Source organism: Copadichromis virginalis, linkage group LG4 (genome assembly GCF_057382275.1).
Source record: "Copadichromis virginalis isolate Kocher_CV1m ecotype Utaka linkage group LG4, C_Virginalis_male_GT1.1, whole genome shotgun sequence".
Classification (NCBI taxonomy): Eukaryota; Metazoa; Chordata; class Actinopteri; order Cichliformes; family Cichlidae; genus Copadichromis; species Copadichromis virginalis.
Genome location: NC_140621.1, coordinates 7618799 through 7690887, shown reverse-complemented (window position 1 = coordinate 7690887; position 72089 = coordinate 7618799). Strand labels below are relative to the sequence as shown.

The following is a 72089-nucleotide window of genomic DNA, read 5'->3' as shown; positions in this document are numbered from 1 at the left end:
TTCCACACGCTTCTTGCGACCCTGTTGACTATTTTGAACGAAACGCTTGATTGTTCGATGATCACGCTTCAGAAGCTTTGCAATTTTGAGACTGCTGCATCCCTCTGCAAGATATCTCACTATTTTTGACTTTTCTGAGCCTGTCAAGTCCTTCTTTTGACCCATTTTGCCAAAGGAAAGGACGTTGCCTAATAATTATGCACACATATGCACATCACCTAATATGCTTAATTGGTAGTAGGCTTTCGAGCCTATACAGCTTGGAGTAAGACAACATGCATGAAGAGGATGATGTGGACAAAATACTCATTTGCCTAATAATTCTGCACTCCCTGTAATGATTAAATGTATAGGGGGGTATAAACACATACTGAGCGAAAAAGCGTGAGTGAGGAAGAAATAATCAGTGTATGTTGGGAATCCCCCCTGCAGCCTAGGCCTACTGCAGCATAATTATGGGAGGATTCAGGGTTACCTGATCCAGCCCAACTCCAATGTAAAGTAAGATGGGCTGAAAATAGAGTGATAGCATTAGTGCCATACACATTATTATATCATCAAATATAATTTAAAGGTCTTTATAAGCTTAATTTCCCTGTTTGAAAAACAGTTAATACAAAAATAAATTTAGGTTACCATTCAGTAATTAGTCACATAATACAATCTGTTTGAAGGCTGTACATTAAGTTAACATTTTGCCAATTTGCTCACTGTATTCCAGGGTAAATTAATTTGATCCAATTGACATTGTTTGGGATAACATATTTCAGAACCAACTGCATTAACTGTCATTTTCGCTCAGCTTCCTTGTGACACAAAACAGCAAAGGAAGGGAGCTGCACTTTTGCAAGATTTCAAGGTCAAATCGACCCCGGCTGAGGTGGGGCATTGTGGGTTTCCCAAGTTTATAGGGCCCAGCTTAACCCTGATTGGTAAGGCTTTTTCTGACTGCTTCTGCTCTTCTTTTCTTTGATTGGACAGCCACTTGTTTTTCACAGAAAGACGCTTTTATGGAGCCACAGCCTGCTGACGGGCAGCAAGCGTGTGTTCAGCAGACTTTAATTGTCTGTCAGTGGCAATAAAAAAGCCCGGGAAATATAGAACCATAAAAAGAGCTGCCGGCTGGAGCCCAACGTGTCCTAGGAGACTGAAATGAAGAAAAAACAGGCTGAAGGTTTAAGGCGAATAACTGGATGCATTTTAGCTTGAAAATGACTAAGATAAGATAAGATAAGATAGAACTTTATTAATCCCTCGGGTGGGTTCCTCTGGGAAATTCGACTTCCAAAAAAAGCACAGCAACGACCGAAGTTACAGTTACAGAATTGTTATATATATATATATATACACACACACACACACACACACACACACACACACACACACACACACACATATAAATACAGAGACAAATATAAATAAAATATACAAAGGGGATAAATAGAATAAATAGGAATAAAAAATAAAAATAAAAATACTAGGTGTAAGCATTCAGCATTTTCATAAAAGATGGCTTCACATACAGATAACAGTCACAACATGAAATGTAATTAAAAAAAATATTGTCCCTTCATAAGTAATACATTTTATATCAACTAACTAAAGACTGCAACTTTAATACTTGTGTAACAAGCTTGTCAACTGGGATACAAGACAGTGAATTATTCTGATCTGACTCTCTTTTTTGTATCGGTATTTACATTTGTTTTCAAAGTTTCTTTCTTTGTACCACAGTGCCATCTGCTGGTTGTCTGTCCATAATACAGGAGTAATTTGTTTTAGTATTTAGTCTGAGTTTATAATTGATGTGTCTATAGTAATCCTTTTTTCAGATGGATTAACGATACACTGATAAAAACAAAACCTGCTGTATTAGCTTTTTTTTTTAAAGCTAATATTTACTTTCAGAGTAGGTGATATAGGATTACACAGAAACATTGTAAGGATAATAATGTATTGTGTTTTAACAAATAAAAATAATTTTTGAATAAGGTATTCTAATGCCAATATATAAATTACATTTTGTACTAATATCAGTTAATTGTGTTAAATTTATATCAGCTCAGCTCTTTAGCAGTGTGTACTCTTAAAGCTTAAGTTTCAGATCACTTTGGTGCACAGAATAGCAAAAATCAGAACATCATGCAGTTCTGACTATATCTTAAAGTAACCTACTCTGCATAGAATGCCTCTTTAGATTGTATCCTGTTAAAATGCTTCAGTAACGTAAGCTCTGCTATTGTGATCTGCTAAAAGCCACATGTCCAGACTCAGTCTGGATACATCTGGTCCTCGTGGAAATACAATTCAAACATAACAGCATGCAGTGTAAGAAGAAACAGCAAAATATATTTTCCCTTGGTGAGAAGTCTTGGACAGCATCATTCCTGATGTTTTTCACAATATCAAATACTGCAAACCTCTCCATATATAGGGAGAACATTATTAGCAGTTTTGAAAGAATTTTGTGGAGATATAAATGACATGTGTGATTTGTACATTTTACCAAGATAAAAAGCAATTAGAGCCTTCACTGGGATGAAGTGTACCAGAGCAGATCAAAGTGCTGATCTCTGAAGAGTGCATTTAATACAGCACATTGGATTCAAACCGATTGACCTTCAGACACACAATGACACCATGGGCCGTGTGTATCTTGCCTGTAAGAAATGCAAATCCAGCTCCATAAATATGTTTTAATTCCCCTAATGTGCCCACAGCCTGTTTAAAAAATGGGGGGGGGGGGGGGGGGGGGGGGGGCTCAATCCCCTCACGAATCCTTTTAGAGAAAGCATGTAATGAAGGCGTGAGAGGGAGAAAAGGATTATAGTGTGTTTTGACATAGATTCTTTTTTTTTTACAATTCCTCTCAGTGACACACAAACACACAGAAAGGGGGCAGAGTGGGAGTTTGGGGCCTCTTTCTGTGTTGTAAAACTTTATTGCGATCTGGGGCCTGGCTGTCATGGTAACTGGTTATATGAGCTTGCCTGGGGGGTGGATTGCAGGGTGGGGTGGGGGTGGGGGGCACCATTTTCAAAAAAGTGTGTGTGTCTGCAAATCTTCCTCTGTTTATAATTATGGGGAGAGAGAGAGAGTGTATATATCCATTAAGAAATTACAAAAGAAAGAAAGGGAGGGAGAGAGAAAAAAAATGAACTGTCGTTTTTGAAAACAGAAGGCCAATCTCCAAAGCCTGTTACTTATTTACATACACACAGATTGAAGCACACACTGTCAACTACCGTCAACCTTCTGTAACTTAAACTAGGATCTTCTGGGGAACAGGACACTGAAAAGGGGATGGCTACTGTGGAGCAGGGAAATTATTTTACTGTTATTGTTAAATAATTATTATCAGTACCATTGCATTGATAATATAATCTGCAGTATGATCATTGCTTTAACAATGTAACAGATAGCTTTAAGATGGCCTTAAGATGTTTATGATGATGTTAACTTTGTATTCCAGGTGCAGTTATAACTATTTTATACATAATGCATATCTGTGCTTATTTGAGTTGATGTTCAGGTTCATTAATGGTCTAAAGCTTCACCTAGTGAGAGTGTCTAGATGATCCATGCTGAGGGAAAACTAGAACATAGAAGGAATTGCAATACATGCTTACAAAACACTTATATCAGTTTATTTTAATATCTTTTATATGTTCATATTCTTGTATTAAGCTTTTAGTAGGGGTTCTTGATTAAAACATTTATTTAGTAGATGACATATCCATAGTTTTAGTTCAGTTATTACATATCTGAGAGTGGCTTCTGTCTCTCTGTCTAGAGGTCAGGAGCTAGTCGCGAGGTGAAATAGGGTGCAATTGTGGTTAGCACACACACACACACACACACTCAGTTAGAGAATCATTTATAGGTGAAAGTTTAATCATGTTTTGCTTGGGGTTGCAAAAAGAGCAGTTTGTCGCAGAACTGCTGCTGAGGTGTCAGGATGACAAGCGAGCATCCGGCAGTGACAGGAAGCACCTGTTATGAAGATAGAAGACAATTGTTCTTTTAAACGGTGTCAAAAGTCGTTGTGGTTTTGATATTGACGTATGTGTATATATCCTGTCTGTGACGCATGAAGGGGCGTCAGTAAATCAAGCCCTGACGGTATAAAATCTGTGTATGCTTTGAGGAAGTCGAAGACTACTTGCTGTCTGCGTACAGAGTGTCTTCCCACATGTGTGTATTCATTAAAAATCATTGTTTGACCAAGAGCTTCTGGACCAAGGGTGGTTTGTACTCTCCTTCCTCAATTTTGAACCTTAACACTACTTTACTGGTATTTATTGTCATTGTAGGTCACTGGCACAAGGTGGGCTACTGAAACATACCCAGTGAGGCACATAATTAATGTAGAAAGAAGAATAATCCAGGTCATGACCATCTCTTTGTGTCCTAAAAAAATACTTCAGTACTCGTCTTATTTCAAGACTGTGTCTGACTATAGATTAAAGGGATATATAGACTTTAGGGATTGTGGATAAATCTAAGGGTGCGTTATCCACAGCAAACCCCTGCCCACATCACTTGTAAATTCAGCCTTTGATGATTTAAAATTTCAGCAAGCTAGAGAACAGAGCATGTTTACAGACAAGATTGTACTCATTATAAGAAAGCTGAGGAGGGCATGAGATTATTAATAAAAGTGTATCTGGACACCACATGTGTTCTCATCTGCAGAATTTGAGAGACTATTTTTTACAAAGCATCCATTTGGACTTCAGATGCAACCCAGATCCATGTGTTTTATGTTTCAAATGTGTGATAGTGGCCATATTCCATATTGATCATGTAATAATTAGACAGTTTAAGATGTCTTCAACACTAAACTTTTATTATTTATACTGGGTTTACATTCTGGAGGCCAATGAGACCTCTGTTTTGGATTAGAAAGAGTCCATTTCTAAAATAAGTTGATTTTTAAAATAAGTTGATGGTTGGTATGGACAGATGTTTATCTTGGAGCTTCTCCCATACATCGGTCAATATTTCTGTTACATCTTCTTCATAAGTGCCCCATCTAAGAACCAGTGCTCCTTTATAACAATTTAACATTACTGGAAAAAGACTCCTCCTTGAATCGCTACCTTATCGTGGTGGAGGGGTTTGTGTGTCCCAGGGATCCCAGGGGCTATGTTGTCTGGGGGCTTTTGCCCCCTGGTAGGGTCTCCCATGGCAAATTGGTCCTGGGTGAGGGACCAGACAAAGAGCGATTCAGAAGACCCTTATGAAAAGAACATCGAGGGAACAGTTTACCCTGCCTGGGATAGGGTTACCGGGGCCCCGCCCTGGAGCCAGGCCCGGGGAGGGTGCCCAAGGGCGAGTGTCTGGTGGCCGGGCCTTAGTCCATGGGGCCCGGCCGGGCACAGCCCGAAGAGGAGACATGGGCCCATCCTCCCGCAGGCCCACCACCCGCAGGAGGCGCCATAGGGGTCGGTTGCATTGTGTGCCGGGTGGCAGCCAGGAGCGGAGGCCCTGGCGGACTGACCCCCGGCTGCCAAGACTGGCAATAGGGACGAGCCGGAGATCGACAGACGGATTGGGGCTGCAGCCTTTGCTTAGGCTGCTGCCCATGCGACCCGGCCTCGGATAAAGCGGATGAAGATGGAGATGGATGGAAAAAGATGTACTTGTTTTCATGTTCTTTTTCCAGTGTTCACAAAACCAAGTGTACACGAATCTCCAATTATTCTTTTACAAATGCATAGTTGTAGTCAGTAGTGTACACTGAAGAAAAAATGAGCAATTTCACAGATTCTTTGCTATACATTGCACAAAATGTGTAAAACATGCTATGAATAACATAATGAGTTAACTTGTGGTGCCTCCAGATGATTTTAAATCTAAAAACTATAAATCTAAAAAGACAAATATAAAAACTGTCATGGACTTCACCGCGTTTAGCTCCTGTTGGTCTCTCATGCCAAGATTCTCTCCTCTTCTCTGTGTGCTGTTATTGTCTTTGCCCATGGTTGAGACTCATTCTGGGTTCCCCTGTAATCACCCACCTATCTCCAATGAGCTTATCAAGGCCATTACTTACAGTTTTTTCTGATTGCTTAAGCACATTTTTTGTAACTATTGGCTATTTTTGCAAAACTCTACACACAAATAAGAAAACCTGTCACCCAATTATCAAAACATTTTAGTTCTCTTGCAAAAGTGAACATAGCTAGATTACAGTTTTTTACAGACGCTAGGACACATTTCTCAATACTTAGGTCACTTTTGCAAAACTCCTCACACAGTGAGCACAACAGAAGTCTATGTGGGCTAAACTGAGGATCAGTCATCATTGTTTTGGCACAAAATGCATTCAATGACTACATCTCTCAAATTTCATGAATTATTTTCTCACTCAGACACAACAACTGCCAAAAATCTTTGTACGTACAGGACATTTTGCATGTACTTACATACTGTTTTCAAAACTGTTAAACTTATGGCCAAAACAATAACACAATGCAAAACTTAAAAAGACAGAAAAATTCAACAGCAATATTTTATTGGAACAAATTTTAAATCTAAAAACGCAGTTTAACCAGCCACAGCTTATTCTCATTGTAGATGAACATCTACACAGGTGTTACTCCTTCAATTTTTCAACTCCTTCAATTCTGGCATGCCAGAAGATTCTTTCCTAGGTGTATTGCCCTAGATGACATAAGATGTGATGTGGATTAGAACCTGTGGCCAAATGGAGAAGACCGAGTAGATTAGCATTACTATTGTATGAGTATCAGTGGGTGGTGTGTATACAAATTCTTGTATTTTGGGATTGCTTAGTGCAAAAAAATTAAAATACATGAACAAATATTACAGTTTTTTACAGACGCTAGGACACATTTCTCAATACTTAGGTCACGTTTGCAAAACTCCTCACACAGTGAGCACAACAGAAGTCTATGTGGGCTAAACTGAGGACCAGTTATCATTGTTTTGGCACAAAATGCATTCAATGACTACATCTCTCAAATTTCATGAATTATCTTCTCACTCAGACACAACAACTGCCAAAAATCTTTGTACGGACAGGACATTTTGCATGTACTTACATACTGTTTTCAAAACTGTTAAACTTATGGCCAAAACAATAACACAATGCAAAACTTAAAAAGACAGCAAAATCCAACAGCAATATTTTATTGAAACATATTTTAAATCTAAAAATGCAGTTTAACCAGCCACAGCTTATTCTCATTGTAGATGAACATCTACACAGGTGTTACTCCTTCAATTTTTCAACTCCTTCAATTCTGGCATGCCAGAAGATTCTTTCCTAGGTGTATTGCCCTAGATGACATAAGATGTGATGTGGCCAAATGGAGAAGACCGAGTAGATTAGCATTACTATTGTATGTGTATCAGTGGATGGTGTGTATACAAATTCTTGTATTTTGGGATTACTTAGTGCAAAAAAAAAAAAAATACATAAACAAATATTAACGAATTCTGCATGATGTCTGATTCATTCCAGTAACATATATTGAAATTATAAACAGAGATGTGTCCTTGTTTTACACAAGAAAACACTGTGTAATGCTACATGTTGTTAATGTTTTTTAGGTCATTGTTTTGTGGGTGACAAAGTGTGTTTGTCAGCTGTCAACCTTTGCTAGTGTTCTGGAAGAATGAGTTTATTTGAGACCTGAATAAAGTGTTTTGGTAGTTGTAGTGCATTTTGAATGTGAAATGAACTGCTTTGCCAAGCTGAAGGTCAGTTAGGAGAATTGTGTGAAGAGTTTTGCAAAAGTGACCTAAGTATTGTGAAATGTGTCCTAGCGGCTGTAAAAAACGAATTTCCCAGAGGAACCCACCCGAGGGATTAATAAAGTTCTATCTTATCTTAAAACTGTAACTCTTCATACCTTCGTAAAAATGGTGTTTTCGTATCAAACAGTACACACAAGCTATCATTTACTAAGCACACAATGCGCCAACTGCAAACTGATGGTATGAATACAAAACACATCTGGCTTTTGCTTTCTCTGTGTACAGATGTCAATTTGAGGTCACACTTTTGTCATATTGTCATGTAAACATCCAAACTTCAAGTATTGGTGTTTATTCACACTCATCAAAACCAAGACAAAGTCAGAACACAAAATAGGAATTTCACAAAAAAAAAAGAAAAAAAAAAGACAATCAGCCTACATCATGTCGTCTTTCTGGGTCCGGCCACAAAATTTTGTCCACATCGCAGTCCAAGGCACCGGGGAAAATATCTCCTTGAATGCCATATCCAGGCCTGACATGATGCCTGGTCAATATCTCCACATGCCTCCTCCATTGCCTGTAAAAGGGCTACCTGTTGATGAGGATGACGGTCGTACACTTTCCAGCGCCAGGCAGAGAAGAACTCCTCGATGGGATTTAAGAATGGAGAGTATGGAGGGAGGTTGAGTGCCATGAAGGATGGGTGGTCTGTAAACCAGTTGCGGACCAAAGCAGCCCTATGGAAACTAACATTGTCCCATATGATGATATATTGGGTCTGCTCTGGTCTCTGAACAGTGAGCATGTCATGCAAGGTGTCCAGGAATGCAATAATGTGTGCAGTGTTGTATGGGCCTATGGTTGCATGATGATGAACAACACCATTTTGGCTTATATAACACATGGTTATGTTACCACCACGTTGTCCTGGGACATTGATGATGGCACGGTGTCCAATAATGTTCCTGCCACGTCTCCTGGTTTTACTGAGGTTAAAACCGGCCTCATCTACAAAAAGTAGCTCATGTCCCATTGCATCTGCTTCTAGTTCCATCACTCTCTGGACAAGACAAAACAAATGCAACACATCAGGCCCATGCACAGCACTACAGTATGCACTTCCAAATTCAGAACCAATGACACTAGCTTACCTGCACATAGTCATATCGCAGTTGCTTTACACGTTCTGTGTTTCTCTCGAAGGGAACTCTGTAAATTTGCTTCATTCTTATTCTGTGGCGCGCAAGTACACGACTTAGTGCAGAAATGCTTGCACTGTGTATATTTTTAAAGATGGTGTCATTATCAATTATGCGCTGCTGTATTTCGCGCATTCTTATTGCATTATTGGCAATCACCATGTTCATTATATGGGTCTCTTGCTCTGGAGTGAACATTCTGCCTCTGCCCCCAACATCTGGATGTCTAGCAATTCTGTAAAGTAACAATTTCAGTATTTTTGCATGTATGGTACTGTTGTGTTTCTCTGGCAGTGCTACAAAGTACTTACCGATTCTCATTTCGAAATGTCCTAATGATGCTTGCCACAGTGTAGTGGCTCAGTTTAGGCTGAACCCGTTGGCCAGCTTCCCTCAGGGTCATCCGATGGTTGATGACATGGTCTACTATTGTAGCTCTGATGTCATCAGTTATTCTGTTTCTTACTCTTCTTACCCTTCCTCTTTCCCCTCCTCGTCCTCTTCTTGCTCCTCCTTGTCCTCTTCCTCTAACTTCCTCTTGCTTCTTCACCTCCACGTCCTCTCCCTCGGCCTCCTCTGATTCTCACTCTTCTCACTCTTCCTGCTCCTTCCATTGTACTCCACATAGACAGCTTACCTGTGGCCTGTTTATAGTGCTTAGGCTGATTGCAAAGTGGACTAATTATCTAAAACAGTTTTCACATGTGAAAGTGTGCCAAACAGTTGGCAAAATAGTGTTAATGATAGCCATACATGTGTATAATTTTGCTAGGAGTGTGTTGGAAATTTGGTAATTGAGTGTAGGCAGTGAGTTGTGTTTAAAGTTCTGCAAAAAGAGTGTTGAACAGTGAATTGTGCCTACAGTTTTGCAAAGTGTGTTACAAAATGGCAAACTGAGTGCAAAGCAGTGTTTGTGCTTTTAGTTTTGCAAACTCAGTGAGTGGTTTTGCTATAAGTATTAATAGTTTTAGGAATTGTGCTATAAGAATCACAGTTAGGGTTAAAGCCATCAGAAAAAACTGTAATATAATGGCTGGCAGTCAGTCTTTGGTGCACTGGTAAGCTATACAGTTAGTGAAACTGGTTCACTGTGTTGTTATCTTGCTCCTGTCTGTGAAGGTTCTCAGTCATCCAGGTCATCGTAGTCAAAGGAGCTTGCAAAGAAAAGCATCTGGACTTCTTTAAGTTGCTTGAAGACGTTTCACCTCTCATCCGAGAAGCTTCTTCAGTTCTAAGGTCAAATGGTGGAGAGTCCCAGATATCAGGACCCCCTGATGATCCTCTAATCGCCTGAGCCAAGGTGTGAAACTGGGTGTCAGGAGATTAGAGGATCATCAGGGGGTCCTTTTGTCCCTCTGTGGGGGGTTACTCCCACCAGGTTTATATCTGGGACTCTCCACCATTTGACTTTAGAACTGAAGAAGCTTCTCGGATGAGAGGTGAAACATCTTCAAGCAACTTAAAGAAGTCCAGACGCTTTTCTTTGCAAGCTCCTTTGACTTATCTTGCTCCTGTTTTTTTTCTGGATACTGACCATTTGTCTCTTCTACACAGATTCCTGGATTCTTTTCTCTGGTGTTGGGTGAGCCTAACCCGAGTTGAGAGGAGTTTCTTGTGTATAACTGGATGTTTAGACTCTTTTTCTCCATGGACCCTTTGATCACTGCTTCCCTCATTTTGCAGTGTGTTGTTGCTGACTTCACTGGAAATAAAACTGAACTTTGAGATTCCAAGTCCAGCATTTGAGTCCAGCTGGCCTATATTGGCTATGATAAAAACACAATTATAGGCTTAGCTTAGTACAAAGTTAATATGAAGCACAGTCTGGGTGTCCTTTTTTAGGATCATATATGTCAACATTTATAGAACAACTGTTGTTAAGTCATTTGCTGTAGACAGAAAAAAATCAAGCAACAAAATGTCTGAGAATCTATATTTATTACCGATGCTCATCATGGAAATAGAAATACAGAAATCAAAGAGATTCTTCAGGAATGGTGATGCTATTTTTCAAACGTGTACACCCACTTCTTGTTTTTAAAGTCATTAAGATATATGCTGTATAATCATTGAAGTTTGGAGCCATATCTCATTTCTGTATATTTAGTAGAATAATGAGAACTAGTTGGGGTGAGAGATGCAAATATAAATGAAAGTAGAACATATACAATTTGAACTAGATTTAAGGTTAATATTTGGTATGACCATGTGTATTTATTGATCTAGAGCCTGAACTTTTTTAGGCAAGCTTTATTGTAATTTTTTTAAGTTGCTTCTCCAGAACTATTGGATTTCTTCTTTGTACGTTGGCTACCTTTTGTGCTGTTCTCTGTCAAGCATGATCCTACACTGCTTCATTAATGATGAGAATGATAGTGTTCCATTGTTTGGTTTTCTATTCAGCTACAACTTTACTGCAATAATTATATAATTGTACTGCACTGGCAGTATGTTTGGGATGATTATCATGCTAAGAAATTAACCTGTGCCAACCAGCCATTCCCTAGATGGCATTGCATGGTGTATCAAAATCTGATGGCACTTTTCGACATTCATAATATGATTACACTTTACAAGATTCCCAACACTACTATTTAAATGCAGCCTCAAACCAGCTTTATCTGTTTATCTGCCTTAAGAATGGCTTCTTGACATCATCCCTTCCAGGTCCTGGTTCATTCTTTGCTGGATTGTTTTCCCTGTTTCTTAAGGACATGACATGCACATACTTGTCATTTGCTGTAAATAGCAGATGTAGCACATAATGCTGTAGATGTGCCAGCACAGTTTGACAGCAACAGAGCTGTGAGGTAGATGGATATATATAGAAAGAAAATGTTTATATTAGGAGAAAAACAATACTTTTGCCTTAGCAAGACTTGCTTCAAGTAACCACTGCATGTCTGTGTTTGCAGTAGCAAAATGTATATTTTAAGCTGATGGAATGATTGATATCAATGAATTCTGAATGTTGTATATTATTGTTTTTATGAATTATTGGCAATTCTGTAAGTTTTGATAAATTTTTCTACATCACACTGCATTTAATCATTAGTTATTATTAATCTCTGGCTTTCTTACACAGTGTGGTTTTGTTCTGTCTTCTTCCCCTCACCCCCAACTGTTGTGGCAGATGGCTGCACCTCCCTGAGCCTTGTTCTGCCAGAGGTTTCTTCCTGTTAAAATAGAGTTTTCCCTTCCCATTCTCGTCAAGTACTTGCTCTTAATGTTTTGTTTGATTAGTGGAGTCTTTTTGTAGGGTTCTAAAAACACCATCTACAAAATCTGTGGACAATAAATGCTGACATTTCTTTTTGGTAAAAAAGAAATGTCAGCATTTACTGAAATGTGTGTGTGGGTGTTTGTGTGTGCCATGTTTCCAGCTTAAAAGAAGACCCATGCTGCTACACAAGCTTAGACACTTGTATTCGGTGGGGAAATTCCACTACGGGCTGCAACAGTAATTGGATGCAGCTTGACAGTCAGGGCGACTTCGCCTCAGTCTCCTGCCCGCTTATAAGCGGTGAAACACGATTCTTGTTTGAAGCGACGGTGAAATATGAAAATATGGCAAAAACATTTAATGAAGCCTGCAGATTATTTAATAATATATAAGAAAATTACGTCAGAACTTCCGAGCGCTTTGGGCGTGGCATGCCCGAAACTGTCATTGGCTGCCCTTTGCATGCCTCTCCCTCTAAAACCCTTCGCTATAGAGCACACTGAAGGTTTGTGTACAGTTAACAATATGTATCAACTGTGTAATGGACCGTCCTCGGCCCTCATCGTAGCCACCTCGGAAATCAAATCACCGGTGTTCTCTAGCAATCCATCTTCAATATCCGTTACGATAACGTCTCTAGATTGTGCATAAAGATGACGAGCCGGTATCAATGGCAGGAGAGAGCTACAGCGTCCCGTGCCGTCAGGTGAGATCATGGCAGGATTAACAAGTTAAAGATCCCTGGAGAAAAATGTTTGGTGGACCCTAGGCAATTTGTTTAGACTACCAATCTCTTTCTCTTTCTGATTACAGCAACCTGGCGTTTTCATTCAGATCCATCGAAAGTTTCAGGTCACATATCTCTGCGACTGTGAAGTGATGAAGGCAACCTCCGGAGCAGCTTGCAGTCAATTTCACAAAAATTTTAAAGTTAACTACAATGTTTTCATACTGAACTGGTTGATCAGAAATGTCAGTTTTCATAAAAGTTGGACATTCCTTTTTTGTTTTGTCCCCTTTTTAAGCTATTCTCTGTCATGCCTGTTTCATCCATCTTGGAGGTTTTGTGTGTGTGTTTCTAAATTTACATATATGTATACATAGGCCTATAGATACACACACACACACACACACACACACACACACACACGCACACACACACACACACACACACACACACGCACACACACACACGCACACACGCACACACACACACACACCAACAGTTTTTTTTTTGGATGAGCTATTGCCGGATGAGCTATGGGATATTTACCTTTTTATTATATTTTTATTTTATTTTTTGCAGTATACCATCAAAAGCGATCTCATGGCGCCCTCATCTGCACACATCACTCGCGAGGCAAACCGGCAGCGCAGGTAGTCGCACAACACATTCCTCGTCATGCATTGTTCTCACGTTTGCCGCGGGTCCGCTTCTGGACTTTAGTCTGGACTGTAGTCGGCTCCAGGAGTGTGACTTGGGCATCTAAAACTACAACCAGAGAGGTCCTCCTTCACTACAAACGCAGACCTTGACTTCCAGTGAGAATGAATGACTGCTACATACGACGGCTGCTTAATTACATAAGAGAAGAGGAAGAGGGACGAGGAGTGGAGAACGGATATAACATAAAGAAATAACATGTCATTCTGTTCTGGTCGAATTTAGCCGTAGAAAAAGCAGTATCACTGGATGGGACAGCCTGGTGGAGGGACAGCGGCCCACAAGAACACGGTATGGAAGAGTGAACCTGTAGGATCGAGAGAAATTAGAAAATGAGAAAAGTGGGGGAAAAAGGAAAGAAAAGATTTAGATAATGAATAGACGTAGCAGAAGAAGGGCTGGGATAAATTAATTCAGAGAGAGGAGGGCACTCGGGAAGGTGTGCTAAATAGAAACAAACACGGTGTAGCTAAGGGATCTCTGGCGCGTAAAATGTGCTTAATCAGAAAAAACTGTAATGTATAACTGGAGTAAACATTCATTTTTGTTTTCCATATCATATTTTTTTCTGATGAATTTGAATAAATATAAACAGACAAGAAATTAAGATAAAAATGGGCAACTGTGTATCCTTGTATCACTGTATTTATTATCGGACCAAACCCTTTATAGGCATAGTCGAAACAAGGTAAGAAACTAAATAATACATTATTATCATTATTCATACTACTTTAGTTTTAGAAACAGTAGTACTAGTAGCGGTTGTAATACAGTACATGGGGAAAACAAAATCAAAAAGTTAAAATCTAATATATTTACTTTGTATGACATTTGACGACAATAATTAAAGTCTTCTGTAATAGAGTACAGTGTTATTTTAACAAACAGGGAGAATAAACTCTGGGAAGAACTTTGAGTTAATACTACTACTAACTCAGCACATTATTCAGTGTTCTTATTATGCTTATGCCAAACGCATCAGCCTAAGATACCATCACAATTTAACCGGAATAACAGGATATCATTTTATAGTAACATCAGTTTATCTAATGTTACAGATGTTATTTGGATCGACAGTCGTACTTACCAAAACAACGCTTATCGCAGCATAAGAACTAAATAAAAACTTAAATACAAAATATATGATTGTGTTATTATGGCTGTTAGGATCAGACTTAAGCGAGTTGAGGAAAATTAACGAATATGTGTAGACGGATTCCAAAACGGTTCTCATGTTTCCTCATTTTTCTGATCTCGTCATTTAGGAACGTGTTGGATGCCCGGAAGCGTAACATGTTGACGATTTCACCTAGCGTAAAATATTACGCCTCGGGAGTGAGAACGTGTTGATTATTATTAGGCTACAGGATATCTAAACTGTTTTACAGTCACTGATCGATATCCAGTCAGAGGTATCAGTATAGATCATAAGTATAAATGGCAGAAAACACTTTAGCATTCGCTTTCTGTGGTACCGGCCACCTGGATGCACACTTGTCACAGTGTGTGAAACCTCTGGTTTGAACAGTGATAATTCACAATAATGTCCCCTCCATTCCGCGATTTCTGCAAGACATCTCTTGCTCTTGCTCTCCTGCACCCTCCAAGAAGTACAGTAGATGTGTTAGAAGCTAGAAATGATAATTAATAAATAAATAAAAAAGAATAATTTATTGGTTCCTTGAAAAAGAAGAATATACTTCCTGAATTAGTAAAATTTAAAAACAGTTAACAAGAGACAACAAGAGAGTGCGTTTTGGTTCACAGAGGACTTTTATATTATTATATTATACTTTTTTCCCTTCATTTTACTTGTTATGGACTGGGTCTTACATGGTTATTACTACTCTACCTGCACTCAAAGTGCTATATAAAACATGCCACATTCACCCTTACAAACACTTTTTTTCTATTCATAAGTGCTTCTCTATTTAACATTCAGACACGTGGCATCCAGACTGGAGCAGGCAGAGATCAAATCACCAACCTCGCGAGCTACAATCAGCCGCTCGTTAGATCTGTCGGCATTGCATTGTTGCCTTCCTGGTGGCCAGCTGTATGCGGGAAGTGGGTAATTAAATTATAAAGAAGCAATACATCCATTTCAGGGAGAAAAGTAGTGGGGGAAATAAGTTATAATATGCGTATATTATATAAGTTATTGTATTTTTAAGTTATTCTCTCATAACAACCAGCCAGCCAAGCGACACGGAAGTTAGAGTGTCACCTTTGGCTATTTTTGCAAAACTCTACACACAAATAAGAAAACTTTTCACCCAATCAGCAAAACATTGTAGTTTTCTTGTAAAAGCGAATAACCCTTGCTTAACTCTCCACACCTTTGTAAAAATGGTATTTTCGTATCCAACAGTTAACACAAGCCATCACATTACAGTTTTTTCTGATTGCTTAAGCACATTTTTTGTAACTATTGGCTAATTTTGCAAAACTCTTCACACAAATAAGAAAACCTGTCACCCAATAATCAAAACATTGTAGTTCTCTTGCAAAAGCAAACACAGCTAGATTAACTCTTCACACCTTCGTAAAAATGGTGTTTCCGTATCAAACAGTACACACAAGCCATGCATCATTTACTAAGCACACAATGCGCCAACTGCACACTGATGGTATGAATACAAAACACATCTGGCTTTTGCTTTCTCTGTGCACAAGGTAGGCTATGTCAGTTTGAGCTCATACTTCTGTCATAAATCCATAAGCATAGAGGGATCCAAACTTCAAGTACTGGTGTTTATTCAAACACATAAAAACAAACACAAGTGTTTATTTCCAAGTATAGGATTATTTGCAATCGCCATAATGACTATATGGGTTACTTGGTCTGCAGTGAACATGCTTCCTCTGCCCCCAGCATCTGGTCATCTAGCAATTCTGTAAAGTAACAATTTCAGTATTTTTACATCAATGGTATTGGTGTGTTTCTCATTGGCATATGGCAGTGCTACAAATCTTTGTGCGAAGTGACGGTACTAACCGATTCTCATTTCAAGATGTCCTTATGGTACTTGCTACAGTGTAGCGGCTCGAGTTAGGCTGGACCCGTTGGCCAGCTACCCTCAGTGTCATTCCACGGTTGATTACATGGTCCACTATTGTAGCTCTGATGTCATCAGCAATTCTATTTCTTACTCTTCCTACCCTTCCTCTCCCCCCTCCTCATCTTCCTCCCCCCCCTCCTCGTCTTCCTCTTGCTCCTCCTTGTCCTTGTCGTCCTCTTCATCCTATACTTCTTCACCTCCACGTCCTCTTCCTCGGCCTCCTCTACTTCTCACTCTTTCTGCTCCCTCCATTGCACTCCGCACACACAGCTTACCTGTATTATAGTGCTTAGGCTGATTGCAAAGTGAACTAATTATCTAAAAAAGTTTTCACATGTGAAAGTGTGCCAGACAGTTGGCAAATTAGTGTTAATGATAGCCATACATGTGTATACTTTTGCTAGGAGTGTGTTGGAAATTTGGTAATTGAGTGTTGTGCAGTGAATTGTGCCTACAGTTTTGCAAAGTGTGTGTTACAAAATTGCAAACTGAGTGCAAAGCAGTTTTTGTGCTTTTCGTTTTGCAAACTCAGTGAGTGGTTTTGCTATAAGTCTGAATAGTTTTAGAGATTGTGCTACAGGAATCACAGTTAGGGTTTAAGCATTCAGAAAAAACTGTAATAAGCACACAATGCACTAGCTTGCTACAGTGTAGCGGCTCGAGTTAGGCTGAACCTGTTGGCCAGCTTCCCTCAGGGTCATTCCATGGTTGATTACATGGTCCACTATTGTAGCTGTGATGTCATCAGTAATTATATTTCTTACTCTTCTTACCCTTCCTCCTCCCCCTCCTCGTCCTCCTCTTGCTTCTCCTTGTCCTCTTCCTCTAACTTCACCTCCTTGTCCTTGTCGTCCTCTTCGTCCTACTTCTTCACCTCCACGCCCTCTTCCTCAGCCTCCTCTAATTCTCACTCTTCTTGCTCCCTCTATTGTACTCCACATGGACAGCTTACCTGTAGCTCAGCGGTCCCCAACCTTTTTTGCGCCACGGACCGGTTTATGCCCGACAATATTTTCACAGACCGGCCTTTAAGGTGTCGCGGAAAAATACAACAAAATAAAACTAGTACCGGTACCGAAAAAAAGAAGATTTATTGATAACACACATGAAAAGACCCAGGAAGACCGAGTTAAAGATAAAAACGATAACAAAATAACGCTTAAAACCGATAAAAACCCTGAAAACCATACATTTCACACCTGAGCCTCAACTCTCGCGGCCCGGTACCAAACGACTCACGGACCGGTACCGGTCCGAGGCCCGGGGTTGGGGACCGCTGCTGTAGCTTATTTATAGTGCTTAGGCTGATTGCAAAGTGAACTACTTATCTAACACAGTTTTCACATGTGACAGTGTGCCAGACAGTTGGCAAAATAGTGTACATACAGTGGGGCAAAAAAGTATTTAGTCAGCCACCGATTGTGCAAGTTCCCCCACCTAAAATGATGACAGAGGTCAGTAATTTGCACCAGAGGTACACTTCAACTGTGAGAGACAGAATGTGAAAAAAAATCCATGAATCCACATGGTAGGATTTGTAAAGAATTTATTCGTAAATCAGGGTGGAAAAGTATTTGGTCAATAACAAAAATACAACTCAATACTTTGTAACATAACCTTTGTTGGCAATAACAGAGGTCAAACGTTTACTATAGGTCTTTACCAGGTTTGCACACACACAGTAGCTGGTATTTTGGCCCATTCCTCCATGCAGATCTTCTCGAGAGCAGTGATGTTTTGGGGCTGTCGCCGAGCAACACAGACTTTCAACTCCCGCCACAGATTTTCTATGGGGTTGAGGTCTGGAGACTGGCTAGGCCACTCCAGGACTTTCAAATGCTTCTTACGGAGCCACTCCTTTGCTGCCCGGGCGGTGTGTTTTGGATCATTGTCATGTTGGAAGACCCAGCCTCGTTTCATCTTCAAAGTTCTCACTGATGGAAGGAGGTTTTGGCTCAAAATCTCACGATACATGGCCCCATTCATTCTGTCCTTAACACGGATCAGTCGTCCTGTCCCCTTGGCAGAAAAACAGCCCCATAGCATGATGTTTCCACCCCCATGCTTCACAGTAGGTATGGTGTTCTTGGGATGCAACTCAGTATTCTTCGTCCTCCAAACACGACGAGTTGAGTTTATACCAAAAAGTTCTACTTTGGTTTCATCTGACCACATGACATTCTCCCAATCCTCTGCTGTATCATCCATGTGCTCTCTGGCAAACTTCAGACGGGCCTGGACATGCACTGGCTTCAGCAGCGGAACACGTCTGGCACTGCGGGATTTGATTCCCTGCCGTTGTAGTGTGTTACTGATGGTGACCTTTGTTACTTTGGTCCCAGCTCTCTGCAGGTCATTCACCAGGTCCCCCCGTGTGGTTCTGGGATCTTTGCTCACCGTTCTCATGATCATTTTGACCCCACGGGATGAGATCTTGCGTGGAGCCCCAGATCGTGGGAGATTATCAGTGGTCTTGTATGTCTTCCATTTTCTGATGATTGCTCCCACAGTTGATTTTTTCACACCAAGCTGCTTGCCTATTGTAGATTCACTCTTCCCAGTCTGGTGCAGGTCTACAATACTTTTCCTGGTGTCCTTCGAAAGCTCTTTGGTCTTGGCCATGGCGGAGTTTGGAGTCTGACTGTTTGAGGCTGTGGACAGGTGTCTTTTATACAGATGATGAGTTCAAACAGGTGCCATTCATACAGGTAACGAGTGGGGGACAGAAAAGCGTCTTACAGAAGACGTTACAGGTCTGTGAGAGCCAGAGATTTTCCATGTTTGAGGTGACCAAATACTTATTTTCCACCCTAATTTACGAATAAATTCTTTACAAATCCTACCATGTGAATTCATGGATTTTTTTTTTCACATTCTGTCTCTCACAGTTGAAGTGTACCTCTGGTGCAAATTACTGACCTCTGTCATCATTTTAAGTGGGGGAACTTGCACAATCGGTGGCTGACTAAATACTTTTTTGCCCCACTGTAATAGCCATAAATGTGTATAGTTTTGCTAGGAGCGTGTTGATCATTTGGAAATTGAGTGTAAAGCAGTGAGTTGTGTTTACAGTTCTGCAAAAAGAGTGCTGTGCAGTGGATTGTGGATAGCCACAATTTTGCAAGGTGTGTGTTACAAAATGGCAAACTGAGTGCAAAGCAGTGTTTGTGCTTTTAGTTTTGCAAACTCAGTGAGTGGTTTTGCTATAAGTATTAATAGTTTTAGAAATTGTGCTATAAGAATCACAGTTAGGGTTTAAGCATTCAGAAAAAACTGTAAACGATGAATGGTATTTCTTTTAAAGTCACTACATGATATTTCCTGCTTTTGAAAGCTGTATTGTAGTAGTATTAATTAAAAAGATTAATGCAACTGACACGTGTCCGATGTGTGTTGCCTTAAAGTCTTCTCCAGATGAGCCCCGATCAAGTCCTGACACCGATCAAGTGGAGCTGGATAACTTGTTTTACCAGTGCTTGACTCAACAGCGTCGCCTAATGGAAATTGACATAAACACCGACCTACCAGCCAGGCGACGATGAAGTTTCAGAACCTGCGAATTCAGGTAGCAGAGCATACCTGGAGCTGCAGTTTTGTTTCAGGTCCAATGGACTGTCGGAGAAGAGGAGCTTGCAAATCTCGGAGCTGAAAAAATAATGAATACAGGGAACATGTGAAGTGTCTTGTTTGTATACATATGTGCACATACATTACACTGACTGATTTTTACCCAAAAGATTTTATTTCCTAATTATATATAATTAGGAAATGAAATCACATCATGCATCACACACACACACACACACTGTAACAGTTGCTATTGTAATGCAGTGTATCACCACATGGCGGCGCCTCCTGTCTCACGACTGGTGTCACCCCCTTTTTGTTCTTCTTCGCACTCCTCCGGTAATGGATGCTCCCGTGTGTACGCGGACTAGTGTGCTCTTTAGTAATGTGTGGTAGAGGTAGCACTTTTATTTTGATATTGTAAATAAATGAGTACTTTTTGGAAAGTCAGAAGCTGTTGCTCATTCGCTATCCACCTGCACACCTCCGCGGCTGGCTTCACCTCCACTGCACGTTACAACACACACACACACACACACACACACACACACACACACACACACACACACACACACACACACACACACACACAACACACACACACACACACAGTACTTATTTGGACTCGTATGTGTATTCTGCTGTGTTTGCCTGCATTCAAGGGACATGAATCGCATTGTGTCCCAGCATGCATGCAACCACTCCCCAGTGTAGTGTAGAACTAAAATGCTCTATTGATTTTTTTTTCACAAACTACAGGTAAGTGTGCCTAACTGAACCTGAGGGCTTCTTTTCTTTAGATTTTAGATTGTATTAGTTTTTTTTTTCTCTCTCTCTCTTTTTTTTGTCTAGTTTACCGTTTTGTTACCTAACACTTAATAGAAAACTCATGGCTCACATGTAAGGTCCTTAAGTTATATATTTAATTTAGATTAGATGAATATATGAAAAATATACTATAATCAGTTATGAAGAACATAAATCCTATATTTAGATACATACAGATTTCTGATCATTGTTTTATTCCTTTGCATTAGCATGGTTTTTTAAGAACAGTTTCTCTAAATCTGTTCTGTTGGTTCCATGGCTGAAGCTTGTACCTTTTCTTTTTTTAAAAAACATGGGACAGTTTTCCAGATATAGTGTGTTATTTTAGAGTGGAAAGTTTAAAGAACGTACACTATTTTTAGATTTTTAATTTTCCAACTAAAGCCCTTTATATGGGAAGTACTATTTTTAACATGCATCATGCATCAGTCTAGTTTGGCTTTATAGTTAAAAAAAAAAAAGTAATTTTAGCCTGTCCTTCTAAAGAATTGCGTTAAAGTCACAATTGACTATGTTAAATATAAACACTGTCACATGTTTTACCTGGTTATTGTTCTCATTAGAAACTTTATATATTCGAAGTTAGCTTTTAACAAGCATGTAATGAATCCATTTTATTTAGCTGTTTAAAAAAAAAACAACAACACATATCTCTTTAGGCCTAAACTGACGGTGGTAATACCACACATTAAGACACTTAGTAGATGGTGTTTTTAGTATTATTAAGTCTAATTTGGTTGTATGTCGGTGCGTTGGTGGTTCTTTGTGTCTGGGGGTGGGCGTCCGGGTACACACCGGCTCACTCCTTGGCGGCCGCTTATCGGGGCCTGGAGCCTGGGGCTCGCTCGGGCCACTTCGGAGATGGGGTGCCCCCGGCCTCTCGGCCTGGGGCTCGGTCACTCAGGCACAGCTGGCTGCCGGCGGAGCTCACGGGCGCGTCACTGCAACTCCCCCTGGCTTCTGCTCCGCGGCTGCTGAGTGAGCCCTCATCTGGGACTCTCCTCAGCTCTTACTGGGACAGTGGCGCGGCTGCCCCTCTGTTGGTCTTCCTTGGTCTCTTGTGTTCTGGGGGCCTCTGGATGTCTGGAGTTTTGATCTCCTCCATACCTGCTTCATACCCTGGAGGACGGGGCTGTGGCTCCCCACACTCCCTAGCAGATCGTTACATGGAGAAACCTTTGGAATGCAAGCATGCTGGTCCACACAGGTATGCACACAGGTGTACACACGGGTATTCACAGACGCGGACTACAGCATTCTTGGCTGCTGCCTCAAAGCACATTGTGCGCTGTCTATCTTGCGTGCTGCACAATATCGTTTATTATTTAGTATCTACTGATATCTACTGCTAGCTAGTTTATTGTGATGGTGCCGTTTTTTTTTATTATGTTGCTCTTTGTTGTCTGCTTTCTCTTCTGTTTTTTTTCTCCATACAGGTGACCCAGGTGTTTTTTTTTCTTTCTTCCCCCCCTTCTCACTGTCTCTTCTCCCCTTTGGTTTTCTTTCTCTCCCTCTCTTTCTTTCATTCTTTCTCCCTGTCCTATCCCCCAGTCATGTCTGTCCCGTTTGTAGCAACAGAAAATAAATTCATAATTATAATAAAGGTAAATCAAATGGACCAATATGGCAAGGCCATGATGATCCACTTGGTAAAATAAATCCGCTTGGCATCTTACTTGGCCTTAAGACAACAATTCTGATGGCTAAAGATCCAAACGGGACACACAAAAAAATAAATAAATAAATAAATAAATAAATAAAAAAATAATAATTTGGTTGTATGAGGTCTACATTGACCTTCTGTGTTGTAAGTTTATAACAGTCACACAGCCATTAAGTATTAAATCAGCTTATAAATAATTTATGTTTTTTCTCCCTCTGCTTTGTGTCTTTGAGGCTTGGACCAACACTCATTACATGAGTGGTAAGTATTTTGGTTTTACAATACATTAGTAATTTTCAGTGACATTTATATTAATCAGGCTAAACTTTAATCATACCAGATCAACCTGTTTTACTTATTGTTTCATTTGTGCTTTAGTTTGGGGAAATTGTTTCTTGGTCTTTTCCTGTCTTCTCTTATTAGACTTGAGATATGACTGCACTATGCTGTTACTGTTGACTTAAATAAATTCTACAAGACAAGCTGAATAAGTAAATGCAAACAAGGACAGTTTGATCTGCATTTTTTGAAAGATCATATCCCACAAACTTAGTTTAGAGGGTCTACACTGTATAGTTAAGTCTGCAAGTTTTTGAACAGTGAAATTTGTTTTGTGCCTGATTTATTCTGCAGATCACCAGGATGAAAAGTTATTGGCCGTGTTTCCATGGCCTTTTTTAAAAATATGATTTCATGACATTATTGTGTGTCAGGTGGTGGTCAGGGGTATCCAGACTGACAAGCGGGACATTAAATGTCACCTCTCCGGTGGGGACAGAACCTGAGATTGTCTAAATCGGGTTCTGTTCTATAGCAAATGCAAAAAAATAAATAAAAATAAAAGATGTTTTAAGAAAGCAAATAAGTTGGTGTTCTAAAGAATATGATTGTTTGCTTGTCTTATTTGACACCAGGGAAGATGAGTCCTCCATCACAAATGGTGTGGTCAGTAAGGATGGTCACCTGCAGGGAAATTGGGACAATGTTAAAGACTTTCTTCTGCACTTACATTAGGATCACCTAAATCCATGACGGTCATTCAGGCAGTAATACCAGGACTGCAAACAAGCCATCCTTAAAATATTACAACATACAAGCTTCTGTGTTTGAATGCAAAACAAATATGTTGTTTGATCTAGAGATTGCACTTGTGGCTGAACAATAAATACATTTAACTTTGATTATATAAGTAATGTAACTTGCAATACAAAGTAATGGGGAGTATAAACATAGTTTCACAATAATTAAATCTGATACTTTGTTATCGTTGTTTCACTGTAAGGTTATTACCTTACAGTGAAACAACGATGGCAATGTAATTGTTTGTTGTTCAGTAGAACAGTGTCCAGTATGTTGGCTGATATGCGTTTTTGCATTTGAAAATAAAAGTTGGGCTGATTTTAAAAACCCAATTAGTCTTTTTGAATCATACTTACGTACATTCAGTGTTATATTAATATAAGTGTTGTACTAGAAATTTCAAGAATGATAAAACATAATGTGATTTTTTTTTAAGTTACTACAATCTGTTTTTAATTTAGTAGAACTTGAAATGTTTGTCAGTGGGTAAACAATTAGTATTGCGCAGCCAGAAACAACAAGTTGTTCTTAGTACTTGAAATGGATAAGTGTCCTAATGTAGCTATCTTAAGTAGGCTTTACTTAGTTTTTTTGAGGCAATGAGTTTGCATAGTTTTTTAAAGTTCTGGGAACTAATGAGATTGTACAGTGTACACACATATATACATCCATACAGAAAAGTGGGGCTTGAATCTGTTTCAGCATATTGTGAAAGTGTTTCGAAACTATTTGTAGACAGATGGCTGCCGTTTGTTTGTTGGGGTTTTCTCTGTATTGTAGATGAATTGAACTGAATTAATTAATTATTATGATCTCTGTTGGGAGCTGTATTGAAATGTAATTTTAAAATGCATTTTAACAAAATGCAATTAAATAGAGACTTGGGCAGGTTATTCACTAAGCATCTTAAAACACTGTTTGACATCATAACTTCAAATTTTGTTGAAGAAGAAAGAATGTGTTTTAAGAAAAAAAGACTTTTAAGTAATTTTGGTAAATATTATTGAGCACCCAAGTAGCTGAGCATGAGTGGTGATCACAGTGTTTACATATGACACACATCATCTACAATAAGAGCACAGCTTGGCAGTAATTGTACAAGTTTTTGTGTTAACTGCTCTGAGTACATATGTAATGTCTATAAAATAACAAAATAAGATATTGCAGTTTACAAATGTAACAAATATTTAACATCAATTGTAGTTTTAGTTTTGTTGTTTTTTGAAATTTTGTTTTTTTGTATTCATTTATTTGTTTTTTATTATTACATTAAATTATTACAATCAAAGTAGAGATTAACATAGCATCAGACTAGTGATATCATCACCAGTATTACTGTTAATGGTAAAGAAAATGTATTCTTAGCAACATGGTTTGTTCCACAAGGACTGTATTTAAGTCTTTCATAAGACAACTTCAGGATGACATCATGCTCAAGGAGCATTTTCACTATAACTGGCAAGCTCCAGTAATGTAGTGGTCTCTTCATAGATACTAAAAAAGTATTTCCTGACTTATCTGGGTTAAGGGTTTAAGATGGTAGAAAGTAAGGTCAAGTATAAAATATTACCTTACAGTAAATATCCAATCTGGTTAGCCAGTTGGGATTCTTATTATTTTATTATTATTATAAATTTTGTTTATTATTATAATAAAAAAATGATGGAGATTGGAACATGTGAAAACATAATAGAATAGTGCCAGTCAAAAGTGGATGTGCTTTCCTCAACATAAAGATTACTCTGTTTCATTACAGGCTAAATCTGACACTCTGGGTCACATTATTTTGCATGAGAAGCAATCCACAAGACTCCAGTGTGGAGCTTTAATCAGAAACACATGCTGTTGCAACAACCAGCGCCCATCCATTTTTTAGGAGATTAGAGGAGAGGAGAGGAGAGGAGAGGAGAGGAGGAAAAGAAAAGACACTGAGGAAAGGAAAATACTCACTGGGAAAATATGGCAAACATGGAGTGCAGGGTAAGAAGGGTGGAGAAACAGAAGGAAATAAACAAGTGCTTACTAAAGGAGGCAGTAAGGACAGTTCCCCAGCTGCAGGACTGCAGGCGCCATGTTGAGACAGCAACATTTCTGTCCCACCACATTGTCTCAAGCTTCATATCTGCTCTTACTCCCTCCCTGCTCATCTATGTGTCTCTTTCCTTTTCCTCTCTCTCTTTGCCACTTTTGATGTTTTACCAAGGGGTAATTATCCATCTTGTGTATTTGTGGCTAGAGAAAGTACAGGCGGCAGCTGTACACGTTGTGTATATTATGGTAGAGTATTGCCTTATGGTGGCCGAATTGCCTTTTATTGTTTATTGGTGGTCAATAAAATACACTCAAAAGGAAGGTTTCTACCTTATGGAATGTCTGCTTTGTTATTCTTCCTGTCTGTTGCATTCTCTTTTAATACCCTCATGTCAGATTTTCTGAGACTGAACTGAAACTTTTTGTCTGTGTATGTTTTTTTTTTACATGCATTTTAGTCTACAAAATCAACCCTAGACATGATTTCAATTTCTTTTCATATCAGAGTCACACCTGGATATTCATTAAGCCAAGCAGCAACCTGGTGCTGAATGGATTTTACTTGTTAGACATGATTTATGGCAGCAGCCTGACCTCCTACTGCTGGATTTAACCACACACAATCCAAAAAATTTGATCAAAACCAGAAAAAGGCAATACTCTAAGGCTTGAACCCATCACAAAAAACCCCTAAGGGAGTTATTATACTTGCGTGACAGCTAAAATACTGTCAATTAACATGGATTTACATTCTGAACACAGTCACACAAAAGCATGCTGTCGCATGTTGCATGCTTGCCCAGAACAGATGTGTGTAAAGTTGACACAGTGGATATTGCAAGTAAACATAGCGAGATATTAAAGAACATTTTTTTCTTGCATTTTTATTTATTGTTACATGTGTGACCATCAGTTCTTCTAGTATTATAATATTGTAATATGAAATTTGTTTGAGTGGAGTCAGTGTCAGATTCAAGAAGGACTCAGACTCAAGTGAGTTGACAGTTTAGGCTGATATGAAGCACAAAAGTAAAACTAATTTATAATTTTGGCACATTTCAATCCAGGGAAAAGCAGAATGTCTTGCACAAGATAGTGTGTAGGCCAAGCTGTAAAACTAAAAAAAAAAGGCACGAGTAAGTGGCTCTATAGTGTAGTTTAAAAAAAAAAACATTTTTATGTTTTATATTTTTTTGAAATAAAAAATCCTCTAGTTTGATCCGAGGAAGAAATACTTTCCCCTCTGCCGTTGCATTCATACAAATATGTCTGAAGAGCTTACCTTGTTCACTAGTTTTTACAGTCCAAGGTTTTCGATCTTAGATTGCAAGCCCCATCTCCAAGTGGCCCTAAAATGTTCCCCTATGCCAAAGCTTCAGAGAAGTTTTTATTGCATTTAAAAATTAGGCATTGGCTTCACTGAGTTTTATTCAGTTTTTGTGTTGAGATTCCAGAATAAATTGGAGTTATTTTATTTTCAATGTTGGTGGCCACTGCTGCTGTCATTCACAAAGCTTCTGGATTCAAACAGGAGCTGTGAGATGTAGTTGTTTCAAGTTGTTGGTCTGTATGCTTAAGATCACAGGAACCTGAAACTGCCTGAGTCACACCAGCTGCATGCCACCAACCTGAAAAGAGGCGTAAATCAAGCACATCCTAGCACTAGTTGTAGCTGCTGTTTATTGTGTGCTGGTAACAAAAAACAAACAGAAAAAGGTACTTTGTCCTGTCCCACTAAATAAACAGTCTATTCGATAAAATGATTGTAAATACGAGCCTTCTTCATGTGGTATTGCTGTGGTGTAACCCATCATCCCATTTGGTGATTATGTTCTACAACAAAAAAGTACAAATAAATAAATAAATAAATAAATAAATGGAAAAGTGGATTTTGTGAAAATGATGGAAATAGCTGTCAATACATACTTCAAGGAGAGACAGAAACACTGCATGTTGCATGAGAGTGGACCACATTTTATGCAGAAAGTACAATCTGAAAAAGATATGAAACCGTAGTTGCAGGGGCAAATGTAGCTTTAAGGAATTAAGGAGAATGTGGATCCATGTGCAGAACTGCAGATATATTTAACAAACAAAAATATCATCTCAACTGAGGCTGAGACTTCTGGAAAAAAAACAGAGCCCAATAAGCAAAGTACTAACATGGAGAAAACCAACAGGGAAAACATGCAGAAACAGATCAGCAGGCAATCAGAATAACAGAACAAGAACAGACTAACAAAGGATTCAGATAGATCAGAGGCTAATCAGGCAAAAGCAACATGGGTGGGGCAAAATAGTGAAAAAGCTGAAACTAATCACATTAACAAAATAGGGGAAGCAAAATGAAACACAACAGAAATGAGTCAAGAGGTTAACAAAATAAAACAGGATGTAACTAAACACAGAGACATTGACAGACAAGTTGAGACAAGGAGGGAAAGACTAAGAAAAAATAGGAACAGACTAAACCAAATATTTTGAAGCAGAATATTAAGTGAGCCAAAGAACTTAAGACTCAAGATGCCTAGGCAAGTGTCAACCAATAATAAGCAAACTAAGAACCAAATGGAGAATAAAATGATAAAGAAGAATTCAAAAGTCCACAAACTGAGTCGAAAACCCAAAACCATGAGAGCAGCTAGACAGCATTGCATAGTGATCTGTAGGATGACTTTGGAAATGAAGCAACGGAAGTGTGTGAAGGCCCAGGCAAGCATTAAGTGGTGGAAGCAGAAGAAAGAAAATGTTACACAGAGTTCAGACAGGAGTTGAAACAGGCTCTCGGTGGTGGGGAAGACTTACTACGTGACGGGGAAACTGGCAAGAAGGTATTTGGTGTGCCCTCTGGATACAGGAAAGAGAACAAGGAGACTTGGTGAAATAAGAAAGAACAGGAAAATACTTAAAGGAAGAACAAAGAAAAAATGGGACAGTCAAGGAGATAAAGAAAGTAGACAAGAGTACTCTGAGGCAAGGCATACAGCAAAGCGATGGGTGGCAAAGGAAAGCGATTATAGTGATTTGCATATGCGGCTGGATACTAAAGAAGGAGAAGAGGACTTCCATAGAGTCAGACAGAGAGAGGGCTGGAAAGGATGTGCAGCATAAGACATCTCCAGGGCAATGTGCATGCCTTCAGTCTTGAAAAATAAAAAAATATGTTTATATTAAAATAATCAGTTATAAATAAAGTGCCATTTGAAAACTCTTTTTAGAAGAAATTCATGGTAAAAAGTATTTTACATTTTTGTCTTTGCGTTATTATGTAATACAACTATATGCTATTCAAAAATTGTCACTAGCTGTCTTCTGCAATGTGATTTCGTTTAATTTTATTAGTGTGTGCTAAAATATGCGACTTTACAGGGCGGTTTTATTTAGTCGTTTATTTCCACATTTTAACTAGCCAATACTCACAAATTACAGATCCTGATTTAATTTTGTGGTGAGAGAAGCCATTGAAAGATTGATGCTTTAATAGTTTTTTTTTTGAGATATTCATATTCAAACATTGTCTAGGATTTCAATACTGCTGGCAAAAATGTCCTCTGAGGCTATGTATTGTAGAACAAATGTTAGCAAAAGCATGCATTTAACTAAGATTTATAAATCTCTATTCTCAATAAAAGAATGATTGTAGTGATGATACCAAATCATGAATTACTAAGCCAGGCAAAAAATAAAATAAATCCTTTTAATGTGTTTAATAAATGCTTTGTTTTTTATAATCTGCACCCACCTTAACAGACCCATAATTTTGGTCTCCTGTAGATTTTTAAGATACTGTAATTACATCAGCAGCACGACTATCATCCCTAGAGCAACGAAGTGCCTAAACTAAAAGATATCGTGGACTTATTAACAATATCCCTATTTGAGTCAAATGATACAAGATGAATTATCAGCAGCTGTACTATAGTTAAGATGTTTCCAGACATTACTTGTCGCCCGTCCAGCATAACGATATGTTTCTACTTTTTTCCTGCTGCTTAACTAATGATTAATACTGACTTCACTGTGGCTGTAGATTAGGAGGGAGAGCGGTCATCTAGTCATCCTAACGTTGCTGGTTTGTTTGCCAAACATGGGCACGATGCTAACTCCAAGTTGGTCCGATGCATCTATCAGTGTTAGATAGAAAGATTTAAGCATAAAAAACCGCTTGTGTGAATAGGTGAATGTATAGGACGTATTGAATCCTTTGAAAGCCTCCTTAAGCTTTTCAGCTGAGAAATATGATGATCTACGACGTTCAGCCACGTGGTCGTTATTAAAATATATAGATCACATCAATCACACAGGTTATCATACTCAGCAGGTTTTATTGTAAGGTAACAACCGTTACCTTTAATAAGAATATAAAGCCTAAATGAGTCATTGTAAATCACATGAGTAAGTGTTAATGATTTCTTTTAATTATTTATTATTATCTTATTTAATTTTTTAGACTTATTATTACACCGCCATTACTGGAGTGGTAAACGCTGACCTCCACCAGAAGCATGCATCAGTGTTAATCTGATAGTTTAATTTTTGCAGTATCTGTTATCACATTTGGGAATTTTTTTCTTGTAGAATTAACACTGAAACAGTCTGTTCCTCTGGTTTTGTACTCAATGTTCATAATATTTGAGATTTTTTTGATTTTTAGAAATTCAATTTAAAAACATATTAATTACATTACACTAAAAATATTAATGTGACCACGTGATGCATGCCTATTTAAACAGACTACTTCTACAAACAAAATAGAAAATGCAGTTTAATATCAGAAAGAACTGAACAGAAGAGGAAACGATGTCTGTATGTGTGTTAACTCATTATGCATAAACACGGTTATTGTGTTTCTTTTAATGCAACGGAGAATACTTGAGACCCTCACTCTATTTCAGAAGATAATGAAATGTATGTTATTGCCTATTTTGCGCTCCTTTCAAAACGTTTCCGCCGTTTAGGAAAAAAAGGAACAGCGGATGAAGAAAAAAATGCCAGTATGAGGGGAAATTAAATATTTAAATATCAAAAGTTCCTGAGACAGAATGTTGAGACCTCTTTCACCCAGGGAAACTAACCGACTGAACAATTAACCGACCGATTCTGTATTAAATTAAATACAAATACCACAGGGACTAGTTGATTTAAAAAAAAAAATCAGATCAAAGGGCTAATGAATATATTTTATCTAAGTAAAACTAAAAACAAATTAAAAGTAATTTAAAAATAATATTTACCCTTAAAAAAGAAAAGAAAAAAATGTATGCAAGTCGATGATTTGAGCTGCTTTTCTGAAATATTAAATATCTGCATAATGACATTTTAGCTGTGTCAATACTACATTTATATATTATTATTATTTTGTTTTTGTTTTGTTTTGCGACAAAATAATTTAGAAAATTGTTAAGTTCACGTTATTTTTCTTACCCCACCGACTACATTTATTTAATTTTAACTTTATTGTGATTAACAGCCAAAATACCTTTAACTTTAGATCTAATTTGTAATTGGTTACAATGTGATTGTGGAGCTTTCACTGTGGGAAAAACAAACTAGGTTTACTTAAAAATATTCACTTTAGTATATCCGGCACACTGCGATCATTTTCTTTTCAATTTCAATATCTGAAAATAGAGAAATGCATGAAGTAAAGTCATCTTCATCATGCATGTGAATTGCTTTCTTACACTTTATTTTTTAATTGACTCAGCTGGCTTCATTCTCACTAAATGACTCCTGCGATCGATATTAAGATAATATTAAACAGAAAAAAACAAACACACAAAACAGAAAATTTGAGATATTGGAAATGGATAAAAAACATAACAGTTGAACAGACGAGGCTGAATTTGCACATGTACTTCATTATGCTCAGTTTTCGCAGTGAAATTGTGTTTTTTGGTTACCGACGTCTTTCCAGTTGTTTCATGCTTTTGTGCCAATCTGTGCCATGTCAGATGGGAAATATTTTCTCTACAGGAAATTTGAAGAGAACATCTAATTGGGTATGGGCAATGTTAACAAACCGAGCATGACGGTATTGGATTTTGTTTGTGTGTCTATGAAGGTTATTTTCCAAAACTCTCTTTAGTCATAACACTGAAGATGTTGAAATTTAAGGTGGTTTGCAGAAAAATTATTTTAGCTTTTTCAGCACCACTGTCTCCAATTAACTCCTCGAGTTGGCAGAACGCCCTGCAGGGCGGAGGCCCACCGACAATTAAAATTCCCACAGCCTGTGGTCTGAAAAAGAAAAATATCCCTAGCATTTATGCCTGCAAAACAGTATGTATTTTTCTACTCTAAACATATCGAAAATAATGCTAATTAATGCTTAACAATTTGAACTGTCCGGTTAATTGGCACGTATGTGGCAATGTGCTACACTGCTTCACAACGCACCTCATTACTTGTTCTTGTGGATAAAAGCGATCTGGGTCACAGTAACTTTATCTAGAACATATTTGATTGAGCATGAACAGCTAGATTTTTTTAATACAGTTTATATTTTTATTTCTTTTTCTTTTTGATTTTCAAACGAAGTTGTAAATGAGTGCTTTAATACAAAAGCTCAGAGGAATGTGGTGAATTCAAGCTCAAATACCAAACTGTGCGCCAGAGTCAGTCATGTTTGAAGGACTCTAGGTTTGTTGGGTTTGTATTTGCATTTCTTCTCCTGAAATGAACATTCACCAGCCGTTGCTCAGAATCGTCTCCTCAGCATATATGAAAGCTGCGCTATAGTCCATCTTTCACCTGGTAAATAACAGCTTTAATAACAAGCAACCTGTATTTCATATTCAATTGTCGTAAATAACTGTTAGCTCCATACACGATGCACAGACCGGATTTATACCCTTGAGTACTAGAATGACTTCCTGAACGAGTCAAAGACTCCAAGTCTGTAATTATAAATAAATGCAAAGACTTACAAGCCCGGTGACTTTGCAGGTCAGCTGCAAGTCAAATGTTAGGACTTCCGATCAGCACAGACTGCAGCTGCTCTTCAGCTTCTTGGTTTCGAGCACACCGGCGGATTTCATCCCAACTAATTCAGCCAAAGAAGTCACCACCGGTTCCATGAAACAAAAGTCCGTTCCAGCTTCTCTTCCCGGTGCCCTCATTGCGCTCCGGACCGAGTTATGTTTATCCATAGCAGGCTGACCGCTGAGTGTAAAGTACCCTGTACCGGAGTAGCAGGAAAGATTCAACAGCCCCAGTTGCGTTTACAATCCGCACCACCACAGGCCATATATCAACTCAATAAAAACCAAAGCAGCCGGCACGATCTAGGATTTTATTATGGTATTAAACAGACTCAAAAAAGTAGTTGAAGTAGTTTGCGCTATAAAGACAAGCGACCTAACCACGCAGGACCCGATTTAATGGCGCTCGTTAACACAACTGGCTGTTAATCTGTCAATAAAAACGCTCCAGAATTCTCAGAGAAGCTGCCAAGTAGATCCAGGAGTCAAGTAAACGATGAAAAACACACATAGGTGTGAATTTTACCGCCTATCTTGTCTAGGATAGAAAATATCTGTGTTAACTCTCCTTAAGTGGAGGACTATTGGCACTTATACTACTGGTATTTTAAAAGCACACTCCTCGATCCAGGAATTGATTTAGTTTTTTTTTTATTCATTTGGTACTACTTATTTGTCAGCCATTGTCTCTGCTTTACAGTTCATACATACAGTCCAGACATAACATAATTTAACGGTTTTATATCATTCTAGATCGAAAGCAGCAGTAAATAAATTGACAAGATATTCGGAAATAGCCTTAATTTTGCATATTGCATATAAACATCTATCTGGGGTAGGGGGTGGGGGCTTGTGCATGCGTGATTTACGCTTCATTGACGCTTTTTTTCAGGTTAGAAGAAAAAAAAAACCGGCCAATCACTTTTCGCCTCGCTCACAGACTTGACAAACCCCCGTGCACAGTGCTAGGCTGTAGGGCTGTAGCACTTTGTTTCGAAAGAAAGGGACTAGGGGAGGGATAGAGAGGCAGAGAGACGAAGTAAGAAAGGGAGGGGGCAACCTACCAAAGCACAGAATTGAAGAAGAAAAAGAAAGAGAGGCAAAAGAAGGAAATCTCGTAATGTCTCTTGTCTTGTTTTCTATTTAGTGAACTCGAGGCGTTTCACAGATAATGCCCGAGAATGTCCATTTCTGGGACTTTGAGCAACTATTACGTGGACTCCATCATAAGTCACGAGAGCGATGAACTCTCATCCCAGACTCGCTTTCCTAGCGCCCAATATTCCGGCTCGAGCTCCGCTGCGTCCGCGAGTGGGAGGCTGCCTGGTGGCGCTGCTGCGCACACGGAGCATCCCCATCCCGATTCCTATCCGTCCTGCAGTTTCCAGCCCAAGCCTCCAGTCTTCTCGTCATCATGGAGTCCATTTAATCCACACCACGGAGCCAGTGGCCTCCCCGCTGTCTACCATCCCTACATCCCCGCGCAGCACGTGCCCGCCGCGGACACACGGTACATACGTTCATGGCTGGACTGTGCGCCGCGGAGCTCTGAGTCTGGTCCGGTACAGGGCCAAACGGGTCAGGTCAAGCTGGAGCCTCAGCTTGGCCATCTCGGTGGGGAGATCGCATCCAAAATCATGGGACAGCATCAGCACGAGCCCACAACACACATCTTGGAGTCAGCGTCCACGGCAGCGCGCGAGCTTAGCCACCATTCGGCCGCCATCCAGGGAACAGGGTTCGAAGAAAACAAGGACATTAGTGAAGGGAATGAGGACAAAGATGGCCTGGATCAAAGTAAGTTATTAAAGCAGGAAATAACGCGTGATAGTGGGAGAGAACAAGACGAGGGAGGGTGATTGTAAATGCTTTTAATGCCGCCATAAAACTAGAACAAAGAACTGGAGAGGCCGAAGTGCCCCCACCGTCTGCTCTCTAACTTTACTGTGTTTTTTGGCTCATGTCATCCTTGTATTTGCAGCTGGCGCCTGTAGCAACATTTTTTAAATGGATTATGGGACGCAACTTTTTCAGACTTTAACAGTTCTTTAAAAAATGTGTCAGTGACTAGCAAGTGATGCATACGATTTTATTAAAGCTGTTAAATTAGCTAAAGATATTACGAGCAACACTCTGTATTATAATGTTGCTTGCTTTAAAGGTGACCCTGGTATTGCCTTAAAAGAGACCGTCAAAGTGACTCATAGTGCTTACGATAGTGTTGACCGTCTGGCAAAAGCTTGTCACAGCTTTGCGCAAATGATGCGTATTATATACACGTTAAAAGGTTTGGAGCGCGCGGTAGGGCGGTGAGTCCAAAAAGCTTCAAAGTCAACTTAGGAAGAAAGATTATTAAGACTAACAGTTGGAAAACTTCTAGCCTATTTGGCACTTTTTTTCCTCTTCGTCCTTAAATCTATCAACCCGACAGAAATCACAGAAGGTAGTTTGTTTGTGTTACATTCAGATTGACATACGCATTACTATCCTGTTTCAAAAAGACCAAATCTTCTTTGAGATAGATTAAGATATCGTCTCTGGACCCTTCTGCTTCCAATCCTTCGCATTTACGCATTACCCATTTTATGCCCCCCACGCCCCGCGCGTCTACCGTTTCTCTTGTTAGTTGTACGCTTATAAATGGGAAGAAGAAGACAAAAGACTACAAACCAGATTGTCGAACCCGGTTTCTTTTTAAAAATCATGAAAGGTCAGTGACCTAGCCGCAGAGCTCCGAGCCGCCAGCATCTGTGGCGCAGAGGCCTCTAAGTCAGCCTAAGTCTGGCTACACTTTGTTAGACTCACATCAGAGCTGGACAGTCAGGACGTGCACTCTGCCTTCTCACAGCGTGTATAAATCGTCCCACCTAGGCCCATGTAAATTCCTCAATGGCTTCGAGCTTTGCCAGCTACAACGTGAAACACAATGAATATATATCCTAAATTAATTTAATTTTGTGTGTTCTTTATGTACTAGCGAGTTTTATTTATTTATTTACTTTTTAAAAGAAATCACCCAATAATATATAAATGACTGCAGCCTTCAAATCAGGTTAATCTCAAAGCATCAAACAAACAGCTAATTGAATTGTAACTTTGTTAAAATTACCCTTTCCTGCTGTGTAATACTTCAACCCAGGCACAGCTCTACTGACCTTATTGTGGTCTGTAGTCTGGTGGTTATATGAACGTATATGTAAAAATACCTTCCACAAATCACAGTCATCTTGTTATAAATCCGTTGGTAGTTTGAGAAGTGCAGGACGGTCTTTTTTCTCTCCTCTTCTTTTATGTGCCTTTGTTCCTTTGTGTTTTTTCTGATTGTTTGCTTTTTTTAACAACAGCATTTGATGCTGGGTCTCTTCACAGTTCTCTTCCAAAGTTTCTTGACTTTTTGGATGGGACAGAAGAAAACCGTACCCTAGAAAGAGATTCAAATGAATGTATAATTTCTTTTTAACTGACGCCGGAGTTTATTTCCCTTTCTCAACTCCCTCCTGACAAATCTACCAGAGGAGTCGGAACATCAGTGTGCGAGAAAGAGCGGGAGACCTCTGTCTCTATTGTGGCCTTAATAAGAAAAAAATGGTCACAAAGAAACACACATTCATATATACACACATTCACGTTTAGTGTATATATACACGAATACTACACTAGAGTCACACACATATGCATACACATGCACAGCCAGCTTATTACTGCGATTGAGCACGCTATCCATCAGAACAGTGAGCTAGTCTAAAGACAGGATGGAGGCTAGCAGGCTCCAGTCTGAATTATTAGACTTTCCGTTCGTAGCGCCGTGGTGTTCGTGAAGGTGCTCCTCCTGAAGAGTTCCTCTGTTCCCCTGTTTGAATGAGTAATAGAAAAAAAAGTTTCTCTCTGAGCTGTCTTATAGGGTTCAAAAAGCAGCCATAGAGACTTTTTTCCTCTGGTTGATTTGTGTTCTCTTTGTGTCCGTATTGCAGTGACTTAATGTTTCAGGTAGTGGGAGCATACTAAGCAGCATGTGAAAGCCTTTTCTCTTTTTCATAACGTGGACATTTCAAAATGGTGGCGTCACAACACTGCGTTGATTGAGCCTCCCCGCGCGACTTTTTTTTTTTTTTGGAGTAATTAGTAAAGCAGTTTGAGTGGAAACACACTGGGTGATTTGCATTTGTCATTTTCAAAACTCTTTGGTTTGGAATAACTTTCTTTTACATCTTTAGGCATTTTAGGGACAGTCTTATTTGCATCCTTGAAAAGGGTAAAATGAGAAGACTGAAACCATGTTTATGTATATAGGATACATATTACGTTTATTGGCTTAACTTAGCTTGGAAACAGGGAAGCAAGGAGCCATTAATTTCCAAAGGTAGCAAAATAAAAATTTCAGCACCTTTAAAACTCACAAACAGGCATGTTACATATTGTGTACTCATGAAATTAGAACATTAAAATGTACTTTCTGTTATTATTCACGTAACACTGGGTCTTATACCGGATAGAAGTGGTCACATATAAATGCCTAACAATGCAGTCCTCCACAGTAACCAGATTCCCCTGAAAATGTTGACATTATATACTTAAATGTGTCAGCTACAGCACGGCAAAATTCCTCCCCTATTTGATAGTAATAAGGAATTTTGAACAGATGGTTGGTGTTGGAAGAATTCTGAAAAAGTTTTACTTTTTGGCTTTCATGTGTCGTCAACCACAGAAACATTCTGGACATTTTTTTTTATCAACATGAAAAACTTGACTGTTTCCCCGATTCAACCTTGTAGATCTGAAAATGAACATGCTGTGATAGCCAGGTTCTAAGACTAGCTTTGCTTGTGAAATCAGTCTAATAAACTGTACCTGTCCTCTTTAACTTGTTTTCAGGGAGGAATATATAAAAATGAGTGTCTGCATGATGTAGTCTATCTTCAGATTATGGCTGAGTATTTAAAATGGTCGCCATGTGAATAACATCACTGGAATGCTACCTTTGAAAACATCCTATCCAGTTAATGCCAGTCTACAGCTACAGATTTCTCTTTATGCTGCTGGCACTGGGCTGCTTTCCAGAATAAACTACAAGATTACACTCCAGTCTTTGTGCTTCTGCTTTTGCTGCCAAGCAGGCTGACAAAGTTATTACCTTGAACTTTATTAACTTATAACACAGAGTAAACAACCCCATTAATTGGCGTGTTGCTGTTGGTGGGTGGGGTATAAGTGTTGGCGGTGGATGGGGATGGGGAAGTATGGGAGCGGGATAAAATATGACTCTGGGAAATGTAATAACATGCCTTTGGGATATATGAGAGGTCAATTTCTGGAACTATTAGGGTGAAATTGCAAAGGGAGGAAGACACACAGAGAAAAAGAGACTGGATGGGATATTTATCTTAACTGTTTCAGTTGCTGTTTCCATGCATTCATCAAAGTAGACACACACACACACACCTAGGCAAAGACCCACATGCTAACAACTGAACATCAGCTGCAGGGCCATGGGCTATAGCAGGCAGCTTTAAGGGAACGTAAATCTTTTCATCCATGCGCCTGTCCATGAACACCAGGCTTCTGCAACTATGTGGATGTAACCTACAGAAAACTTAAAGTTAACATACAAGCAAGGGTTACCATTATACAAGCAACACCCCACCCCAGCCTTATTCTTTCTATTGAGATACTCTCTGACTTCCCATATATTAGAAAAAAGATGTCTACACTAACTCAGCCCTTTCCAAACTCTCCCACTCCTCATTCGGTTTGTCATCCTGGGTGACAGCCATCGTCACGGCACAGCTCTGAGGGTAATGAATGGTCGTAGAGGTGAATATACACCCAGGGAATGCAAAGCACACACTTTACAGTGACAAAAGCTCTCACCCCCGTAGTTCCCACCAGCCTCATCACCTTACTGGACAATATTTTGTTCTGCATTGAAATAAATCCTCTACATGCTGCTTTTGTTGAAGGAAATTAATTCCAGAAGGTATTAAGGACATATTTACTGACAATGGCCACTAACTATAATTCAACTTGCAGGGAGAACAGAAGAGAAACCTAAATTATATCTTCTGTCAAATCCAAGCAGAGACAGATTCTAGATAATGCAATCATCTTCAAAACCCAGAGTTTCAAGCATTGCAAGATTACTATAGACTGCATACAAATGACGGCCATAGCCCATCATGCCACCCACTGGTTATATACAGTGTCAGTTCACAACACCAGTCATCTCAAGAGTTTCAAATATGAAGAGTTGGACAGTACCAGTCCTTAGCGTCTTTCACACGTACTGGCTAAAAAAGCTAACTATATTCCATGAGCCTCTGGCAGCACAGAAGAACCATAGTGTCAGGCATCATAGGAGCTATGAACAGGCATATGGCTCAATAAATTATTCGACCTCAGACAGGAACTGGCAGAAACATCAGAGGGGCAAAACACCAGCTACTGGTAGCTAGAGCAGTCATTGTCTGCAACATGAGACTGACCAATCATGCACCACCTGGACTGACTACAAGAAAGCCTATGAGTGAATGGCTCACACATGAATCCTGGAATGCTTAGAACTGTACAAAACCAACCGGACCCAAAGAGCCTTCATCAGGAAGTCAATATGGATGTGGCAAACTACAATAGAGGTCAACTTCAAGCCAATTGCAAATGTCACCATGAAATGCAGGAGAGTTAATATCCTAATTGTATTTACTCATTTCAAACTCAAAAAGTTGCTTGATATCTAATTATTAAAACAATTTATTATACATAAATATAAAATGGGATCCAGATCAGAATGTCAGTAATCACAAGGTGTTTTATCTTTTAAAGACCCTACAAGATTACTTAGATGATTATATGACAAGCACTTAGTGATGGTGTGGAGGACAAACTCCACACTTAGGAGGAAGAGAAACAGTCTCAGGGAGGAGCAGCCACCTCAAATGTTAAATTGGAAAGGGCAATGATAACAGGAAAAAAAAGACTAAAAAAAGACTAAACAGAAGTTAATTGATATGAAATATTTCTTATTTATTGTATATAAAGTGAATAACCTTGTCTTATTAGAATGAGTTGAGTGAGTTGTCGTTTCAAGAAATTGCATTTTACTGTAATATAGATGACTGTTCGTTTTGTCTGCCATCTTCTGTAGATTCTAATTACCAAGTCGTTATACCTCATGTTTCTTTACATGTTTCTTTACGTTTTGTAGAACACGTTCTAATGTTAGTCCGGGAAACCTTTTGTGTCATTGATTTAACTTTTTTTTTATGGTGAACAATAACGAATTACACTCTGATGATGTATTGGGGCAGAGATTCAATAGAATTATAATTATCTGCCCTTACTCTGACTTCCACTATTTACTCTCCTGACAAAGGAACAACCTATTCTGGAGGTCGCAGTTCTATAAGTAATTCTTATAGAACTACATGGCTTAACTTTATATTAAGCCATGTGTTTTCAAGACAAAATCAAACCACGTGAACACAGAGGCGTAGCAAACGTGAAAGGAGGACGTATACACGCAAACAAACACAAACCGGAGGAGAAAATGATGAAAGGACATAGCACCTGCTGGAGACCTGCTGGTGGGTGCAAGGATGAATCAGAAAGATTCAGAAAGAGTAACTATTTCCAGGTCATACTGATGGTTAGACTTCATTTGTGGTTTGTTTCTCTGATTTCCTTTAAATGAAATAAAATCGAATAACACTGCAACGAATGAACAGCAGCTTTAAAGGAAATAATCGCAGCATGCTCTTGTTTTCCCCTGTGTGTCCCACATTTTTATCATTGCTGATGGCATTTTATGGCTTTTAAAACTGAGTTTTTATTTGTCTTGTTTGGAGTTTTAAGGCCTGACTTGGTAACATTGGGTGTATTTTTTTCTTTGTTAAAGTTTAGTTATTCTAACTGCTAGGCGTTTCCGTTTGTTGGTTTGACTTAATGGAGGAAGACTCTGACCTAACCACAGGAAATGCTTGCGCTTGGTTAAAGATTTTATTTAGAACATATAAAAATGGAAATGTACCAGAACGAGCTATGGATGCGCAATTTTCTTTCAGATGGAAAAAAGCACTATCAACGGGTTTAAAATTGAGTAGGGGGCTTTGTTTTGATCTCTAACTATCCTTTAGAAACTTGAGATGCCGGGAGACTCCTTACAACCTTTACAACCTGCCTCATAGTGGAGATGGGGGGGGGGGGGGGGGGGGGGGGACATAGCTTTGAGCCCCAAACCAAACCCATGCCTGCTAAACGAGAATTTAAGGCTAATTACATTGTCCTGAATGCTATAAACGGGGTTGTGGTGATGGGAAGCAGGGGTGGTGGGGGCACAGTGGCCTGGCAAACAAGGAGGCGATGCAAAGACAACGAGGGAAATAACTGAGATAAATTCATTATGTTCTCATCGAAAACAAAAACATTTAGTTTTCATTCAGATTTCTGCTACTGCACTCAAAAGAGCCAAATCTCAGTACGCTTAATGAATAGCAAAGGATAACATTTTTTTCTGGATTATAGATTTCCCACAGCTAGGAAATTTAGGAACAATTGCTACACAGGCGATGGATTTAGCGCTCTATTTAAATCATAATCCTTACAAAAAACTAAAAGATAGAACACTTTCACCAATGTGTGTTTGTGTGTTTGCTTTCTTTTTGTCATAAAATTAGATTAAGCTGCAAATATAGAGACAGTGCTTACTCCTAGTGCATTCAACTTTGCCTTGCTTTTTTGTTTTGTTTTCTTGTTATCGATAGTTGCCTCCTTGAATGGCGCGTGAAGCCAATGTGAGGTACAAATGAGTTCAATAATAATTTAAAAAAATTAACCAACAAGAAAAAAAAGGAAATCAGCATGGTAGTCCGAGTTTTTCTTTTCTCTTCTTTTTCTGTTTTTTCCCCCCCTTTAATCCTCTGTCATTTTTCATCTGCATACTGGAGGGTATTCATGGAAAGAAGGCCGCGTGGCTTTGATGTGATGCCATATAAAAGGGCCATGGTTTTACTTATGTCCAAATTATGTGTTATTAATAACGTGCATAAAAGTGTCATTTGCTGAGTCTAGTGTTGTCTTCAAGATGTCGTGAACACAAAATAGTGTTAGAGTGACTGCATGGATTATCAATTTCCATTTTTTAATCGATGATTTTTTTTCTGTCGTTTCTTCCTGCAGATGACCCATCGGCCAATTGGCTTCATGCACGTTCCTCCAGAAAGAAACGTTGTCCGTACACCAAATACCAGACGCTAGAGTTGGAGAAGGAGTTCCTGTTCAACATGTACCTCACGCGCGATCGGCGACATGAGGTGGCACGCGCACTCAATCTGACAGAGCGGCAAGTGAAGATCTGGTTCCAGAACCGGAGGATGAAAATGAAGAAACAAAATAAGGACCAATCCAAGGACTAGCAGGACATAAACGCTCAGACACGCATGCATGCACACACACATCTCACATTCCCAAGAACTGCAAAAATGTACATGCACATCTACTGCTTCAATTTCTTTTAACATTCCGAGTGAGCCAAACGTGATGTCAATCTAAGTATGATCCCAAACAAGCGCATATGACGCTGCAGCTGAAGTATTAGGAACGTCTAATTTTCAGAGTTGGAAATTTCCTGGAACTTCTGGATTATTTCCTATTAGGCGATTGCGATAGTAAAAAATTGAGTTTGTTTCGGCGGCCAATCTTTCAAAGCACTCAGATTGACTCAGTGTAAACCTTCGGATCAGACTAATAGATTGATGAATTCAAAGATTTTGTTGCCATTACGTTCTACCGAGTTCTTATTAAGCTAGCAATTATTATACAGTAATGCAATTTGATATCGGATTAAATTCTTCAAGATAAAATGTGCAGAAAGTTGATTGATTGTTTATTGACACCAGAGGTGTGTGCTGAAGTGCTGAAAATGGGATTTCACCCGGTCATTAACAAGCACGAAAAGCACCCACAGCTCGCACACAAGCGCGTTGCTGTTCGTTTGTATTTGTACTCCCCCACCCCACCCACTCTTTTTTGCTGGCAGGATTTAATTACATAGCGCCTGATAGTTGAAGCTGATACAAGCAGCCAATAGCCGTTTGTTTTCCGGTTGTCTGACCATCGGGTCTATCCCTGGGATCTCGGCGTTCGGCTTGCTTTTAGGGTGGCTCATGCGCTGCGGCGGCGGCTGATCAGTAGCCTGACGTCACAAGAGTTTAGAGTTAGTTAAGAAGAGGACTCACGACAGTTATTATTTATTTAATAAATCAACCCTTTCCATCAAATTAAACTTCCAGCTCAGCTGTGCACATTTCAGACTGAAAACAAGGATATAACGTTTGTCTGCTTACCATCGTCAGTCTTTTTTCCAAGTCCTTTCTATTTTTATAAATTGTCGTGTATCAACTGCTATGCAAGGCATTCTCTCTCATGAAACGAATTGTGTTGAATGCGTGCGCAACACTGGTTTCTATTTACTACCAGAAACTTGGTGCAATAAAAATAAATAAATAAAGCTGAAAATAAATACATGTCTGCAGGTCCCATTACAAGTTTAAGTCTAGAGCAACAGACAGAAAGTAAAAAAAAGTCTTAGGTTAGTATGCAGATTTTATATCTTCGAGTGTTTTCTTCATTTTATGCAGAACTTTATTGATTTGGATGTTAACACATAAGTAGGCCGTGTTGTAGAGCCGGACTGCGTTTTTGTAGTGTCGGTATACTTAAATGGCGTCCCGTAGCAGTTTTATGGATGGGAAATAAACAACACGCGCGAGCGCTTGTGTGTGTGTGTGTGTGAGAGAGAGAGAGAGAGAGAGAGAGAGAGAGAGAGAGAGAGAGAGAGAGCGAGAGGGAGAGAGAGAGAGAGAGAGAGAGAGGGGGGGGGGGGAGTTTGTGTGTGAACCAAAATACATATACAATACATCTACTCCTTTTTACAAAAAATTATAATGGGTTTGTATGGCCAGATGTTTTTTTTAGCAAGAAGAGAAACCTGCCGTTTCTCCGAAGCATCAACAAATCCTCTATTTACACAAATGTTTACATGGTTTGCGCATGCCTCAAAGACTTCATTTCGTCGTACATCGTTTTGTGTGTAAATCTGTCAGAGGGGATGCTAACAGGAAAAAAAAACTAAAGAGAAGTTTCTTGATATGAAATATTTCTTATTTATTCTATATAAAGTGAATAACCTTGTCTTATTGGAATAAGTTGAGTGAGTTGTCCTTTCGGGAAATTACATTTTACTGTAATATAGATGACTGTTCGTTTTGTCTGCCATGTTCTGTAGATTCTATTTCCATGTTGTTGTACCAACTGTCTAAAACATGTTCTGATGTCAGTCCGGTGAACCTCTTGTGTCATTGATTTTGTATTTTTTATTTTTGTTTTGGTGAACAATAACATTCTGGTGATGTATTGGGGCAGAGATTCAACAGTATTATAATTATCTGCCCTTACTCTGACTTCCACTATTTACTGTCCTGACAAAGGAACAATCATTTCTGGATGTCGCAGTTCTAGAAGTCGTTCTTATAGAACTACATGGCTTAACTCTATATTAATCCATGCGTTTTCAAAACAAAATCAAGCCACGTGAACACAGAGGTGTAGCAAACATGAAAGGATACACGCAAACAAACACAAACCGGAGGAGAAAATGATGAAAGGACATAGCACCTCCACACTCCAGTGGACCTGAACACCACGTGTGTGTAATACAAGGTGCTGAAGCTCAGTGCACACAAAATCCTCTTCATAGCCCGTCACCTATGAGACCACATGGCTTAACTTTATATGAAGACATGTTTCTTTAAGACAAAATAAAGCCACGTCATCACAGAGGTGGAGTAAGGATGAAAGAGGTCACGCACACACTCACACAAACACACACACAGACACACAGGAGTTTTTTTTTTTTTTTTAGAAAATGTATGCACACACTCTGACTCCTTAAAGACTCTTTAAAGCCCTGGTCCTTTTTTTGCTTGGTTTGTTGTCTCTTGTTTCTTTATGCAATTGCAAACTTGAGATGGTGAGACTAATTATATTAAGAACATGTTTAGTTTGATTACCATGTTGGTATATAGGCTTATGTATTTAAATGTGAGGAGGTTCAGAGTTAGTAGTTTGTGACGGAAAAGACAAAAGACAAAGAGACTGAGGGATAAAAGCAGATGAAACAGCATGTGTTTAAAATATGTGTCTCTTCAGTTCTACACTGCAACTGAAAAAAGAGGGGCGTCTGTTTGGCTGCAACACCAAAAGCCTGTAATAAACCCATAGCCCCCCACCCCCACCCCCAAATACACACACACACACACACACACACACAGATGATGAGTGCATTCATTAGATAGAGGCGTCTCATCCGTCCATTAGGGGCTTGTGAAGCCGCTGTGGTTCCTGTGTTTGTCTCTGCTGCACCAAATGACTCCTACAGACACAAAGTCTGATTATGCATACAACGTCTCTATTTCCTTTCTTATTTATCACAGATACAATTATCATAGCTGAAACTGTAGAAATAGTTAAAAGTTGCCACGGTTATGCTGTTAATGCAGAAAGTTACAAAATAGTAACATAAAGCTCTAGAGTGCCTAGAATACTTAGGTTTGGGAGTACTAATATGAATTTCATTTCTCTTTGTGTAATTTGGTATCAGTGTAGCAATGAGTTATTTTAAAAAAAAAGTAAATTATATATTTGAAAATTGATATCCAGCTGTTGGGAAGTGTGTTTACAGGTGGGTTTGGGCAAGACTTTATAAATATTACTATTTGTGGCTCAGTCTCGTGAAATCATGCTGAATATTGTGGTCCTATTTCCCCAGCAGAGATCTGGCCTACCGTCAAACCCTACCATTTTTCTTTTCAAAAAAAAAAAAGAAAAAAAAGAAGAAAAAACAAAGAAACAATAGGTCGGATGTTGAATCCTGGCAAGGGCCTGCATCCAGTAAAGGGTCACCAGGCTATCCCCCCATGCCTACCTTGGAACATGAAAGCAATACATAACTAGAAACATACCCAGATGTCACCAGGCTTAATATCATCTGTGTCACATATTATCAGGAAATACCAATGTGAAGTAGGCTACTGGAAAAAAAAAACATACATGTTGCTATACTTGCCATCCCAATGAGCAAGGCCGGCGGATCTATGGATGAGTAGAAAGCTATCATTCTCCCTGACCAAGAAAATTAAATTCTATTATTTTCTATGTGTGTTTGCGTAATTGTGTGTACTTGTATGTTTTGTCTTTCTTCTCGTTCTTTTCCCACACAAGGCTCCAACATTGTTACATATTAAGCACTTACATCAGCGTGTCGTCCCTTTCCCACATTTTGATTTTACCCTCTGTCGTCTGGATATGTGTAACTCTGTGGTGGAACACAACAAATAAATAACTTTGCTTGTGTGTCTCCCTAATAATAAAGAAAATACTCTCTGCTCAGAAAACCCTCAGTATTTTCAGGAGCGAGACGATCTGGAAGATGATAAAGGGTAAGAGTTTTCAAAACACAAGTTATTTGGTCTTTTTTGTATAAGGCACTAGATAGGAAAGTAAGAGACTCAGGGGGAGTGGAGCATAGGAAGCAAAGGTCCTTGCAGTGTGGTATAATCTGATTGTTAGGGTTTTCTCTCTCTTTTATTTTCTGTGTTATTGTAGGGTCTTTACCTTACAGTACAAAGCAACTTGTGGAAACTGTTATTGTGATTTGGCACTATATAATTAAAACGGAATTTAATTGCTCTAATTAATTCAATTGAATTGTACAGCAGCACTGTCAAATCATAGTCTGACAGTGACTTTGAAGAAGAGGGTGAGACTGTATATCAGCTAGCTCCAAAACAAGCCTGTTAGCAGCTAGTAATACAAAAAAGTATTTTATGTTTTCGATCCAGCAGTACCAATAAAAAGAGCAGCAATGTACAATGGAAAAAAGCATTTTTGCTCAATTTGCAAGTTTGCTCACAAACAAAAGAATGGAACAGTTTCTAATTGTTAAGGTATTTTAACGGAGGGAGGCGGAATATTTAAAAACACGCACACATGACATAAACAATATAAATTGAATTGCATGTGACAGAGTGAACAATGTGTAGAGAGAGAGTGTATTTGAGTGCCAAGCAAAACAATACTTCAGGTTAGCACATATCTCAGGAATGATTTTGACCCACCCATGCCACGTCTTTGAACAACGTGCTTTACAAGTTAGTTAACAAACACGAGCTCCCTCCTCAGTTTTTCTATAGGATTGTGGTGTGGAGTGGCTAGGTCACTGCTTCTTTAGCCACACATTTGTTGCTGAAGTTTTTGGGTCATTGTCATGTTGGAACACCCATTAATGATCTAACTTCAGTGTTCTCTAAGAAGTTCTATGAATTTGACCCTCAATGTGCTGAAGTCTTCCTGTACGCTTAACAGAAAATTGTTTTCACCTTCATGCCTGATTGTAGAGATGCTGTACTTTGGGTCATATTCAGTATTTCTCTTCCTGCAAACTTAACATGTTGAGTTGATGCCAAAAGCTTGATTTTGGTTTTGTCTGTACTTTCTCCCAGGCCTGTACATCTTCACAGTTCCTCCAACATTTCAGTCTACGATATTAGAGGTGCTGCAAAATGTCAATCCATACTGACACAATGTATTGCCAATACCGTGCTTAGTGACTGTGGTCCCAACTGCCTTAGATCATTAACAAGCTCATCCTGTTTAGTTTTGTGCTGATCCATCACCTTTGGGGCTCCAGATCCAGGGCGACTAAGCATTCTTATATTTCTTCTATTTCTGAATAATTGCACCAATGTGTGGCAAGGTCAGATGTTAAACAAATACAAGGCACCTTGAAAAAGTGTACTAAGTCGCATTGGTCTTGTACAGGAAATGGCTACTGAGAACAAATAGGGATTAGATTTAATTTAATGTAATAACTTAATGTATAAGTTATTGAGTCATATAATATTAAAAGCATCTCGAAACTCACTGACAAATTTAAATATAGGACAAATTATCTAGAAACCCAACTGCCTAACCTGTAACCTTAGTAGGACAATTAATAAGCTCAGCACAGCTTCTGGAGATATGTAATGTTAACACTTTAGCTAAAGCATTCATAAGATATTAAATTGCTTAAAACACCACTGAACACAATATGTTACCTGTAATTAAATAAAAGGCAGTTCTGGGAACAGCTTATAGTTATCAAAAGAAACATAACACAGCATAATAAATATATTAACAATCTTCTGTCTGCTGATTTCTTATATATTGATTGTATTCATTAGATTTGAGTTTTTGTTAATTAACATATTTTCCATTTAATTTTGAGTACACCGATTAAATTATTACATACATTTTTAGTTAATAAAATGAAGAATGGTAATAATGGTTGATATTTTTGTGATGGTTCTAATATGAAAGGCTTCTAGGAGGAGCAGTGGAAACAGCTTGTTGGAAAGGATTAGAACTGTGATGGTGACTGCAGTTTGAGCACAGCCTTTCTGCTTCCTCTTGGCCCAACCAATGAAGCCTGGGGATTTAAGCAGATTTAGACTCTGGCCCCAACAAAGACAACCCATAAAACATCTGTGAACTCGACAGCAGATGATTGTGATACTTCTCTGAGGTCTGGCAGGGTCTGAGCTTCATTAAATCCAGAAGCGCCTGGTCTCCTGCATCAGGCCTCCTTCCAGCCTTAGCCTGCTGTCCCAGGGAGGGCAGCTGCAGACTGTTTCAACCTAGTGTGTATGTGTGCACACTGAGGGGAGAACTGTGACACATGGCACAGTAAATCTAGGAGAATACTCCAAGCAGGAGTCCCCCATAACAACATGCACAAAGATCGAGTTAGGTTCGGAATAGTAGTGCAGAAACACAAGGGTGATATTATGGTTATATCTAATGAAGGAAGCAGTACAGTTATTGCGGATAAGAGAGACTTAGTAGCAAAACTGGACTTTTTAAGGAATAAACTGCAGGTAGTTTACCAAGCAAAACATTTGCAGTAGCACAAATTTTTTTCTGAGATTTATTAAAATTTGCACTGTCTATGTAGATTTGTGCACCAGAAGAAATTCCTTTTCTTATTGATCTGTTTTTAATAAAATTCCAACTCTTTGGTCTGGAGTCAATCTTGGTCATAGTGTTGAATTTCAATCCAAAAGCCATCAACTCCAGCATACAATTCCACTGCTAACTCTACTATTTTGTCTGTAATGTATCCCAGCTGTTAGATAATGTAGAGATTCAGATCTGCTCATTGTGCAGTGATTTAGCTGTGTGGCGAAAGTAGGCACAGGTCTCATCATTTCAGTGATATTTTCAGGAACTAAATGGGCTGAACAAGACAAAGCACGTGGTACTATTGCTGGCAAGAAATCATATTTCAGCCCACGTGGATGTGGCCAATCCAGTACATCTTCACTTTATCCTCTCATATTAAGTCCACAGATAATAACTGCCTCTGCTGACACATTCTGGGTGGATCTGAACGCGTAGCAGACCTGCCTCCCCCCCTGCTTTGAGATTCTTCTATAATTCATCAAGCTGTAGAGGAAATCATTCATATTCATAAATTTACTTAAAAAGAGTTATGGTCCTGCTGATATAAATGACTATATGGATCACATCATATCAGCCATTCTGGACTCATTAGCAGTTGGACAGCAAGCCAAGTGCTGTTGGCTGCATCGCACATGTTACAGCTGTCTCTGACTATGCTGAACAACAATAATAATAATAGCATCAAACACAGAAATAATAACAGTATGTGCACATGTGACAACTGCCTATTAAAGCATAGAGAAAAAGAATATAGGACAGAGGAATTAATAACTGCTCAGAAAGCTGAGCATGCTGCTTGTTTCTTACTGAACAAAACTATTAAAGAACTAATAGGACTGGGGCAAAAATTAATTAACAAGAACAATGAAAATAACAAAACTACTGATACAACTACTACTGTTTCGACAAAAAATAACAATAAGAATACAAAGAGCAATATGTTTACAACTCTTACATCATAAATAAGGAAAGATTTGAAAAAGGAAGTTTGAGAAAAATAAGTAATTCATATCAAACTTCCCAGGACAAATTTCATGTGCAGATTTCATCATTTAATATATTTTCAATAATATTTATTATCTGAATTTTTAACCTCGATACGGGGTTAAAAAAATACAGTGCTTAACAAAGTTATTAGACCAACACCCACTGTATAATAATAATAATAATAATAATAATAATAATAATAATAATAATAATAATAATAATAATTATTATTATTATTATTATTATTATTATTATTAGTTGCAGTAGTAGTAGTAATTAGTAGTAGCAGTAATAATACTAAAAAAATAGTTTTTGAATGATGAGCAATCTGTCTGATATAGACAAATAGATATCCGATCGTAAGGTATTCTCTCATTTAAGGCCAATATGTCCGAGCAGCGTTTTTCTATTGCGGCTCTTTTTCTTGTTTGTCACATAACTTATTTTACACACTTCCTATCTTCAAACACGGAAACAAGCAGCAAAAGAGGAGCAGGATGTGCTACGTGTGTGCCTTGGGGGGGAGGGGGGGGGGGGTGAATGGGAACGGATGCGTTAGAAGAAGCCGCCACCGACTGTCGTAAAAATAGCGAAGAAGAAGATGGAAAAGAGGAGAATAGGCGGGAGAGACTGAGAAAAGATTCAAGGCGGTGCGGCGCAATAAAAGAATATGACGGCAATAAAAGTTTATAGCTTATAAATTTCTGAAAGTTAAGAACTAAACGGCTGTAAAGCAAACACACCTAGAGAAGAAGAACAGCGAAGCAAGGAAAGCCACAAAGACGGAGGAAATATGAAAGCAAAGTTTCAAATCTCCCTGCTTGATAATTTATTTGAAGCCTTTTGTGAACTTAAGCTGGAGTCATGAGATGAAGGCAAATGTTAGTCCAAACGTTGAAAAATTGTAGCTATATTTAAGACTTCCTGGCTTATAGATAAAAAACAGAGAAAAAAAACTTAGAAAAAAGACAAAACAATAAAAATAAAAACATCCTCCTTCTCCTTTTTAGTTTTCAGCTTCAGGACTTTTATGGCTCTGTAGCCGTTTGGTTCTATGGGCCTATTCTGGCAGCCTTGTGTGTGTGTGTTGTCTTCAATCCCATCTCCCTTTGTTTCTCTCAGAAGCATACTTACAGCGGAAGCCATAAAAGCCACCACCACAAACAAAAAGAAAAAAACGCAGACTGCAGACTCAGTCAGACAGATTGAGAGCTGACCAAGTATCGGGCTTGAGCTCGGGCTGTACAGGGTGGGAGGGCAGAGCAATCTCCGCATGTTGCTGAACCGATGGATTGAGCTGCAAGAGGATTTTTGTTTGTTTGTTTGTTTCTCTTTCGTTGTTTGTTTTCCCCTCAAGGGGATTATAAACATGTGATACATGTGCTAAGCTATATTCAGAGACAGAGTCTTATGCTTTTATTACTTATGCTAAGTAATAATGTTATCCTATTCATTTCTCTGTGGTTTTACCATTCGGCAACTTATAGTGTTCACATTCCCACAGAGGTGAAATTGAGGATCTGGGCGGCAGTCTCTTCAGATAATGGTAACAACTGCTTTTTACAGTCTGTTTACAACCTGCAATTTAGCCACCGCGCACACACACGCACACACAATCACGCCACAGGTCCCGCCAAACATTAAAGAAGCAATCATGCGCTGTAATAAAACCGGTTTGTCTGCACTGAACTGGATACAGAGTGGGAAACACACTGTTCACTTTACATCACTGCGGCTTTGCTCATTTGAAAATAGAAAATCAGGGTAACCAAAACACAATTTCAAAATACCATTAAAAATGAAAATAGCTTTCTATTTTCTTTGACGCATCATTAACCTACTTACTTCCTCTCTTAACTAACTGTAAATAGTGGACTGAAGTGTCACAAAAATATAGTATTAGGAGCCATATAGTATCAGTCATTCATTTATAATCTGAGAGAATCTATAACTGACGAGAAGGTCTGAAACCTTATATGTACAACATTAGTTACTTATAACATTATCTTATGCACATTTTTGGCAAGTTACATGCCTTTGTATTTGTATATATCGCGGTTATGATAAAAAAAACCCGCTAACTATATTAGAAAAAAATAAAAACATAAATTGTATATTTATGTGTACATTAGTAAATCTATTATATGCAAACCGTTACATAAAGTCTAGAAGCTAATCGTCCTGGGATTAAACGTAATCTATTTTAGGTGGGCTATAAAACCTTACATAAAGAAAAGTGTAGTGTGGCGTAAAGAACACAGATAAAAAGCTGCAATCTTAAAAATTATAGTTTTTACTGGTGTTACATTTAATGTGGAGGTTCCTGGTTTGAATTTATTCGTTTGTTGTTGGTTAAAGAGGTGTCCTTGAGACAGAAAAATAAATCTATTATCTTTAGTTCACTTTTGCTTTTGGGGCAGTGTTTTGTGGTATGAAAGTAAGGCAAGTACAGTAAATTTCATAATGCCAGAAAAAAAAAGAAGTATATCAGCTACTGGCTGCTTTAAGCGGATTATTTCCCCTTTAATTTCCAGAAACACATTAACGTGCCACGGATCTGTTTTCATTTCACTTCATTTTTTTCGCCACAAATCCCAAATCGACCCTCGCATCAGACTCACAATTACGACGCAGGGTTTTATTTTAAAGCATCTTATTTAGCTTTATGTGCCGACATAATAGAACCATAAAGCCACATTAGAGGCTGTCTTCCTCCCCTGCGGCCTTACTGTAGCTGACCGCTTGATGGCACTCTTGCTTCACGGATATTTCAATTCTCGATGAGGCTTTCCCTGCCTTGACGGGAAAAGGATTCATTTGAAGGGGGCGAAACTGGGCCTATTCCATTTTGATGTTTTGTAAAGATTTATTTTAAAGAAGAAGATGATACTTTTTGATTTTGGTTTAGGAAATTCGGATACCTGATGACATTTTTTTTTCACTTTGCTTTAGAACAAATAGTGAAATCTGAAGTAGTTGTAGGGCGTTTTACAGCGCAGTGGGCGAAGAGGAAGAGGCTGAGGCCTTGAAAAAACTAATAACCCATTGGTATGCGGGATATGTATTTTCAGAATTCTCATTGAAGACCTTGCTGCGTGGTTGTAAAGGTTTGCTCTAAAAGGTGAATATACTATATATGTTTGTCTTAATGGAAACGTTTTATTTTAAATATCATCAAGGCCTTACCTCGTGCGATCATATTCTTCTACCCATTCTCTGATATTTTGATCAGAGTAGATTTAATACGTAGGAATTGTTAGCATTGTTATTTTTCATTTAGTTAATCCCGCTCTAAATGCGCTGCTGTGAGTGTGAACGCATATGTCTAGATGTTTACGGCAGAACTGAACTCTATTTTTCTTTGAGCCCTCGTGCTGTTTTGCCCAGTGTGTGAACATTTAGCTGTTTTTTTTTGGTTTTGGTTTTTTTGAGAACCACATTCTCATCTCACCATGTAGATATCAAATCTCATAATCATACTCTTTATTGGAAGTGTAAAACACGGAGTGAAGAAGTTTCAATAAGATCATATTCGGGAAATAAAATATGGCAGCAATTACTCCTCGTAAAGTCAGGCAGACAATCAGCTGATTTAAAGGAGCTCAGTCTGTAATTCTGGCTGTTGCCGGAATTTTGGCCTCTTGTGTCATGGCCGTGAAACGTAAATAAAATCAATTCTGGTAATTTTAATTCATTTAATGTTTATTTTGGCTGCTTTTAGCAGCGATAGCTCGAAAATAAAATAATATTAACCGAGTCTGAAAACGACTTTAGAGCAGCTGCTGTACTGGAACTCCCATCACAAAGTGGATGAGTCTTGGTAATTAGATCAAATATTTATTTATTTATTGTTGCTGTTGTTATTATTGTGACGGAATTGAAGGAAGACGAGACGAAAATTACGATACGTAGCAAGGATAGAGCTTTTATGGCCTCCAGTTTTGCAAAGGGCGCGTCGTAAAGCCCCCTTTTTGTTTCTCAGCTGAAAGGACATAAACAAGCAAACCAAGCCCCTCTGCTTTATAATTTGTCTCAGCGTTAGCAGCCACGTTCTCCTCGCCTGTTACATTTGCTGGTCATCCTTGCATATTTATACAAGCACATGATTATAAGAAGACGTGTTTATTTTCTGGCCACACGCAAACATCAGCAGTCGAAACGGAAAGAATAATGCTAAAACCTCAGTTAAATTTATAGGGAAACTCTGGTCTACTCACCCCCCATCTACCCTCCCCATCTCTCGTTTCATTGTGAGTTAAACACTCTCTGTCGGGTTCCCTGATATTTTCACGCCTTCGCTTCCACTGCAACTCCACTTGAAGGAATCAGGGTGAGAAATAAGAACGATTCATTAATGACACACATAAACATAGCAGCACCGGTGCAGCCAACACTAACCTGTGCAAAACTTAAGGCATCGCTTTTTATTTTGGTTGGATAGAGGAGCGGTGTGTGCGCGCGCCCGTGTGTGTGTGTCCTCTTTTCTTGCTTTATATTCTTCACCTTCTTCATCCTGTTCTTCTCCTTCCCCCGTTTCTTCTCCCATCTTTTTTCCTTCTCTCATTACATTTTTATAATCACAGGCGCACAGAGGCTCCGTCAGACGGAAACTATCATCTATCAGTTTATAAGCGCGTGCGTGCGCAAAAAGAACGGGGGAAATTGAAAAAAAAAAGACTCCGCATGTGTTTGTGTGTGGTTTGCGCGCGGGCTGGTGCACACTTGTCGGTATGCCTCGAAACCCAATGGGATGAAGAGCTGATAACAGATGCAAATTATCCTTGAAACACACACACATACACACACCCTGGCCCAGGAGGCGAGAGAAAGAGAGGGCGCGTGAGACACAGCCGGAGAGAGAGAGAGGGGGGGGGGGGGGGTGTGAGCGAGAGAGAGCGAGCAAGGGAGAGAGAGAGAGGGAGAAGGAGAAAAATATGAAACAACTCATTTGCAGGGGAGTAAATCACGGAAAAGCCGTTTGAGAGCGCGACAGGGCTTACAGCGCAAACACCGGAATTGTGATGCGCACGAGCCCTTCCTTATCCTCTTCTTCTCCTTCCTCTTATTTTTCTTCCTCTGGGCTGGAAATTCTATGGAGTCACTGTGATTATTGTTATATTATTGTTGTTGTGGTGCTGGTTGTGGTTCTCACATTTCCGGCTGCCGTCACCGTTACTCACACCGCAACCGACTCGTCTGTTGCCGCCGTGAGGTGGAAAATACTACAACAACGGTCACTTACACCGGCGGCGGACTTGCCTCACTCTCCCTGCTCACTATCTGTGTGTGTGTGTGTGTCTGCCTCAAACCGTACCACAGAAGCAGCAGGAAAAAAAAGAAAACAGTTGAAAGCCACTGGTCTCTTCCTTCACCCTCACTCTGACTCTGCCGAGCCGAACACAAATTAAAACAGAAAACAACACAAAAGATGAGTTCATATTTCGTCAACTCGCTCTTCTCCAAATATAAAAGCGGGGACTCGTTACGTCCGAACTACTACGAGTGCGGGTTCGCGCAGGACCTGGCTGGCAGCCGGCCCACCGTGGTGTACGGCCCGAGCTCCGGCGCCACCTTCCAGCACGCTCCGCAAATCCAGGACTTCTACCACCACAGCGCCTCGACGCTGCCCAGCAACCCATACCAGCAGAGCCCGTGCGCGGTCACATGCCACGGTGAACCAGGGAACTTCTACGGATACGACGCCTTGCAGCGGCAGACACTTTTCGGCACCCAGGACGCGGATCTGGTTCAGTACAGCGACTGTAAGCTGGGAGGCGCGCCCGGACTCGGGAGCGAGGACGCGGAGGGCACCGAGCAGAGTCCCTCGCCGACGCAACTCTTCCCTTGGATGAGGCCGCAAGGTGAGGAAATGGCGAGTCTAGTAAATTTTTTCTCTTCTTTTTTCCCTCCAAACCATAGAACTTCACTCCTACAAAGCAGTCTGCAGTAAGAGCAAAGCTGCTTGTCCTCCAGGAACCGAAGGCAGAAAATATAATCATACAGGGAGCAGGAAATAGTGGGAGAAAGTTGGAGAAGTTGTTTTGAAAGCAGCAATTTAGGGAGAACAATTAGAGGTTCCTGCGTTCAAAGTGGGGAAACAATAGCACGTTTATGGTTTTATTGGTAGCAGCAAAACATGTGTGAATGACTTTAGGGTTTAATTGCACCGTCCCAAACAGAGAGAGGAAAAGCCCCGGGATAAGAAGGGGGGGTGATGGAAAATAGACAAGAAACGGGGAGAAATGGTGGTTGACGAGGGGGAACTGAACCTCAGTGCCTCCAGTTAGAACTAAACGCAGAAAATCTTAGTTTCAACAGACAGGAAGAAGATACCGAGATGTTGAAGGTAGTTGTTTCCAGCCTCACCGACACATTTTGGACATGCAGCTCTGACCCCGGTTAAACTTTTACTGGGCTTTGTTTTTTTCGGTTTACGACTTGCCTGTGGTGGGATTATTTGGCTACACGGTGGTCAGTTGTCTACAGAGCTCAGAGAATGCATGTGAGAACAGAGAGAGCATTTTTTTGCCATTGCACAGCATCTGTGGTTTCTAAATTCACAGACCTCGCGTAACAAAATTATCCCCCAGCAGAAGTCCCTCGGATTCATATTTAATTCGCTTTTGTGTTTTGTGGTGCAAAAAGCCATTGATATATAGATGAGGCCGGATCGGTTCAACTCCTTCACATTATAAATCACGTAAGATGCATAAATGTGACTTTCTTTGAAAGAACTGTTTTAAAGCAGAGCCGGGTTCTAATTTATAACGTAAAGCAGCACCACAGTCAGACCTAAAGACTTGTGCAAGTTGGCATTTTTGTTTTTTGTGCTTTGAAGGGAGAGAGTGAATGGACTGGCATGTATAGTAGCCTGTTTTGTCTGAGTCCATATCTCTCTCTCCTGCTCTGTGTGTGAGTATGTGTGTGTGCGCGCGCGCTTATTTTATGGCTTATGTTCTCGGCTGTATTTTCAAAGTAGGGCTGCAGACGCTGTTATGACCTGTGCTGAACTTTTGTGACTTCAAGCTAATGATCATAAAATTAAAAATAAATAAATAAAACAACAACTCAGATGTGTATTAATCTGAAGCTACCTTCTCTCCATCCTTACAGGATGCAGCTTTTTACCCAGCTGCTAAAGAACCTAGCAATAATAATAGCGGGCAATTCACATTTACGCACGATTTAGCAAAGCGTTTCCTACAACATTTCCGCCTCAGCGTTAGTGTAAATTCTGGTATTTTACATCTTAAAACGATGTACTTGCTCGACTCCCTGCTTATCATAACTGTGTGTGTAAAGTCTCTTTACAAAAACAGAAACAAAATAAAATAATGATAAAATGGAGACGCACCAGAGACCGAGCGGACTAAGGTTTTAGTCTTTTTACTCTTCTTCCCCTTCCATTTCATTTTATATATATATTACACCCCTCCTTTGGAATATATATATATATATATATATATATATATATATATATATATATATATATATATATATATATATATATATATATATATATATATATTCCAAAGGTGGGGTGTAATATCAGAGTTTGACTGTAAACTTGCGAACATGAGCCAGTTTTACGACTTCACCCCTGTGGTTGGAAGTCTTGATAAATGATTTCTCTGTACGACCTTAAACATGACACAAAGAGAACAGAAATGTGATTAGGCCAGCTAATAAATGTCTATGTGTAATGGTATTAGCTCCCGTTGGCCCAGCTTTCACTGGCATCTGCTGTCTCCTTCCTCAAATGTCATCTCCCGTACATTTATTTAGTATTTGTTCCAGTGGCTTTGTAAAGGAAAACAACTAAATTTGTTTCATTACTGTAAGCTTATAACAACATTTTCAACAATACAGCATACCACAAAGGTAGCATATATTCTTAATGGAAAAAACACAAGCTAACATTTATATGAGAAAGATAAGTAGAACTATTATTCTACTTATCTTTCTCATATAGACACATATATTCTTCGAACACAGGCTGTACGTAAACGGCGAGGATTGAAGGTTCAGTTCCTCGTGGTGTTGCGTCATAAGAAACTGTATAGCACGGCTACTGTCACACTCCTCTGACAACACACACAGAGGACCTCTACACCGCTTACAACTTTTTGCATTTCCATGTCTAATCTTTTCCCGCGGCTTGTTCCCATATTGTGGACATGTAAACTTTGTGCTCTTTTTAAAAATTAGACCGCAACCTGTACAACTGTTTCGGTAAGATGTGTTCTTGATACAGTGTAGTGCAGGAAATTTCAACATTTACCTAGTCACCCCTAGTGTCACCCCTAGTGTCACCCTATATCAGAGTGGTCGACTATATGAGACTATGCCCTCAAACTTTACTTAAACCCTTACATTTTAGCGTTGCGGAGAGATAGTTGTCTGCATGTGAAATGGGGGCTGTAGACCCAGAGTCCACTAGAAGTCCATTAGAGGCTTGACGACCCCCCGTCCCCAAAAAACAAAAACATCAAATATGAATTTTCTCGCTCTCTCATAAAACATTCTTATTAGTCCAATACGGTTCAACGTGTTCCCAGATCGATGGTCTTCGAGCACGATTAGCGACAATCAATACAAAACTTGTAAAAGCTGAGTTTCCCTTCAGAGCAATACTTTGGACGCAGCCTTTTTTACTTCAAAGCTTTTATGGCCACTGGCATATTTTGTCCATGGCACGGCGCTCCCTTTTTATGACATAATAATAAAGGCGAAAGACAAACATGTTTATGGAAATATAATCACTTACACAAATGTCCTCTTTGTATAAACCGTGGAGATACTGCTGCCAGGCTGTCATGGTTAAATGTGTCGTTTTAATCGTCCACTTTACGCTGAAACAACTTGGAGTTTATTAACAGCCCCAAGATGTCATGTTGGATGCATTTTAGCTTAACCTTTAGACATTATTTCAATTTAAAACATCGCCCAGTTTGTTGAAAAATGTACCTTCCAAGGGTTTATATAAAATGATACGAATGCCAGAAAACAACCAAACCATATCAATAGACTACAGCACAATGCGGACCTGCATTTAGCAAATGTTTTGAGAAATAGTTCCTTCTTATTCCAAAATTTCATTGTGGGCATCTTTTAAAGTCCTTAGAAAAGACCTTTAGGCTCCTCTCAAATACGCTGAGTATTTTTCACGTTTGAAAAGCATTTACGATGCATTTATAGTACTAAATATTTATATGCACAAGGGGAAGTCTTCAGTTGATTTGTCTACATAAGAGACGTCTTAATTACTGCAGTAAAACCGGCTGAGCGGTATAGAGTTTCAGTTTTTAGACTCGTGTTCAAAGAGCGCGTGCGTCCATTTTTACTGTGCTCTTGTAACTTCACGTACGGCTGTCACATAATTTCACAGCGCCTGCATTAAACTGTTTTTTTTTTTCCTTTGGCACATGCGTATTTGATCCAGACTGCAAATTGTATAACACTGGACGATGTCTCGCTTTGTGAGTCGTGTTCATTTCTGTCTGTAAACGAGCCTACTGTAATTGGCACGAAAGCTAATTCCCCATCATTAGCAGAACAAAGAACTTGTTGGAGGAAAAGCGATGACCTGGGAGTGTACATGCCAGTAGACGCCTCCAACAAGGTGAGGTTTAGACGTACAAGGTGGCAATTTGTGTATAGTGTTGAAATTGTTATAAGAGCAATATGAAATATAGACATGTAAACATTATAAGTTAAAGGTCAACACAAAAGGAGCCATAGCAAGTAGACAAAAAGCACTGATTTAGATGGGAGAATTTAGCAACACTTTGGAAACTTATTTTCAGGCAAAGTCATCAAACGTTTTTTGTTTGCTTAAGTTAAATTTCATCCACATCCACCACTCTTTTGTGTATTAAAATCAGAGGGGTTTCAAAATGACCGAGGAGACTTTGCTAACACCACGGTGCACTCACTACAATATTCGCAGTCAGTTGATATTGGTAAAGGTACAGTAATACGTCAGAAATAATGAGAGCATTACCAAATCCATAAGAAAAAGAAACACTCAAAATATCACGAAGGCGAAGGTAAATTTTCACGAAAACCTGAAAGTGCTGAAGGTTTCCCACGCAAGTGCATTTGAGTGCGTGTGTGCGTGGTGTCAAGTTGATTATTAGACATGGAAGAATGAAGTTTTGTGTCTAACAATTTTCTCTCTTCACTCTCCCACCTTCCCCCAGTAGCTGCTGGCAGGAGGCGGGGCCGCCAAACCTACAGTCGCTACCAGACCCTGGAGCTGGAGAAGGAGTTCCTGTTCAACCCCTACCTGACCCGGAAACGCCGTATCGAGGTGTCGCACGCGCTGGCGCTGACGGAGAGGCAGGTGAAGATCTGGTTCCAGAATCGGAGGATGAAGTGGAAGAAGGAGAACAACAAGGACAAGTTCCCCAGTAGCAAGAGCGAACAGGAGGCAGTGGAGAGGGAGAGGAGGGAGAAGGAGCTGCGGGATGGCGTCAGCGGCGGAGGTGGCGGTGGTGCAGGAGGAGGAAGTGGAGAAGGAGGTGGTGGAGGAGGCTCGGTGGCAGGCACAGCGGGGTCACAGGCTTCTGTGAACGACGATTGCTGCGAGAAAAGCCACAAGCAAATGTAGGGGAGAAAGAAAATGGGGTAGATGGGGACAGGGTGGGTGTAAATGTTAGGCAGGATGGGGTGAGGGGTGGGCTGTTTTTTCTTAACTGAGGCCACTGGACTCCCCTGCTGTCTCCACGATTCAATCGTTGGAAGGGAACGTGAGTTTCTAAAAATGGTGACTGGCTAACTAGATGGACTTGAGAGGAAAAAAACGTGACAATGAAGCAAGAAAACATAGTCTACACTAGTGTTTAAAATAAACTTAAAAAGAAGAAAAAAAAGATAGCTTTCTTTCTTTGTGGAACAATTATCGTGGAAACATTTCTATATTGTTAGAAGTTAATCATTAACAATTTTATCTTTGGCAGCTGTATAGTTTTTAAGTTAAAATGATGATGATGATGATGATGATGATGATGATGATGATGACGACGATGATAATGGTGCACTTTTTACTGTACTTTTCACTTCTATGTTGTTGTTATGGCAATGATTGATGATGATGGTGATGACGTAGCAATTAATGAAATTTCCAACAACATGAAACTGCCTATTTATGCCGTTTTAGTAGGTCGGGTCTCTTTTTTACACCCTCTAACTGTCGTTTTTTCCCTTTGTTTATTTGTTTGTTTTCTTGTTTTATTTTGTTTTTTGATTGGTGGTGTTTGTCTTATGTTGTTTTCTCTTTGGGGAGGGGGGTTAAACGCATGCGCGCAGTGCAGATTCAAAAGCAAGAACATTTATAAGAATAAAAATGGGAAAATGTGATAAAAAGTCGAAGCTGAGGGTTCCTTTTATGTCTTCGTATAATCGTATAATCCCCGCCTTTCATCTTTTGTGTGGCACTCTCCATCCTTTCCCGCATCCTTCCATCCTTTTCCTTTTTATCCCTCTTCACTCTATCACCACGCAGACTTGCCAGACCGCTCAGTTCACGAGGCCAAACATTTAGCCTTGACTCGGAAATCTCTTCTTAAAACAACAGACATCCACCCTCTTATACCCTCACGGTGACACACTCGCGCACAATCCTCATCCTTCCAAACATTACTTTATTTATGGCGTGCCACTCCAACTGCATTTACATTATTAGAGACCTCTAAAGTTATCATTACACCGTCTTCCATCATCATCACGGTGATACTTCAGATCCGATTGTTTCCATATGGGAAGCTCAAATTCAGGGAGCATGCGCTTGTCCGCATTCACCTAAACTGTAGCGTATCCGTGAAGTCTGGGTTTGAATGCTATCAAATCACTGAATATTTGGCTGGTCGGGTTTTCAGGCGTTGGCTGGAAGACAGATTCAGAGTAAAGCTTTAATAGGACGACAAATAGGCTTCGAATAATTGCACAAATCTAACAGGCTTTGACATATTGAGGCAAAGTGGACCACATGTGCAGTTTCCACAATAAAAGCACATGCACTAATGTATACCTAAATGTTCGAAATATTTCATTCTGTTTGTCATTTTTAGTTTTAAAGTAATGAACCACAGTTAAGAAGCCTGTACTTGAAAATATAATTTCAGAGTACATATTTACAGACTGCACTTGTTTATTTCACTAGCTGGGCTTATGTCCTCAGTTTAGGTTTGACAGCGTTTAAGTAGATAAAGGCGAATGGCTCAAACATGAATTAAGCTGCGGTTTGGAGAAGGCCTTGGAGGGGACCCGTGGCGGCTCCCGGGCCTGGCAGATACTCATACTAATGAGAAGTGAAGACGTGAAAGAATTGAAAAAAAAAAAAAGGGGGGGGGGGGGGGGAGAGTGGGGCACCAAAACGAGAACGAACGGCTTGTAGAACTGGGATAATGATGTGGTCCCGCTTCTGAAATTCAGATATTTTATGTCCAATAATATTTTACCAGCAGGAGATAGAGACACACTGTAAATGGGGGATATGGCAGTTGTAGTTGTCAAAATATAAATGTTTTGGGGCACACTGGACAACATTTCCAAGGAGTTTTTTTTTATCATATCTGATTGGTGAGCTAAGTAATCATGACTGATATATTTCTGATTTAATAAGCACTTTAAGTATGATCAAAGCATACTATTAAAATATCTAATCTCGGCGGGGGGTTCCTGATGTTAAACAACTGCATGCAAACGTCATAGCCATGCTTTGCGATCTTGTCCTGCTACATGAACAGTTAAAACCGAGACAGATGCCACCTTTTTTCAGAGGTTGAAGCGTACTACATCCGATTATGTCTGACTAGTCACCAAAAACAAATCTTTTTTTCTCAATCCTCAAACTCTCCCTCGTTCTTCCAGTTCATAACTCTTATTTAGACTCAACGCGCAGATTTAATCCTGATTGAATTGAATGCTGCGTGGAAATTGAACATCTAAGGACGTAGCAGAGCACCTGCACGCTAGGTGAGTTTCTCTGAATCTACGAGGGCGCAGGATTCATTAAAACTGAATTCAAGAGTAAAGGTGATTTATGAAACGGCATAGAGAGGTGCGCTTTGTGTTCTTCGGTGAATTTGATCAAGACTCGGTATGCTTGTTCTTGAAACCATATCCATTACTCGTTAACTTTTGTTTGCCTGCTTTATAGTTGGAGCGTGATATGGTATGAGCAATATTAAAACGTATTTTTTTTTTTATATTAGTGGAGAGATTTCATCTTTCACCGTTGGCTCACAGAATTATTTTCAAAGTGACACCTTTGGACTGCTTCCATTAAACGTTATCTGTTGTTTGCATTACATCCTCGTCTATCACTCTGCCTGTACTGACCAGACAGCAGCGGCCCACTGCAGGCACACAACAGCTCGTCTGTTCTGCTCTCTGCATGTGTGGTCCCCTCAAACCATGAGCCGGGACAAGACACTGAGAACAAGAGAATTCCGTTTTCTGTTGAAGTCTGCTCGGCTGCTTCGCATACGTTCCAATTGTTCTTCTTCTAATAGTGTCCTCTGCTGTTTGTTTGAAGCCCATTTCAAGTATGGCAGTTAATGATTTAACTTTGAGTTGAATATTTGTCAGATTTCAGTCTTCTTGGTTTCTAGGTGATTGGCGAAGATTCTGAGTTGCCCCGACTTTTTTGTATAATGTTCTACATGTTGTAGGAGTCACTCCCTGTGATCCCTTTATGATTTTGCATCCGGAGGGAAACCCCGTCCGCCATTGGACATCTTGACATCACATGGACGCTCCGTCACGTGTTCTTGGAGGCAATGGGAGGTGGGGGATGAGAAATACAGGGTGGGGTGATTGTGTGTGTGTGTGTGTGTGTGTGTGTGTGTGTGTGTGTGTGTGTGTGTGTGTGTGTGTGTGTGTGTGTGTGTGTGTGTGTAAAACTATAGACAGTAATACCCCACCAATAATTCACTGTCGCTCCTAAAAAGATCGACATTCAACCACCCAGGCCCACAAATCACCGGAGCCAAATTATGAGTTCGTTGGACTACGCCAACGCGCTGTTTACCAAATACCAACAATCCACAATGAGCTGTGGACTGCTTTCAGCGGACACTTCAACTTCTCACTGTCCGTCTTCTTCTCCTTTTCCCGCCGTGTCTTCTTCGTGCGCCTTCGTGTCCAGAGGATATCGCCACCATTATGCATCCAGTGAGAGAGGCAGCAGCAGAGTCCAGTTTCCTCCCTCTTCTTCTTCTCCTCCCTCTTCCTCTTCTCCTTTATCATTTGGGTCTTCTCTTTCGGGACTAAACGGGGGCATTAGGGGTGTTGAGGCTACAGAAATATGCTCAGCAGGAGGTTATAACTCACTGGGAGTTCGGCCGTTGAGATGCCCCGCAGAGCTGTTCCCACTCAATCGGACTCAGTTATGCTCGCTGGCTCCGAAGCTTCCTGAGCCGACCTCCAGGAGGCAGAGCAGCCCCGATCAAAGAAGGCTAAACCACGAGAGACTGCGTATTTACCCCTGGATGAAAAGCTCAGGTGAGGAGAGATGGGGATAGAAAGTTATGAGAGGTGATGAGGCGCCCTCCCCTCTTGTCAGCTGGGAACACAGGGAGGTGAACTAAGAAAGAGAACTGAGTGTGTGTGTGTGTCCTTGTTCGTTAAACGGTCTTTAAACTGTTGGCCCGGTTGCGCAGCGGCCACTGTGGGTTGATGAACTATGCCTGTCAGGGTCTTTTTGCAACTATTTTACAGCACCCCTACCCACTCTGCAGTTCTTTTATGGCTCTGCCATAATGCCATAAAACCAGAATTTAAGACTTTATGAATATTCATGAGGTGATATTGTGTTTAAAAGGGGGGCAGGGTGGAGCTTTATTCTGACTGTTTGAAAATGAAGAAAAATAGTTTTCACCTGGCCGTCAGGAGTGGAATCATCACAGTCAGTGTTTGGCTCAGCTCACCTCATCCTTATGTTTCACTGTCTGCACAAACCAGTCCGCTGAAAGCCCATTGTGCTATTGTACTGTCACACAATAAGCTAACCACTATAAACACTATAAACTAGCAGATTTTTGAAGGCTTGCTCTTTCCCACGAACTGATCTGGCATGCCGACATCGAGCTGTATGCAAAATGGATACTGAGTCTCGAACTACAACAAAGATACCATGTTTTGTTTTTATAACTGGTAAAATTGAACATGTGATACAATATGGGATGTAGGTTAGGAATACTGTTGCGTAAAACCTCCGTAAAAGCGCTGAAGATATCTTTGCCCCACACAGTAAACAGTCACGTGGAATCATATAGGAGAGAAGTGAAAAATGTTAAAGCTTGCCTTGCCTCGCAGGTGAGAACCCGAAGGTTCTTCCTGCGCTTTTAAGTGGCACTATTATAAAGATGTATGGTCAAAGCTGTCATAAAAGGAAATCTTATAACCAAGTATTTGTTAAATAATTAATGTACACTTACTCTGTGCTTTACTTTATGTTTTTACGATAAGAAAAAAGCAAAGACAAGTTTCGTGTGTAGGGGACCCAGGTTTCACTATTATTTATTGTCACCATACAGTCCTCCTGTCCCACAGCCCCCGTGTGGGTGCTTATCTCACTGACAGCATAACAAAAAATTTGAAGTGTCTTTCATTTCAAGAGCTCCATAATGTATAAACATTAAACTGTAAAGAATGAAGAAATTATTTTGGAGTTTCACGTTTTCAGGCAGAAAAGTGAAAACAACGTGTGTCATATAGAATTATAAAAACTTAGTAATGGACAAATAAAATACTAGCCCACATATTGTGGCCTACAAATATAATTAGAATATTTTACCAAGACTAATTAAAAATCTTTTAAAAAAAGAAATGGTGGGAAATCACAGGCAGGCACTGCAGAGGCACTGCAAAATCCGTATTGTTGTTATTCCTAGTCTTCTCTATTTTTATTCAATGTGTATTGAGAGACCGAGTGTTCTGAGGTCGAATCAGCCAATCAATTTATAGATGTTGATTTAGATCCAGGCATCCGAAGATGACTGGACAGAGAAGACCCGGATGTTCCCGTTGATAGTGTTGATTAAGGAGACTGCTGGCCTCTCTCTTCGAATGTGTATGTGCGCACAAGCACACCAACAGACTTCTTTTCAATTACTTCGTTTTGGTTTCCCGTGTGTGTGTTTGCACCAGAGAGAGAGTAAGCAACAGCAAATCCCCTTGTTGTCACTGACTGCCAGAGAATTCCAAATCTGGCTCAAGAAAATCACTGCTGAGCAGAAAATATTACCAGCGAAAATGAATTTCACTCTCACTCTCTCACACACACACAAATGCCTCACAGAGAGACAGATCAAGATCTGGTTCCAAAATCGGAGGATGAAGTGGAAAAAGGAGAACATTGTGACGAAGAGCGGCGCCCCCACAGCAGTGAGTCGAGAAGAAGAGGAGGCGGTCGATGAGGAGGACTGATGTGTGACCATAGATTTTAAGAGATAAGAAAAATGTATCAGAATTTACAGGATAGGACCATTTTCAACAAAGAACTCTTCTGTTACAATTCAAGAATCCTAGACTCCTTCGTGTTATTACCTCAAGTGATTTGCGGCAGAAAGGCACGAGATGGTTGTTGATGCAATGAACAGCAGCACTTGTGACTTCTGTGGATTCGTGTTATATCTATTCCATGTGCAGTTATGTATGTATATATTTTTATGTTTGAAAAAGTCTGAGCCCATAAATCACAATCCAATCCACACACACACACACACACACACACACACACACACACACACACACACACACACACACACACACAAACTAGCAAAACATGTCTAGGTGCTGACAGTTACACATACTGATCTGTGGCACAAACCCAGAGGAGACTGCACACACTGAGATACTCGACAATATTCTTGGTGAGCCTTTAAGTGCAGGTTATCGACTTTCTCTTTAAGGACAATGAGAGCAATGTGTATGTAGGCATATATGTAAACAAATATGAGTTTATGTTTGTAATTACTCTCCTTCAATCATTATTAATTATTGTTATGGACTGTGAGTTAAGGGGAAAAAATACCATATAACGTGTATACGTGAAACAGGAGAAAACAGTGAGATATCCACTGACATGAATAAGAATAAACAGATAAACGCATGAACCAGCCAGTTATTACAATGTCCTCAAACACAAATAGCAGCTGCAAGGATGGAAGTAACTGGAAGTATTTTTTTAATTAAATGTATTGATTACATTCATAAATACATTCCCTGAAATGTGTATTTAATAATTACATCTAAAAAGGTGGAAAAACAAATAACCGTGGACAGGAAATAAACATCAGAACATCATATTCTCTTTTAGCATTTGAATGTGACAAGGTTGGTGTCTGTGTGTGTGAGAGAGAGAGAAGAGAAAGAAAGAAAGAACAACAAACCAAAAAAAAGAAAGAAAAGAAATTGAGGGCTTTTGGCTGAGTGAGTTGACATTCACAGTGGTGCAGTGTTGTCTCACAACAAGATGTCCCTGCGCTTGAATCTCCTCTAGGGACATTCGCCGTGATGCGTGCTCTCTGTGTCTTTCTCTTCAGATACTCTGTCATACTAAAACAGTGCATGGCATTATGCCATTTTAAATCGACCACAGGTGTGTGTGATCATGAATTGTTATATGTTATTTGTCTGTGTTACCTTGTCACAGATTAGCAGTATTTCCAAGCTATATCTGTCTTCTTGCCCTGTGAGACCTGGAAATCGAATAAGTGGAAGGAAATGGATGGAGTCAAGATTCTTTTACAAGCTCATAGACTGATTTTTACCCAAAAGATTTTATTTCCTAATTATATATAATTAGGAAATGAAATCACATCATGCATAATCACACACACACACACACACACACACACACACACACACACACACACACACACACACACACACACACACACACACACACCTACCTTTCGTAAGTATGTATTTAATTTTTGCTTTTTGGTGAAATTTATACACACAGAAAGGAATGATGGCAAATCACAGACAGGCACTGCAAATCCTTTATTGTAATTTCTTAAATTTTGGTTTTGATATAGATTTTATGATTGCACATCTGTGATATATGATTCTTGTATAGTGACAAGTACAACAGACAAAGATTCATGAGCTGTGCTTCCATGTCATACAGTCAATGTCATTTAGGCAGAATAAGAACACATTCATCAGAAGACCAGACATTCTGATTAAAAAAAAACTAACCTTTAATAGATTTTATCTATATATATTCACTAAAAGTATTTCATTGTCTTGAATGGTATTCAAGCTACAGCTGCAACTTTATTGGGTTCACCTACAATTCACATAGTAGAAGAAAACGTTTAGTCAATACAACTTTTATTTATTTTTTGTATGATCATTTTGGAAGAGATAGTTTTACTGTCAATATAAAGCGCCTTGAGGCGACTGTTGTGATTTGGCGCTATATAAATAAAATTGAATTGAATTGAATAGTTTGTTTTGAAGCTGTACAGAACACATTACAATAAGGGGACTAGATTTGTCTAAAGGTTTTTCACAAAAATTATATTTTCAGTACATAAAAATACTCAGTCATCATTCCTAATGATAAATATATATTTGCCCCATTAATGATGTCTTTATAGACAATGATGTTGATACAGATTGTGATCCGTCCATCATGTGTAAATATTTTACAGGAACCATGTAAAATACCTTCTCGGTTGCTATACCTAGATTTTCACTGGGTTACACCTAAAAATGTCGTGCACTGTGATCCCAATTGAAAATCGTCCAGTACACAATAGATTTCCACTGATCTCTAAATGTCATGGGTGCAGTACAAGAAGCTTTCTTTTACTGCGATGTGCAGAGGAAATGCGCTTGTACGTTTTTGTGGCCGGCAAATGACCTTTGAGATTTAAAAATGTGACCTATTTTTTTTTAACCTTCAGGCGATGTGTGACCTCATAAACACAGGAGGTCAATGCAGTTTCACGGATTCATGCATTTTTCACAAGAAGAGGCTTTTTTCTTTAGTTTTAAATTGAATTAACAGTTCTCTACCAACATTGCCATGTGCACGTGTCCGTTTACACTGACTGTATTAATTAGTTAAAAATTACACATCAGTAATCACAGTCAGACTGATTATGCCCGTTTCTCTAAATTCTTTCATTATTTTTGTAGGTGAAAAGGATAGAAGTATATCTCAGACAGGCAGAAGCTGAAACTACGCGTTTCCCCATCATTTAAAAGTTTTTCGGGTTTGCCAGAAAGTGGAGTCGAAAACTAACCGACGAGTCAACAAGCGTTTTTTAACCTACATCATATTTCCTAATCTTTCGAGGAAGATTTTGTTTTGAAAGAGAATGTGTTTTCTTCTGTCCAGTCTCTGACAGACGAAGAGGCCAACAGACGTACACGCGGCATCAAACCCTCGAGCTGGAGAAGGAGTTCCACTTCAACCGGTACCTAACGCGTAAACGGCGGATAGAGGTCGCGCACGCTCTCGGCCTCACAGAGAGACAGATCAAGATCTGGTTCCAAAATCGGAGGATGAAGTGGAAAAAGGAGAACATTGTGACGAAGAGCGGCGCCCCCACAGCAGTGAGTCGAGAAGAAGAGGAGGCGGTCGATGAGGAGGACTGATGTGTGACCATAGATTTTAAGAGATAAGAAAAATGTATCAGAATTTACAGGATAGGACCATTTTCAACAAAGAACTCTTCTGTTACAATTCAAGAATCCTAGACTCCTTCGTGTTATTACCTCAAGTGATTTGCGGCAGAAAGGCACGAGATGGTTGTTGATGCAATGAACAGCAGCACTTGTGACTTCTGTGGATTCGTGTTATATCTATTCCATGTGCAGTTATGTATGTATATATTTTTATGTTTGAAAAAGTCTGAGCCCATAAATCACAATCCAAGAGCTATACTAGCTTTTTGTTTCTGTTATTATTGTTCTTATTATCACTTCAGAGCGAAAGTAGGCAATCCTCTCCGCAATATTTTGATTTGTCCCCTCAATATTTAGCGGAAGAGGTTAATTTATATCCCCCCCTCCGCCCATATTTTAATGCTACTAATAGATTAAAACAGTAAGATTTATTTTTTTAATGACTCAGCAGGTATTCTGCTTAATGGGAAAACTGTAGGAAGAATTGTCCGCGAGCAGTACTGCATTATACTCCTGTTTGTTTTTGTGTTATTTAGTGTCTGAAAGTTCTGTTTTACCTTATAAGACGTTGTTACCATAAATGTATAAAGATAGACCGAGACATTTCATATGAAACATTCATGTGGTAAGGTGCTCCAACAAATTTCGTTGCAGCAGAAGGCTGATTTTTATTTTAAATGATCGCGCTTTTAAAATAAAATTAAAATTAATCGACTGTTTGCACCAGTGCTTCCTTACTTAGTTGCTGTTAGTGCATATATATATATATATATATATATATATATATATATATATATATATATATATATATATATATATATATATATATATATATACTGAGTAATTTTATATACTGAAAACATAATTCTAGTGACAAATATTTAGACAAATGAAGACTGAATATAATATTTTCCCCTAAACTTAATTTTTAACAGTCGCTTATTTTGAAAGATGTGCTTAGATATAATTGATGCTAGCACAGTATTCTTCGAGCCCTGTAAAACTAAAGGATGGAATTATAATGTAATAAAATACAAGATTTGGTATCTAGTGGGATCAAATATTTGTACAAAACGCAGTTGTTTTGTTTGTTTGCTTGATTTTAAAACAAACAACCAAACATTATTGACTATACATCGATCTATAACATTAATAAAGGCTAACGCTTTTTATTCATCACCATTTCAATATTTAAAAATCTTTTTTATGTTACTAAAGAAAAGGGTGTTATTTACAAAAACGTGCTTCAATAATCCAAGTCCTTTAGCATCAGCAGAAAATCTTTGTTACTTAAGATAAGAAAAAAATGGACTTTCTTGTGTTGTTGTTGTTCTTCGGCCAAAAATATCAAGTTTGCGCCTTTAGTATCATCAGACATTTCAAGGAGTGTTTGCCTTAAAAAGCCACCCAGTATCATAACATGAGTGTGTGTGTGTGTGTGTGTGTGGGGGGGGGGGGGGGGGGGGTTGCATCCATGAAGAGGCCAAAAACTCCAATAAAGGCATCAGACGAATAAAGCAGATGGGAGGATGGACTAGTTCTTCGTCCTGCTCTATCTGCTCTATGCAGTTGTTTTGTTTTCAGTTAAAATTTAACTCGAGCTATTCAGATAGAGGAAGCATCGGATCCCCTTCTCCTGCTAACCAGACAGTGTGCTGGTTTGGAAAGGTCACACATGGGTCAGTGAGGGTTTAAAAGAAAATCTGAAATCTGCCAAACGTCGAGCCTGTAAATAGGACGCATCATACAGAGGATGACAGAGATAAATGCAGACCAACTTGACTAACAACACAGAAAATACTAATTCTGCTAATATTGGCGCTTTTGATCATATGGGATGTGGTTCCAGTCTGCTGTCAAAGCAAATTCGCTTATAAACTGGGTTTTAATATCAACGAAACCTAATTTAAACGTTTGAAAGGTCTTATATTCTTTGAAGAGATCTTCTTGTAGTAGATGCGGGGAATGGTTCGTCATACTGCAGCAATTTAGACTGCAACCTCTTTAAGATTCAGGAAGCGTTGGATTTGGACTTCTTTGTGGGAGAACAAGACCTGCATTACCAAATAAAATGATGCGTTCAAAGACTTTACGTCAGGTGTACTCCAGACACTCGTCGTTGAAATGAAGCTCTGATGTGCTTGAACATTTCCGATTTCTAACTGTATATCTGTAAAAACATTAATATACTTTCTCTGCAGTTTCTGGCTATCCTCGGCTTCGGGCCTGCAGGTTTTAAATGGTGACGCCTTGCCGCATTGCGAAACCACTTTTACTCACAACATTTCAAGCCGGGACAGGTACTACACTCCACTGCTGTTTTTTGTTGTTGTTGTTGTTGTTGTTGTTGTTGTTGTTGTTGTTTGTCTAGGGATCTCTCATTTAACTCATTTTCACTTATACATTTCCACAGTAGGCTCCGATACACTGCGTTCAATCCCTTGTGTCATAACACTTTAAACGCAAAGAATGACGTTTAAACTAATTCATTAATAATTAAAAAATGTCGCATAGGCGGCTTCAAAAGATGAGAGATTTCTGTTGATTCAGCTGATTCATATTTCAGCACCAGGGACGCAGACTTTACG

The 72089-nt window shown here is 39.4% G+C and overlaps 3 protein-coding genes across 3 annotated transcripts; all 3 read left to right on the top strand.

Annotated features, from left to right (window-relative positions):
- The first annotated feature begins 33860 nt into the window (after positions 1 to 33860).
- Positions 33861 to 44730, top strand: hoxb9a (homeobox B9a). The gene is made up of 2 exons (XM_085453353.1): positions 33861 to 34608; positions 41980 to 44730. Exons 1-2 carry the CDS (start codon positions 33993 to 33995, stop codon positions 42213 to 42215), a joined length of 852 nt encoding a protein of 283 aa, XP_085309479.1. The 5' UTR covers positions 33861 to 33992; the 3' UTR covers positions 42216 to 44730.
- A 10090-nt stretch (positions 44731 to 54820) lies between these two features.
- Positions 54821 to 60460, top strand: hoxb8a (homeobox B8a). The gene is made up of 2 exons (XM_085453350.1): positions 54821 to 55709; positions 60051 to 60460. Exons 1-2 carry the CDS (start codon positions 55277 to 55279, stop codon positions 60458 to 60460), a joined length of 843 nt encoding a protein of 280 aa, XP_085309476.1. The 5' UTR covers positions 54821 to 55276.
- Positions 60461 to 63740: 3280 nt separating this feature from the next.
- On the top strand, positions 63741 to 70183 carry LOC146710746 (homeobox protein Hox-B7a-like). The gene is made up of 2 exons (XM_085453352.1): positions 63741 to 64356; positions 69212 to 70183. Exons 1-2 carry the CDS (start codon positions 63849 to 63851, stop codon positions 69469 to 69471), a joined length of 768 nt encoding a protein of 255 aa, XP_085309478.1. The 5' UTR covers positions 63741 to 63848; the 3' UTR covers positions 69472 to 70183.
- The last annotated feature ends 1906 nt before the right edge of the window (positions 70184 to 72089 follow it).

What these genes read in the sequence shown, in the direction of transcription:
- hoxb9a (XM_085453353.1), top strand. Translation starts at nt 33,993, where the DNA reads ATGTCCATTTCTGGGACTTTGAGCAACTATTACGTGGACTCCATCATA. An exon ending in CAAAGATGGCCTGGATCAAA is followed by an intron (nt 34,609 to 41,979) that starts GTAAGTTATTAA and finishes TTCTTCCTGCAG; the next exon opens with ATGACCCATCGGCCAATTGG.
- hoxb8a (XM_085453350.1), top strand. Translation starts at nt 55,277, where the DNA reads ATGAGTTCATATTTCGTCAACTCGCTCTTCTCCAAATATAAAAGCGGG. An exon ending in CCCTTGGATGAGGCCGCAAG is followed by an intron (nt 55,710 to 60,050) that starts GTGAGGAAATGG and finishes ACCTTCCCCCAG; the next exon opens with TAGCTGCTGGCAGGAGGCGG.
- LOC146710746 (XM_085453352.1), top strand. Translation starts at nt 63,849, where the DNA reads ATGAGTTCGTTGGACTACGCCAACGCGCTGTTTACCAAATACCAACAA. An exon ending in CCCCTGGATGAAAAGCTCAG is followed by an intron (nt 64,357 to 69,211) that starts GTGAGGAGAGAT and finishes TCTTCTGTCCAG; the next exon opens with TCTCTGACAGACGAAGAGGC.